The sequence below is a fragment of the Nelumbo lutea genome, chromosome 2 (genome assembly GCF_056320005.1).
Source record: "Nelumbo lutea isolate HS-2025 chromosome 2, American lotus-T2T, whole genome shotgun sequence".
Taxonomy (NCBI): domain Eukaryota; kingdom Viridiplantae; phylum Streptophyta; class Magnoliopsida; order Proteales; family Nelumbonaceae; genus Nelumbo; species Nelumbo lutea.
Genome location: NC_142685.1, coordinates 35067575 through 35139663, shown reverse-complemented (window position 1 = coordinate 35139663; position 72089 = coordinate 35067575). Strand labels below are relative to the sequence as shown.

Here is a 72089-nt window from a genome sequence, read left to right as displayed (position 1 = left end):
GGACCTAGAATTTGACAACCCAACCCAAAATTCAACCCGACCTGAAATTCAAACCGAAGTACCTTGACCCAACCCGAACCCAGCCCACCCAACCCAATTGCCAGGTATATATGGATTGTCAACCTGGGGTTTTATCATTACACTAAACAGTGGCCACTATTAGCTAGGAAAATCCCTAAATAAATAAATATGTATTGGAGGAATTAATAAACTGTAGATTCATTAGATTATAAATTTTATACCCAAATTTGAAAAAAAAAAACAAAAGGAACAAATATTAGGTTGATTACATCTAATCCATGATAATGCACAGGATGAGTAAGATTAAACATAAAAAACATAAATAAAAATGATAAAGAAACTGAATTTGTCAATCAATATCAAGCTGTATGAAGTATGGTATTACCTCTCTCTTATTCAAGAAAGATTACAGTTGGAAGATTGAAATGGGCATTGGTGTATAGAAATTTGCAAGTTTCAAAAGTATATTACAGTTTCTTGATTCAGAAAAGGTTGGGTAATATAAATAAGGCATTTCCATTCTCCAATCAATTGATTTTAAAGAAGAGATTTCACTACTTAGGAATCCAAGTAATTTTAGGGATTTTAAAGGGGGTTAGGTAATGACTCTAATGATCATTTAGTCATGTAGAAAAGGAGGAGAGGTTTTATGATTTATCATTGAATAAAACAAAGAGTCTGAATCTCCTGCAAGTAAAAAATATCTCCAATACATATATATGTTAAATTTATGAAAATTCGATCCCTAAAGAATAACATATCCTTTTTGGTAAGACTAAAGCAGAACATATAATGAGGTAAAGTTTCGACTTTTCTATCTTTTTATCTCTCTCTCGTACCAACCCAAGTTTACACGTATTGTGAAGAATAAAGGTGATGAGAGAATGCAAGCACTGAGGTATTAATGGTATGTCTCCAATCGGGTCGACCCATTCGATCAATTTCCATGGAATGTTGATGAATTAGCATTAGGAATGGGTTGATTATTTGAATTGGACTCTCTCTCTCTCTCTCTTAATATTCTTTTGGTGAATATGTAAACAGAGAAAGAGAGAAAGAGAAAGGGATGGTACGAACATGGGGTGCAACTATTTGAAGATTTTTCACTACATTGGGCCTGAACCCACAAAATGGAGCTCACCCAAGTTGGACCCAATGCAACTGCTAGTTGTCATACAATCAAAACCCACAAGATCCATGGTGTCAATATTCTTCAAACAACACTATCAACCACCAGTTTGCTTTCAATTTGCCATGACTCTAGTAATTATATACCATGATTAACCAACGATAAAGACTGGGTGTCGTCTACATCCACCAGAACAGATTTCTGAACATAGTTGAATCAATTCTCTCTTGTTGACGTCACTTGTTATTCTTTTGATCTCTTTTCTTTATGGTAAAGCGAGTTACAGAAATTATTCCTGTCTACCTACTTATTGATCACATATTGTTTTAGCTGTGGAAGACATGATTGTGTACCCTTAAGCTCAAACCCAAAAGCCTGAAAAGCCACCTTTGGCTTCACGATTCTTCAAATTGTCTCCACCACCAGCTTTTCACATCTTTCCTTTTTTTCCTTATTTTATTGCGACCCATGCTTCATTATCGCCTGTTTGTCCTACTGGGTGCAACAATCACCTTACACTGATCCTTGAAAGCTAAAGGATTGTCCTAAAAGCCCAAGTAGAGACCCATTCAATGAATGAAGTTGGTCAGCCAAATTCAGCTTTGCCTCTGTAAGCTAACTCAGATTGTATCACAACTTGTCTTTCTCTTCAAAATAAGGCCAATATCTTTATCTCGTCTTAGTACTCGTTTGGGAGGGCTGAAGCACAGCAGCTTCTGGTTCAGCCTCTTTAATTAGCTTATTCCAGAGTGCTTCAAAGCAATTGAAGCAGCTTAGCTTGATCTTCAGCTCATCCCTCCCAAACAGGCGGCCTTAGCACAGCTAGTACTTAACCGGTCGGAGGTTTAGCTTTCCTGTTCATGGGTCTAGCCGTCCAGGGACAAGCTTCAAACGGTGTTATCAGACCCGGACTGAACCGGACGGTTGAACCGGTGGTGACTGATTGAGCTTCCTGCGACATTTTTACAGGCTGGATGATCTAACCGGCCCATTAACAAATAAAACTGACCCATTGATCAATGTTTGTTGTTTCGATGAATGATCAGTGCATAGATATCACTTCATTACTACTCCATAGAATCGAATAAATACAACTCCTGTAGTCCTGTTGTATTTATGTCATTCAAAGAAAGTGGAGTCAACTCTTTTATCTCAGTAATCAGTCAGGATTGGACACCATTGTTTCCAATCAACATTACCAATAAGAGTTCAAATTATGCCTGCACAAATGGCCTTCATTATCACTAGGATGGCATCTAGTACTTTGGTGGGTCCCAACCTCATCACTCAATCTAATTATACTTGATCAAATCGGAATCCTTTTTATTTGAGATTAAAAGAGATTGATTGACAAATGGGCCTCCATGGCCCAGGCTTAGGCAAGAAGGTCTAGCCTCTTTGATCATGGCTTATATCATGATTTAGATCTTCAGATCCATGTTGTTTGGGCTATACCCAGAAGATAATATCATGAAAAATTAAATAGCAGGCCAAATCTGGGTCCTACTTATTACAGATATTGAAGCTTGAAGCCTATTACAGAGCTAGGTTATTGCAGTACTCAATTTTGGAGGACAAACAAAACAATAATAGAAGCAAAAGGGACAACGTTGGTATTTAGGATACCAAGTTGTTGGAGAAAAAAAGTTTTTATTCTCATCTTCCTTTATTAAGCCATAACCCCACAAATGAAACAAAGTAAAGGAATCAATCAAACAAATGGTGATTGGTAGAGATTGATTTTAAAGGGGGGTTGCTTTAACTTAGTATACTTGTTAACTTTTACGGTTTTTCCGATATGAACCCCTCCACAATTCCAACTGAAATTGTTTGGGCTCCATGATTTAGTTGCATTTCAGGTGTTCACAATCTTTGGGCTCTTAGACTTGACTACGGGCCTGTTTGGGAGGGTTGACTTGAAGATAAGCTTTGGTTCAGCTACAGAAATATAAGCTATGTCTATTGATAATTGGCTTAGCTGCTTAAGAAGTCAAAGAAATCAGATAATTCTGGCAAGGTGCTTCAGATAAACTATTCAAAGAGCTTGAAATGCATAACCCTTCAACTTGCTTATCAAGGCTGTCCAGAATTTTCATCAAAGATAGCTGGCTTATAGGTTGTCTGTGTGGGCCTTATACACTGATTCTTTCACAAGAAGCCATTACACTTCAACCTTCCCAAATGGAGCCTAGATGACAAAACAAGATCTCCTGAAGAAAAAAAAAAAAAAAAACTGCACACACCATGAGAGCATGTTATGCTCTCAAGAAAGCTAATGTTCAAATAAAGTCAAAGTAACATTATATAAGCATGGTTATGACTCGAAAAGAATTGGCATAAAAATGGTCTGCGGCTCCATAACTGTTAGTTGCAGCTTCAGGCCCTCAGAACTCCCCACCAGTTTCATTTTTTGAGTATTTTGATCTATCAGTCCTAGCAAAGGAGTATGGATACAGTCCTTACAAAACCGTCCTCACCGTGCTCGCAGCTTTTGTAGTTATTCATCGGAAATATTTTCGTATTTGTATGTTTTTTATTCATAACGAGATATTCTTAATACACAGCTGCAAGTGGCTGTAAACATGGTGTGAGGACGGTTTTATAAGTATTGAATTTAAATTCTCAAGAGAGCATGTACGCGTGTGCGCACATGCACACGCACGTGTGCACATACACACAAATAACTGCAACAACAGATGGATTTTAGAAGTGCAGAGCTGCTATATTTGACAGTGTTGTGGCTTCTGCTGTGCGCCCAATAAAATTGACCTTTAATGGTTACAAGGGGACATTGCTTGGTGCAATTCTGAAATGGAAAACTCAATGTTTTAAAAATCAATTCGGAATCAGAACCGCTTTGGCCACCGGTTTTTGGGTTATTGGTTTGACCATCCATTTGAAAAGGGCAGTTTGTTCCAAATTAAAAAAATAAAAACAGCAAAAAACTATTATTTGGGTCAAATAGGTTGACGGTTCAACCGCCTGAATTAATGGTTCATTGACCAAATCAACGGTTTTTTGCCAAAGAAGAGTCAAGGGTGAAATGGAACCGGATACTTGGATGGTTTTTAGGCCAAACAATTTGACTATCTGGGTCAATGATAGTTTGAAAACATAGGGAAAAGAGCCACTACTTCATGCAAGAAACTCAAAAGGTTTAGCCCATTATTATTCTACCCCATCTAAGGCCCTAGATAGCCATGACCTACATTTCTACCCATGCCAATCATAAATACATGGGCCCCAAAAGTAAGAGATTGAATGATGTAGGTCCCATGCAACATTTTAAAAATTGACTCAGAACCGAAACCGCTTTGGCCACTAGTTTCTAGATCAGTGGTTTGACCATCCAGTTCAAATGGACAACCCATTCCAAATAAAAAAAAATAATTAAAATAAAAAAAAAACAGCTAAAACCATTATCTGGGATGAATAGGTTGATAGTTCAATCGTCCAAGTCAGTAGGTTGCTGACCAATTATTTGGGTTGAATAGGTTGACACTTGGTGGATTTACTGCCAATTTTTTTCTATGTTTAAGGTCACTTTGGATTTATCTTTCAAGGTTTTGGAACCCCTCGCAATGTCCACCATTCCCATGACTATGACTATTGACATCTAGAAAAAATGACCCGAAAACAAAACTGATGAGGGCAGATTTGGCCCTCCAGTGAAATTGTGACACGTGGCACCTCGTGACAACTAGGCAACACCCAGGCAACAACTTACCAAGTTGGTGTCCCACCCGGGCACCGGCCTGGCCAGCCTGGCGCGACCTGCACGCGGCCTGCAAGCGGCCTGCGCGCTGCCTGGCACGGCCTACGCGACTTGGCCGACCTGGATCAGCCTAGCACATGATCTGACCTGGCCGACCTAGCCGTCCATAAGAAGCCCACCGATAAACTCGGCATGCATACCCCATGAGCTCGGTAGCTCACCAAAGAGCATGCCAAGGAGCTCGGTAGCTCACCAAAGAGCTCGCCAAGGAGCCAGGCAGCTCAGCAGAGCTCGCCACAAGCAGCTCAGCATAGCCCAAGGAGCTCGACATAGCTCCCCCGGGCAGCTCGCCACTTGTAGGGTAGCTCGGTACAGAAGAGTAGTTTGGCATATCGTAGGAAGATCTCCTGCTTGACAACCTGGCCCAGACACCGACCCGCCACCTCACAGGTGCCGACCTGACAACCTGGCCTAGGCGCCGACCTGGCTGCCTGACACAAGCACCAGCCTGACAACCTCGAGGAGCTCACCACCGTACCTCGGTTCTGACGGGATGTGACGAGTTTTACCGTTTGAAGGCTTTTCACCCACCTAACCCACGAGGACTCCAGTATATAAAGACCTCACCCCCCAAAGGGGAGGGAGGGGGGAAAATGGAGGTAATCTCTGCCCTCTAGCTCTCTCATTTCTCCAATATCATCTTCAAGCTTTCTACAATCAGAGTGCTAACTTAAGCATCGGAGAGTCCCTGCCGGGAAAATACCCCCGGGTCCTCTGATTCAGTTCTCGTAGGTTCCTCAGCTCCCACCGCCTACAAAGAGGTAGGTCACATCATGCAGAGGGCAGTCGGGTTGCGCTGCACCAGGGAGCTCCACCATTCTCTGAGTCACAGGCTGCATAGTAGGGAGCTCGTCACCAATCAGCTCGCCACCTCACAGGCAGCTCGCCACCAAGCAGCTCGCCACCTCATAGGTAGCTCACCACCATGCCGCTCACCACCAGGGAGCTCACCACCAGGCAGTTCATCACTAAGGCACTTCACCACCAGGTTAAATAACGAGGTACTTAGCCAAAAAAAATTATACATAACAAAAAATTGGTACGTGACCAGAAACAGTTACATCAATTGGCGTCGTCTGTGGGAACACGCTACAAAAAGCTAAGTTCTCATCCTACAAAACCTAAGTTCTCATCCTACAAAAGCTAAGTTCTCATTTTACCAAAGCTAAGTCCTCACTTTTTAGAAACTGAAGCTATCACTTTATAGTTTACATTTTTTATGAACTCAAAGACTATGCAGGGAGCTAACAGACTAAGTAGCTCTACCAACCTTACTTTCAATTCAAATAAAGCCTCATCAATCCTCTTCGCAAGGTTCCCCTACAAAGATGAGCTCTTTGTGGCTTCCGTGGGAGTTGGCGGCCAATAGACTACATAGGCGCCCTTACTGGTCGAGCCTTCCAAGGCTCCTGTGTGAGCTGGCGACCTAAAGTTAGTAGTGCTGCTCCCGAAGGTTGAACTCCTAGTAGCTTCTTGTAGGAGTGAGTGATCGGCATTACGAAGCTGATGCAACGCAATCATAGCCCTAAGGTACCCACCTGGTCGGCTCGACACCTGGTCAGTTCGGCACCTCACTAGTAGTTCGGGACCTGGTCAGCTCGGCACCTTGCAGGTAGCTCGACACCTAGTCAGCTCGGCACCTCACTGGTAGACCAACACCTGGTCAGCTCGGCACCTCGCAGGCAGCTCAACACCTGGTTAGTTCGGCATCTCACAGGTAGCTTGGCACCTGGTCAGCTCGACACCTCACAGGTAGCACCTGGTCAGCTCGGCACCTCGCAGGCAAAAGCCTACGGGCCACATTACTATTTAAGACCCGGTTGCCTCTCCAGCACGGGCAAAGTCAAAAAAGAGTAGATTACGAGTCACTCCCAAAGCCTATGGGCCACACTATTGCTAAATACCCAGTCGCTTCCTCAGCATGGGCAAAATCAGCAAAAGTGAACTATAAGTTGCCCCAGAGCCTAAGGGCTACACTACTGAACTGGTGGAGACCTCCTCACCTTACTGGCAGCTCACCACATACAGGCAGCTCCCAAAGCCTAAGGAATTGGATCATCACTTACTAGCTTGTCGACTTACGGGCCAAAAGAAATCTACTCCCTTCGCTGAGTTACTCTAAGCTCAGGAATGGGGGGAAAATGATGAGACCAGATTTGGCCCTCTAGTGAAATTGCGACACATGGCACCTCGTGACAACTAGGCAACACCCAGGCAACAACTTACCAAGTTGGTGTCCCACCCTGGCCAGCCTGGCACGGCCTGGCATGACATACACGCGGCCTATGGGCGGCCTGCACACGGCCTGTGCGCTGCCTGGCGTGGCCTGGCACGACATGCACGCGGCCTACAGGCGGCCTGCGCGCGGCTTGCACGACCTGGGTGACCTGGATCAGCCTGGCACATGATCTGACCTGGCCGACCTAGCCGCCCATAAGACGCCTACCGATAAACTCGGCATGCATACCCCACGAGTTCGGTAGCTCACCAAGGAGCTTGCTAAGGAGCTCGGTTGCTCACCAAAGAGTTTGCCGAGGAGCCAGGCAGCTCGGCAGAGCTCGCCACAAGCAGCTCGGCATAGCCCAAGGAGCTCGGCATAGCTCCCCCGGGCAGCTCGCCACTTGTAGGGTAGCTCGGTACAGAAGAGTAGTTTGGCATATCGCATGAAGATCTCCTACCTGACGACCTGGCCCAGACCGACCCGTCCCCTCACATGCGCCGACTTGACAACCTAGCCCAAGCGCTAACCTGGTCGCCTGACACAAGCACCAGCCTGACAAACTCGAGGAGTTCACCCCCGTACCCCGATTCTGAAGGGATGTGACGAGTCTTATCGTTTGAAGGCTTTTCACCCACCTAACCCACGAGGACTCCAGTATATAAAGACCTCACCCCCCCAAAGGGGAGGGAGGGGGGACAATGGAGGTAATCCCTACCCTCTAGCTCTCTCATTTCTCCAATATCATCTTCAAGCTCTCTACAATCAGAGTGCTAACTTAAGCGTCGGAGAGTCCCCACCGGGAAAATACCCCCGGGTCCTCTGATTTAGTTCTCGTAGGTCCCTCAGCTCTCGCCGCCTACAAAGAGGAGGAAAAGATGGAGTTCTCGTAGGTCCGTCAGCTCCCACTGCCTACAAAGGAAAGAAGGTCACCTAATGCATAGGGCAGTCGGGTTGCACTACACCAGGGAGCTCCACTATTCTTTGAGTCATAGGCCACATAGTAAGGAGCTCATCACCAAGCAGCTCGCCACTAGGCAGCTCACCACTTCACAGGCAACTCGCCACTAGGTAGCTTGCCACTAGGCAGCTCACCACCTCCCAGGCAACTCGCCACTAGGTAGCTTGCCACTAGGCAGCTCGCCACCAAGCAGGTCGCCACCAAGCAGGTTGCCACCAAGCAGCTCGGCACCTCACAGGTAGCTCGCCACCTGGTAGCTCGCCACCAGGCAGTTCATCACCAAGGCACTTCACCACTAGGTCAAATAATGAGGTACTTAGCCAAAAAAAAATTGGTACATGACCAGAAACGGTTACATCAGAAACCGTTCTAGCTACCAGTTTCTAGGTCGACGGTTCGACCATTTGGTTTGAACAAACAACCCGTTCTGACAACAAAAATAAAAAAATAAAAAAGGCCAAAATCGTTGAACATATAGGCAGGTCGATGGTTCGACCACCTGGGTCAATGAGTCATTGGTCAATTCAACAGTTTTGGCCAGGGATCAGGTTTGGGGTAAAACGAAACTGAATGCCTAGACAGTTCCCAAGCCAAACAGTCCTACCATCCGGGTTAACTAGGAGTTCTCAATGTGAAATAAAAGACAACTATAAAGTAGAACTCAGAACTATTACTGTATGATCGTGTTCTTTTATATGAGATACTTTGCTGAAGCAATATTTAAAAACCGAGTACATGATGATTTCTTTTAAGCCTTTATATGAATTTCAAAACTTGAGTAGTTATAATTGCAAGTTTCTTATTAAGATAACATTGTCGTTTTTAATATAGCAAATAATAATGTGACAATTCCAAGCAGGGGCCCCTCCACTAGTGTATTAGAATTAGAAAATAGATTCCTTTGACCAAACACCAACCTTGTTAGTGGGTTTAGAATTTTATAATGAAGAATATACAGTGTTTAATTAGGAAACTGGACTGGACTGACTCATTAGACTAGTTGAATCGTGACTTGAGGCCTTGGCTGGTTTGGTCACACACATCAAGAATCAGAAGTGCTATAAACCCGGTGAAAACCAGGTAATCAACTGATTTAACCAAAAAATTGGTGAATCGGTCCTGGTTTCATGAAACCGCCAAGGTGATTAAATAATTGAAATTTTAAAACACGACAAGAGTTGAATCGATGACCTCTTTTCATATATTACTTAATTATCATAAATCCAATTCTTTACTTGTGTTAATGAATGACTTTCTATTATATATATTAAATTACCTATTTTAAAGAAAATGTAAACTAAGAGTGGTCATTTGTTTTAAAAAATTAAAAAAACATGGCATGTGATGAAGGAGGATTTGGCCCGACCTCTCTATTATGTGACACGTGGCAGAAACAACAGCTCGGCAAAAGGGGCCAAGCCTAGGCGGGAACAAGGGGACACGAGCGGACTGAACTCTCTACCGGGGGCCCGAACTCACCCTTCGTAACAACTCGGGATACACTTCGCCGAACTAACCCACCTTGTAACAGCTCGGGATATACTTCGCCAAACTGACTCTTGTAACAACTCGGATACACTTCGTCGAACTGACCCACCTTGTAACAACTCGGGATACACTTCGCCGAATTGACTCACCTTGTAACAGCCCGGGATACACTTCGCCGAACTGACTTGCCCTATGGATACCTCCGAGCTCAAGACCGCCTCGCTCAGCACTTCGCATCACTTGGCACCAAAACCAAACAAGTCGTACCACACCTGACACTAAGGAAGTTCGTGCCCAAGGGCGCCGCGCCTGACTGACTTGGGATCTGACGTTTGGCGGCAGCACCCTAAACGGCCACCTGCCACCGCCACTGACACCGCCATCTCCAGTTAGATGACGGTTAGGCAGTGACGATTCTGTCTCAGCAGAAAGGACGACGGCCGAATTGACAAGCACAAGGGTAATCATACCTGACCTGACAAGGGCCCCGGGACGAGTGCACGAAGTGATTATAAGAGCCCCCTGCCCCCCGACAACAGAGGTATGCAAACTTTGCGCTATCTAGTATTACCTTGCTTTTGAAGGATTCTAACTTGAGCTTCGGAGCCTCTACACCGGGTTCCCCCCGGAGCTTCCCCATCTCCGTTTCAGGTTCCCTGCTACCCTGTTCGGAAGCAAGGCAGCGGATAGCTAAGACCGGCCGGATCGCGCTCCATCAATTGGCGCCGTCTGTGGGAAAACGCTTCAAAAAGCCTCCCTCCAAACTTCGATAACCCCTTTTCTTCAAAAAAAAAATACCCAACACTCATGGCCTCCTCCAGCAACACCGGACGTGGCACGGAGACAAACGCCACCGGGGAACAACTTCAAGTCCCTGTGGTGTGCGTTGGACAGTTCACCATTCCCCTTTCGGCGGATGGGATCCCCAGCTTGAATGCGCCACAAGCAGTGGCACCCGTAAACCCTCCTACCACAAGCATCCCCTTTCCTCTCCCCATTGAGTCAACCTTCACTGAACCGATTGCCGTCCCCCTGGTAGCCAGCTAAAACCGGTTGGAGGACCTGATGCAGTGCATGCGGGCAATGCAAGCCCAAATGCAACATTTCTAGCAGCACCAGCTTCACCAGCACAAAGTACTGCACAACATCTCCCAGTACCACTATCAATAGTAGTTCCCCCAATTGCCACTGAACCAACCACTACTTCCGCCTCGCCACCCCGCTCCGAGGCCGGTCAAGGCCTCCCCGCAGGATGGACGCCCCCACCAGGCGAAGGCCTCCCGGCCCCAGAACCACCCCAATAGCCAGGCCTTGTCCCCAGGCCGAAGAGAGAAAAATGTCATCGCCGCCTTGCAACCCGCGGGCGGGTCGGGAACCTCGCCCGAGAGGTCGGCACCCTGGTGCTCCAAGCCCGAGCTCCCGCTCACCGAAAACCGATTCAGTGCCCTGGCGGCAGACTACCGGCATTCCGGGCCCATCGAGCTCGGTAACATGGAGGCCAGTAGCGCCAGTACAAGGCCCACTCAACGGCGAAGTCGCCGAACCGCCACCCGTGCCTTGTCGGAGTTCAGAGGCAAAGACACGAGCTCGGACGAGGTAGGGGCTGCCCCGGTTCTCTCGGTTCCTTCCCCCCTTGCATCGGAACTCTTGGCGGTCCCCTTACCTAGAGACTTCAAGCTCCCACCTTTGGCAAGTACGACGGGTCCTTCGACCCCAACGACCACGTTGACGCCTTTCAGTCCCAAATGCACATCGCCAGGACCAGCGAATCGTGCATGTGCGTGGCCTTTACCACCACCCTTAGGGGGGTAGCCCGCACTTGGTACAGGAACCTGGCCCCCGGGTCGATAAAGTGCTAGGCCCAGTTCGTGCAAGTCTTCACCACACACTTCGTCACCAGCCAACGGTGCCCCAGAACAGAGGAAAGCATCTTCAGAGTAGTCCAAAGAGAAGGAGAATCCATTTGGGGCTACATCAAGCGATTCAACGAAGCATGCTTGCAGATACCGCGGTTGGATCCCGCAGTGCAGCTCGCGACGACCAAAAAAGGGGTGACGCACAAAGAATTCAAATGGCACATGGTGGCCAACCAGCCCGCAACCGTGGCCGAATTCCTCAAACTCGCGGATAAGTTCATGAGGACAGAGGAAGAAATCAACTAACGAACCGAAGGCGGGAACGAGAAAAGAAAGAGAGAAGGCGAGCTCTCTAATCCGGTGAATAGAAAAAACCCGACCCGGGAGCCAAAGCCGAACCAGTCATTCCGGGCCCCCCTAGCAGTTCGAACGGACTACACGCCGTTAAACACGAGGCGGACGGAGATCTTAATGACGATCAAAGATGCCCCGTACGTTAAGTGGCCACCTCGCCTAAAGGGAAATCCGAACGAGAGAAATAATAATTTGTATTGTAGTTTCCATAGAGACCATGGTCATAGCACCGAACAGTGTAATAACCTCCGGGATGAGATAGAGGGGCTCATCCGTTGCGGATACTTGAGAAACTTTGTACAACACAACAATAACAATAAGGCTGGTCGGCAAGGGGAGCACGAAAAGGATGCCCCCGAGTCTAGCAACAGACCTGCCGAATTGTTGCAGAAGTAGCCTCAGGAAGAGAGGCCAGTTCGGGGAACCATCCATGTAATAGTGGGAGGTTCGGTGGTAGCGGGGTGTACCTCGGCAGCAGCCCGGACTTCAGTTCGCGAAGCGGCCCTCGAAGAATGGAACCCCCCAAAGAGACCGAAGACCGAAGAACCAATCTTCTTCACGGAGGACGACGCGCGAGAAGTCCACTACCCCCATGATGACGCGCTTGTCATTAAACTAAGGATCAGCGACTTCGAGGTCAGGCGCGTACTCGTAGATTCGAGCAGCTCAGCGGACATCCTCTTCAAATCAGCATTTGACCAGCTACAGTTACAGAGGAGCGAGCTGAAGCCCGCAAACACTCCCCTGGTGAGTTTCAGCGTAGAGGAAGTCAGGCCCCTCGGAAAAGTAACCATCCCGGTGGAAGTCGGCACATGGCCTTGTGCAGTCAGACTCAACCATGATTTCCTGGTAGTCGCGACCCCCTCCCCATACAATGCCATAATAGGGTGGCCGATCACGCATATCCTACGGGCGGCGGTCTCCACCTACTATTTGGCCATGAAGTTCCCTACGGACTTCGGTGTAGGGGTAGCGCGGGGCGACCAGCTCGAGTCCCGCAAGTGTTATGTTGCCGCCCTGAAAGGAAAAACCAAGGTGGTCGACGACCTCGAACTGGAGTGGCCTGCGGAGCAAGGTGAGGAACGAGCTTCGCCCACGGAGGAAACTGTCGCAATCCCGACTTCGGCTACGGACCCAGCTCGCACACTAAGCATCGGAGCTTCCATCGAGGATCCCCTACGAACCGAACTGGTGAGTTTTTTACTTCAAAATTTAGATATTTTTGCCTGGTCCGCGGCCGACATGCCCGGCATTAGCCCCGGACTAATAACTCACAAACTTAATACTGACCATGTAGTCATACCCGTTAGACAGAAGAAACGCAACTTGGCCCCAAAGCGCTGGAGAGCGGTCGACGAGGAGGTCGAGAAGCTCCTCGCAGCAAACTTCATAAGGGAAGTCCATTACCCGAGCTGGGTAGCCAACCCGATGTTGGTAAAAAAGGCAAGCGGCAAGTGGCGCATGTGCGTCGACTATACCGACCTGAACCGAGCTTGCCCGAAAGACTGCTTCCCCCTCCCCAGAATTGACCGCCTAGTGGATGCGACCTCGAGAAACGAGTTGCTAAGCTTCCTGGATGCCTACTCGGGCTACAACCAAGTTAGGATGGACCCATCCGATGAGGAAAAAACCAGCTTCATAACCGAGTTTGGCCTGTATTGCTACAAGGTCATGCCCTTCGGACTAAAAAATGCCGGGGCGACTTTCCAAAGACTTGTAAATAGGCTATTTCGGCTCCTGATTGGTACGAAGATAGAGTGCTATGTAGATGACATGGTCGTCAAGACTCAGTTTTCACAAGAATTAATACAAGACTTAGATTCTGTTTTCCAAATCCTACGACAGTTTAGCATGAAGTTGAACCCCAACAAATGTGTCTTCGGCGTCACCTCGGGCAAGTTCCTAGGCTACATTGTCAATCGGCGCGGTATTGAGGCCAACCCGGACAAAATAAAAGCCATCCTAGATATGAGACCACCTCGGAAAGTAAAAGAGGTTCAGAGGCTAAACGGCTGCATAGCCGCTCTAAGCCGCTTCTTGTCCAAGTCAGTAGATCGCTGCCTACCCTTCTTCAAGGCAATCAAAGGCAAAGGGTTCGAGTGGACCCAGGACTGCCAGTTCGCGTTCGATGAACTAAAAGGTTACCTCGCTAGTGTGCCAACCTTAGCCCGGCCCGAAGTGGGCGAGGTCTTAGAACTGTACCTCTCGGCAAGCGACGAGACGGTCAGTTCGGTACTAATAAAAGAAACAGACCGGGTCCAGCGACCCATCTATTATGTTAGTAAAATTTTGCAGGGAGCAGAGGCAAAGTACCCGGAGATAGAAAAACTAGCATACGCCCTAGTAATAGCAGCTTGGAAGCTCCGCCCATACTTCCAGGCTCACACCGTCATCGTCCTGACTGACAAACCTCTTAGACAAGTCTTACTCAAACCCGAGGTTTCCGGTCGACTGACGAAATGGGCCATCGAACTCAGCGAGTACGACCTCCAGTACAAATCGAGAACCGCTATCAAAGCCCAAGCTTTGGCAGATTTTATCGCCGAGTGCACTTTCAGCCATGAAGCCCCACAGGTCGAGCCCGAGGTCCCCAGTTCGGGCGAACCCGGAGCTCCTGAGCCCATAGAGTCCGAACCCCGTGAAGTAGCAGCCAGTGTGGCATCTCTCCTGGTCAGGTGAAGCGTGAACTGGGATGAGGAGCCCTGGATCCTTCACGTGGATGGTTCCTCGATCCGGCAAGGCAGCGGAGCTGGAATAGTCTTGTGCGGCTCGAGCGGCACAAAATTAGAATACGCACTACGCTTTGAGTTCGCGGCATCCAACAACGAGGTAGAGTATGAAGCACTAATCGCCGGGCTGGACCTAGCGCGAAAGGTAAAGGCAAAACACTTGGTCATCTGCAGCGATTCTCAGCCCTTGGTGAACCAAGTTACCGGCGAGTACGAAGCACGCGATCTCTCCATGATCGCATATTTGGCCAAAGTAAAAGAAGCCCTGCTCAACTTCCAGTCACACATCATCAGGCAAATACCGAGGTCAGAAAACACTGAGGCCGACGCCCTGTCCCAGTTAGCCAGTACAAGTCACAACAATATGAGAACTCTGTACATAGAGGACTTACCTCGGCCTAGTATTCTCGGGGGGACAGAGGAGGTCGCTCCCGTCTTGGAGGCAGAGCCGAGCTGGATCGATCCATTCGCGAGCTTCTTGATAGACGAAACCCTCCCTGCAGAACGCAATGCGGCCAAGAGGGTGCAGCGCCAGGCAGCCAAATACATCATAATAGACGAATGGTTATACCGACGGTTGTACACGCTCCCCTATTTGCGTTGCCTGTGACCTGCCGAAGCCGAGTTCGTACTCCGCGACACTCATGAAGGCTTGTGCGGTGGACACTTGGGGGGCAGAGCACTCGCCCAAAAGGCACTTCGACAAGGATACTACTGGCCAATGATGAAGGCAGAAGCTGTCGAGCTCGTCAGAAAATGCGACAAGTGTCAGAAGCACGCCAATATCCACCACCAACCTGCCTCTGACCCCAAATACCTCGCCAGCCTGTGGCCCTTTGCACAATGGGGCATCAACCTCATGGGGCCATTCCCACCTGCAACAGCCGGAAGAAAATTCTTAGTTGTTGCAGTAGATTGCTTTACGAAGTGGATAGAAGCCGAACCTCTGGCAAATGTTACGGCTCGAAACATACAGAACTTCTTTTGGAAGAACATAGTATGTCGGTTCGGGTTACCTCGGGTACTAATCTCCGACAATGGCAAACAGTTCGAGGATATCAAGTTCCAAGAGTGGTGCCAGAACATGGGGATTCGGCAAAATTTCACGTCAGTAGCGCACCCGCAAGCAAACAGTCAAATGGAAGTAATGAACAGAGCCATCTTGTGCGGACTGAAAGCACGTCTGGATCGAGCTAAGGGATTGTGGGCCGAAGAGCTACCAAGTGTCTTATGGGCTCACCGAACTACCGAAAAGCTTCTTCAGCAGCACGGAAAGCTTCTTCAGCAGCATGAGCGGCAGCCTCAGCAGCTTGCGCCTGTCGCGAGCTCCTCTCCACTTGGGCCGCCAAGGCATGAATTGAAGAATTCACCTACCAAAAGAAACAAGTGAGCAAATAACAGCAGAAGCAACAGAATAAAAAAGGAAGACGGAATCTAACTTACCACCATGGCATGTGTTACGACGCGGCAAGCAACCTGATTCAAGGGAAGATCGGTCCACGCCGCGACCTCCTCAGGGAAAGTAGCGTCCCTACTCTTCTGAAGAGCGTAGTTCGGTGTCAACACGCTCCTAAACTCCCCTTGAGCTCCCGAGCCTAAGGGCCCAGCCCGCGTATGAGCAGACCCGGAGTGAGCAGGAGCACTTGAGTATGCAGGAGCGCCCGTATGAGTGGTCTCAGCGTAAGGCGCCCCGACAGTTTCGTGCATCGGTGGAGTCACTTCGGGCTCCCTGGGCAGATCCTCCGGCGTATGGTCTGGAACTTGGGGCTACTCATCCAGGGGCAGCTCGGTACGAGTTCTCTTGGCGACCCGCTTCCTCCTCTTCATACCTTGGAACAAACGCCCCCCACGAGTTCTCTCCGCATCCATGACACCTGTAGAAACGAATTCGACATCAGAAAAAATGAAAAGAACAGAGCAAGCAAGAACCGCATAGTTAGAAACCTACCCGAACTCAGGCCGGCTGCAATAAGCTTGGCCTCCGTTAAGTAGTGGTGGCACTTTAAGCCTTGCCACGCCCATTGCCGGAGGCCCTTCACCGTCTCTTTATCGAGAGTCACGCCGAAGTAGTCCCGCTTCCATGCCGGGACCTTATTAGGAAGATCGTGCAGAAGCTTATAACCCTGGTGAGGAGAAAGGTAATACGCCCGCCTCCCCCCAGGAAGAGAACCCGCCTGTCTCTTGAGCATCAAGATAGAGGAGAATATCTCTAAGTCCAAGGGGAAGTTCTGCTCGCACAAAAGGGAAATTGTCCCCAACAGGTTCCGAATAGAGTTCGGATGAAGCTGGCCAATGGTGACACCGAAGTGGTTTATGACTTCGACGAGAAGGGGATGGAAAGGAAGTCGCAACCCGGCATTGAGCTGCTCTCGAAAAATCACGATCTCGTCAGGACTGTGTTCCCAAGGAAAGCTACCCGAAGGAATAAAATATATGTACCCCCCAGGAAGATTGTAAGACAGAAGTATGGATTGAAGCCCCTCAGGCATCATGGCCGAAGGACCAAACCTGTCTAGCATCCGACCTCGGCGGGAGGTAGACGCCAAACTGCCCGAAGCGACTCGGCCTACTGGTTCATAGTCCTCAAGCTCCACCTCAGGATCATTGAGGCAGTCTGGGGACACGACTCGGTTGGTGGAACCTACGTCGGCCCTACTCGAAGAATCGTCTGAGCTATCAAAGCTAGACATTGGGGAAAAGATGGATTCAAGAAAGTACTCACTGGAAAGTTTGAAGAACAAGCCAAAGAATCGTGAAGACTGTATAACCAGCCTTGACGCAAGCTGGAAAAGACTTGGACGCGAGCTGAAAGGTTGGACGCGAACTCAGTAGACAAACCACAGAAGTGACAAACCGACCGGGGTCCCCCACTATTTATAGCTACAGTAACCAAGAATCGACCGTGCAGATCGAAGACGATCCGACGGCCCACATTCTTACCGACCGCACAACCCTTAAGGTCGAGACGTGATTGGCGCACGTCTTTCCGAAAAAAGCGAAACGTCAACGCACGTCTTTTTGAAACCGACGTCGCTTCGACACGCGTCTTTTCCGAAACTGACGCGCCACACGTCTCCCTGACAGTCGCCCGCGCACGTACAGCAGTGGCGCGCCTTTTTGAAATGACCCGCTATCACGTCCCAGCGGCGCAAATTGGTTTGAAATTTAAAACGTGCGTTGTCACAACCACCAGCGTTCTTGAGTAAGCATGTTTCCAGCCTTCTCGGAAACCGAAAGAACCCTAGCAAAAGCATCTCGCGCAAAGAACGTTTGAAGGACAGGACAAATCCGCCTGCTACCTCGTGAAAACTCCCCGCACATGGCAAGACCCCTAGCGCAAGGAGTGGGGTCAATTGATGAAGGAGGATTTGGCCCGACCTCTCTATTACGTGACACATGGCAGAAACAACAGCTCGGCAAAAGGGGCCAAGCCTAGGCGGGAACAAGGGGACACGAGCGGACTGAACTCCCTACCGGGGGCCCGAACTCACCCTTCGTAACAGCTCGGGATACACTTCGCCGAACTGACCCACCTTGTAACAGCTCGGGATATACTTCGCCGAATTGACTCTTGTAACAGCTCGGATACACTTCGCCGAACTGACCCACCTTGTAACAGCTCGGGATACAATTCGCCGAACTGACCCACCTTGTAACAGCCCGGGATACACTTCGCCGAACTGACCTTCCCTATAGATACCTCCGAGCTCAAGACCGCCTCGCTCAGCACTTCGCATCACTTGGCACCAAAACCAAACAAGTCGTACCACGCCTGACACTAAGGAGGTTCGTGCCCAAGGGCGCCGCGCCTGACTGACTTGGGATCTGATGTTTGGCGGCAGCACCCTAAACGGCCACCTGCCACCGCCACTGACACCGCCATCTCCAGTTAGATGACGGTTAGGCAGTGACAGTTCTGTCTCAGCAGAAAGGACGACGGCCGAATTGACAAGCACAAGGGTAATCATACCTGACCTGATAAGGGCCCCGGGACGAGTGCACGAAGTGATTATAAGAGCCCCCTGCCCCACGACAACAGAGGTATGCAAACTTTGCGCTATCTGGTATTACCTTGCTTTTGAAGGATTCTAACTTGAGCTTCGGAGCCTCTACACCGGGTTCCCCCCGGAGCTTCCTCATCTCCGTTTCAGGTTCCCTGCTACCCCGTTCGAAAGCAAGGCAGCGGATAGCTAAGACTGGCCGGATCGCGTTCCATCAGCATGTATCTACTATATGTAAGTATGATATAATTTATAAGATGTATTATATGTAGTATTTATATGACCCTTAGAGAGTAAAACGATGAAACATTGCCATTTTATAGAGAGAATGATATTTTATCAATTATTTTTCTCCTCAATCATTGGCTAAATTTCCAGGATGTGAGAGAACCTTAGGTTAAAATTATTTCCATGCTTCACTAAAGACTTGAGATTTAAATTTGAATTCCCTCTTACGCCAATGGATCTGTAGAGGCTAGGCTCAAAGAGAAAGGACCTATGCTGAAGCCGTTTGAGAATTTGAGCCTGTCAAATAGATCCCAATTAAAGCCTATAAAATTTTAGTGTTTACAAGCTTAAACCAGCAGAAAAGAAGCCACAATACAGAATTTACTTTTATTCATCCCCTATCCAATGGCTGCCAAAAAGATTGTGCTGCCTCTAATGCCTCTCCTAGAGTAATCAGGGAGAGTCACCAAAACTGAGGAGCTTGAATACATATATAAAACATACATGTAAGCAAGATTCAAAGTATCGAAAATATAAGGTATATCGAAAAGATAATTTTAAGAGGTGTATTGAAATACGCTTTGAAAACATATAGATATGAACAAAAAATCAAGATATACATGGATAGACTAGAAAATAAAAGAAAAAATCCTTAAAAAATATAAACAACAATAAAAATGAGTTTTATGTGATTATAACTAATTTATCTAAACATAAAAATCATTCTTTATGATTTATATAAAGTATCGTGATATAATTAGTAACTGTTGAAAAATAATAGAAGAACTAAAATGTATGTATATTTATATACTAATATTTATTAGTTAATATTTTTTGAAGTCATTTATTAATTAATACTTATATAGAACTAAAATCTAGGGCGCACAAAATTTGCATACAAGTGTAGACACATTTAACTCAAAAATTTAAGCTCTTAAGTTGTCCTTTAATCCGACAAGTCCTTTGCCTCTCATATCCCTTATCAACGTGGGATACATCCACTCAAACATGCCTCTCAAGTCTCAACAATAGGTTTAATAGTTTTAGACCCCCCCTCAATAATAATTTTACATACTGTTTGAGTGGATGTATCTCAAGGGCACACAAAATTTACATACTGTTTTTTACTTTAATTATTGGTCGGTTTTGCTTAATGACAGGTTGGTTTCGATTTGCTTTTTAAGTAACCTGGTCAGATCGGTTCAGTTGAAAAAAATAATTAAACCAACCCAACCCAACCTATGGACAGTCATACCGGACAGTCAGACCATTTGACCCTGGAATTAGCAGTTAGAACAGTTCCATGTCTGGTCCGGTTTTTAAAATCTTGTCTCAAATCATAAAAATCTGGTCTAACCAATTCCCCTAGGCTTAGTTTGTTTGCAAATTTTAATTTATTTTTGTTTCAAATTTTATTATGTTTTTATTTGCTTTCAATGTAAAAGAAGAAATAAAACTTAAAGCCAGGTAAAGTAAAACCCATACAAAGAAAACCAAAAGTTATACTCTTCTGATTTGTATTTCAATACATTTGTACTAGTGCAGATAAAATTGTATTATAAACAATAGGAACCCTAATGGTTTTTGAGGAATGTCTTACCAAATAGGATTTTTATATCGACTAATGTGACAACATCATGAATTAGAATTGGAAAATCATTCCTCCAACCAAACACCAACCTGTTAGTAGGGATAGAATTCCATTAAGAACTTGATATATAGACTTAATTCTCTTAGTTCATTAAAAAAAGCCAAGCCCATTGGCCTAAATCCACTACGCACCCCAGCAATTGATTTAATTTTAGCCCGCATTAACTCTAAGATTCTTTGTTGTCCAGTATTTTGTTTCCCTTTCTTCTCCAGTATCATGCCCATTCTTGACCTCTCTAATTTTTGGCAGTTCCATTTCAAACGCCATCCTGATTCCTAGCTCATTCTTTACACCCTATGGCCAAAACGGTCAACATGAGGGTGCCCCGGTTCGATCGGGTTGAGATCAACCCCAGCCCAACCCGATGTATTGAACCTCTCAACCTTAACCCGAACACAAGTGCATCATGAGATCAGGTTAATCTATTTAGAATCTTATCAGAGTTCATAAATACATGCACAAAAACACATTATCATATACATGAAAGAACACATATTATTTATGTAAATAGTACGCAAATATACGTCTGATTATAGTAATACGTTGTAATAATACACCCCCTTCACCATGATCCTCTCCCCTTTCCTTCTATCATAACATACTTATACACAAATAAATACAAGTATCAAGCATAAGTAAGTAGAAGAATAATACATTGGGTTCGGATTGGATTGGGTTGCTCAAGACATTAGCCCCCAGACCCATCCCAACCGAATTTTTTCAGGGTAGGTTCAAGTGGACTAACCCAAATCTCCCACTCCCAAGGTAAAAGCTGCAGTTGGGTTGGATTGAGAATTGATTAAACATACAATGGGCCAAAACTCTAACTTGAGCCCAATATAGTTGAGATTCTTAAAATCATGGTAAGCCCACTTGCAGCGCTACCCCAAATGTGTCTATAAAGTGGGTCATCCAAGTGGAGTTTAAATCAGCCCCCCACAACGTCCTGTAGCACATTCCCACCGTGTATTAGAAACATCTCCCGATGATAATATCAAGAATGATAATGTCATCATTAGGAGATGTTCCCAATACATGACATGGATGTGGTGTGAGACGTTGTGGGGGCTGATTCGGTCTCATCCAAGTGAAGCTCATAAAGTGCTAGAATTAGAAAATAACATACAAAGTATTCACTTGTTGGTTGGATCGATCAACTGGGGCCATAGTTGTTATGGAAAGAGGCAGGAGTGTGTCTTTTATAATCAACAAACCAATATTGCATGTAGTTTCTTATTCTTATTCTCATATCGTTATGATTGGGGGGATAAGAATTGTGATTCCACAAGGATTGCCTGAAAACCACCCAAATTTGGCATAATGTGGAGAGGTCGGGCTCCACTAAAATGCTTGCCTCTCACTAAGAATAGGATATTTCTCTCATGGAGCCGAGTTTGAAACCACTTCCCTTGTATCTGTAGTTGCAATTTAGGGACGCAACTTGGGCTAGGTTAGCCCAATACCAAATCGAATAAAGGTGGATTGGGTTGGGTTGGGTTAAAGTTCAGGTCATAGTTATGGGTTATAAAGGCAAAATTTTATGTACAACCCAGCTTGGTATGGGTATATATGTAAATGCGTAGTAGTTGTGTGTATATGTGCGCGCGTGCAACATAAGCAATTAAGCAAGGCGCTCTTAAAACACCAGAACATTGCCCTTGTACATAGAATAATCTACAATCATAATTGTGCTTAAGAAATAAAAACATTGGAAAAATAAGTGAAGAAATTGGACAAACATAACCCAAAGTTATACAGTTGAGATAGGGTTAGGATTAGGGGTTCAACAACTCGATTTGGGTTACAGTTATGGTCGACCTCAATCCGAACTAACTTTCTCTCTCTCATAAATCATGATGAGGGTAATTCTCTCTATGCAGCAATTCTCTTCGTCTTTTTCCATTTTGATATGATAAGGATTCAAAGTTTAAACTACTAACATGTACTGTTACATCTCTCTCTCTCATAATGAGGGCAAGGGAGCCCACCAATCTGAATTTGATATGAACAAACTTTGTAGCTGGTGGAACAAACCAAGGAAGCATAGGATAAAGAGCCACTCTCTCTCTCTCCCTCTCTGACATTGAGAGCTAGTTGCAAGTGGGCTGCAGCTGACTAGACAAGCCCATCAGACCCCTCTCCTCTCAAATAATATCCTTTGACGTGGATGTTAAATATTCCACTGATATTCCTCTCAAATCATATCCTTAGGACTCAAGTCAAAATCCCATTTTCAATATAAATCTTCTGTTTTAAAAAGATTTAAATGAAATGGTTGGATGCTTTTACTTTCATTTGTTTTTAAATTGCCACATCCATAAAAAAAGAAAAAAAAAGAAAAAAAAAAGAAAAAAACTGTGTTTTTGTTCGAAAAAGCAAAACTGAATTGGTTTTATTTTGAAAAAAACATTCACGTTTTTAAACAATCAAAATAATGACTTTTAAAATACAAAACAAATGTTGGAGTTTAGATGTTGTATAATTTATCAAAGATGATTGCACGATTTCAAACAAAAATGTGGTATTCAAACCAAAAATTTAAGAAAATTGTTTTTTAATTTCATTTTTAGAAATAAAACACACATTTACAACGAAGAACATTTTCCTTGTTTTTGTTTTAAAAAACAATTTATTTTAGTACAGGATGGTTTTATTTTGTGATTGATCTCACAACTAAAAAAACAATTTATGTTAGGCATCCTCTCTCCTCTCCTGGCCGACTCAGATCAGATGAGCCTTAGCTATGATAGTTTCCTAATTGAATTCAAAGTAGTTTTTTATCTTGATAAGATTCTAATGGCTAAAATTAAGTTCTTCATGGATTAGACAAATACGATGTTCAAGTTTTGAACTAAAGAGAAAGAGCCTGACAAGTGTCTAATTTTGGAACGAACACATGGCAATAGGACAAAAGCATGCACATCCAAATGGCAATGGGTAAGTAAAGTTGACACTTGGAAGCCTCAACCAAACAGCTTTTGGGTGTTTGGTCATAGAAGGGATGGAAGACAATTTTCCACACAGAATTCAAAAAGAATATATTAACATATTTAATTAGAATAAGAATTTCTCATTGATAAAATTCAGATCTGCATAGTATTAGAAGAGAGAAGAGAGAAGAAGAATATATTAACATATTTAATTAGAAGAGAGAAGAAGAGAGGAGAAGAAAAGACTGGTTCAAACAAGAGAGAATATCACTCTGTCTAGTCGGCAAGGTTGATATTTATAGTTTTCTAAAATAGATCACAATGACTGTTATGCCCCGTAAGGGACACATCACTCAAATCAGACATTATACCTCACCATCACTATAAATAAAAGGACCAAAATGCCCTTATATAGTCGACACTAACACTCATCTTTGGTAAAATTATTAATGATTACACTTTTAAATTTTCATTTATAAATAAATTTGGAGCCAAAATCTCTGTGAACATTTATATTGATTGTTATTATTTCCAAAAATGACTTTTATATATACATCCAGTGGCCTTTCTATTGATTGTTATTATTGTTGAGAAGAACCCCATCAAAGATGTAGTAAGTTCTTACTTCATTTTATCTTTGATTTTATTTTTGTACTTTTTACAAAGCCAAGATATATTTTCCTCTTCACATTAATCATTTGTCTATTTGCTTTTTTAACATAACATGATTCATGAAGGATAAGTTTCAGTCATAATAAAAGAGAAATTTTTGTTTTTAACTTTTAACACAACAAAGTAACACAAAATGGTATATTTAGGAGTTAATAGGTATAATTTAGAAAAAAGGAAAATTAGTACATTGAATTTCCTGCAGAATCATTAGTTGAAATACGAAATTCAAGACACCCGTTTTGATAATTTTCCCTTATAAACATCAGACAAAATAGCCCTAGAAACAACATAAAGAAAAGGAAGGATTTCCCTTTTTTTTCTTTTTCTTTTGAGTCCCTTAGGATATACATATGGTAGCAAATCTATGTGAAGATTTGTCTAGACTGAAATGATGTGGATGTGGATGTTGAGTCTGAGTGATGTGGATGTGTAAAACAGCTACAATTTTAAACAAATAAATTTAAATGTGGATGTGTAGAACAGCTACAATTGTAAATGATTGGTTAATAGGTTGGTGTGGATATCCACTTTCTGCTTGTTTGTTCTTTTCTTTTTTCCCTAGAGAGAATGTGTTGTGGGGCACCCTTTGTCCTTCAGCAGCCCTTCAACATACAAACGTCCTTCTAAGGTATGTATTTTCCCAATCCTACTTTTCAATTGTCACGTAAGTAGTAATGGCAATGGAGTAGATATGAAAGGGATTTTGTAAATTCTAGACCCTACCTATCTCCCTAAGGTCCTATTTGGCAACAATCCACGAGAACGTTTTGCATGTTCCCTATGTTCTCACATAGCATAAATGTGTTTGGTACAAGAAAAAAAAAGGTGTTTTTGCGTGAGAACAACACCCAAAAAATGTGTTATTTGGGAGTGAAAAATCAACACTCCCAAAGAACGCATTCTCAGGGAATGTGTGGTTCCCACGACATTAACCTCTATTAACGAACACGTGTTAAATGACTCCCACATAAAAGAAGTGGTATTTTGGGTATTTCACACTAAATGATAGAAAGAAGCCCTACCAAACATTTTCATTCAATAGTGAACTCTTCCAAGTTGTTGTTGCAAATCTCAGAGGAATGAGGGATTCACTTGGCTCCAATCGGACGGCGAGCGAACGGTAGAAAGCAATGGTGACATTTCCGACCAGAAATGCGTCAACATGTATGTTGTCTCATTACCGTACCTGATTTTGTATCATGTTCTCTGTTTTAAACTCACTTTTTCTCTAGCTAGATTCACCTGAAATCGTTTTTGCTCCTACCGCAAAGATGAGTTTTAAACAATCTCTAACCGATGTGATCTGAAATCGTTTTTCTTATATTATTTTGTTTGCATTTGTTATATGTTATGCCGAATGGGCATGGTTTCTTCTCTAATCCCATCGACGGTTATATGTTATGTCGAATGGGTGTGGTTTCTTCTCTAATCCCATCGGTGGTTATATGAAGACATCCCTATGACAATGACATGTGTTTTTATGGTTAATTTTAGGCTTAATGCGGGTGGATTTGCAAAACTAATGTTAAGAAATAGTTTCATTATCTAAACCTTACTTTTGTTCTTGTAGAACAAAAATTCATTATCGAAGGACAATTTGCCAAACATATTTGTTACTCCTGAAGAGCAAGAAATAAAATTCTTATTCTAGAACATGAATTTCTAAAAGAACAGGAACAGGTGGGAACATTGCCAAACATGGCCTTAATCTCCCAATCTATACCTGCCTCAAGACCCATAACGGGTTAGATTTTGAGAATCCAAATCTTCTCCACACATGAAAATGCAAAACCCTTCATCACCTTACCCTCCCTGCATTCAAGGGTAGAGTAGGTTGCGTTTAGAACCTTCCTATTGTTTTTTGTTATATATAAATAATAAATAAGTAAAATATTATGAACAAACAACAAAATTTCCAATTATTTGATAAAGACATATAAAGAATACATAAATTATCAATTATCCTTCACATAAATTTTAAAATATTATTAAATTCAACACCTAATACATAAAGCTCGTATACTTTCCAACAATATGAGAGTTAGGAAGGGTCAGGTTTAGCATAATACCATATCCTACTCATACCCATATAAGTTGTAGAACCCCAAAACCTGTCCCCACCCCCAAAATCCGTCATTCAAACAAAAAACCTGCCCCATTGAGGCTGATACCCACCGGATTAGGTAGAAATTAATGCCATCCCTATGTGCATGTCGTTGTTGAATGTTAACAAAGCTATATCTTACCCCTTGGATTGGCCATGACTCAAGCAAGATGATGATGACTAACTTGGGCTATTGATTGGACTACTAGGTATACCTTGTTGGATAGAAGGTCACAACCGGCTTGCTTAAAACCAAGCATAGTAGTTGAGCATCAACATGGTGGAGGCAGATTCAAAAGTTACTTAAGGGCATTTAAGTTGACCTTTTGTGGTTAGTTCAAGATGGTATCATGGAATAGAAATACAGAGGTATCATGCATTTTTTGCAACCATGAAAAGAGCTTTTCACATCTATTTTTCAAATGTGAATTTGCAAGAGCTGTTTGGTGTCAAGCCCAACTTGGTATAAACCCAAGTATAGTGAATGGTGAACACCTACAACAACTTATTTCGGATTGGCTTCGGTCACTTGGACAATCTTTTAATGTAGATACCAGATTATGCTTTCTGCCCAAACTTCAGGTACTCCTATATATGATTTGGGAGGCACGCAACAAGAAGTTTCATCTAAACAAGGATGTGAATCACGTTTCTTTGGTGGACAAAACAAATGAAATAATTGTTGATTCATGTCTCACTCTTTGTCAAGACAAGTTAAAGGCATTATCCCTAAGCTCAATAACTGAGAACCATTATCTAGTATTCATTGATAGATCTTATGATCAACATGCAGACAACGCAGGCATTGGTTTTGTCATCAAGAAATTCGATGATAGGTAGATTATTGCAGTGCAAGGGTCAGCCTGCAGAGCCATAGACAGTTATGTTGCAGAGCTTCATGCAGTCGTCAAGGGTTTAGAAGCTGCTATAGCGTTGCAATGCCAATCAGTGCGGGTTTTCTTAGATGCTAAAGTAATAGTAAAAAAGTTAAGCCTTCTAGTAATTGAATGCACATGGATCAATCAAGTGCATTTTGGATAAATCTTGCATCTCCAAAGTCAGTTTAGGGATTTAAAATTCATTTACATATCTAGAACTAAGAATACTTTATCTCATCTTTTAGCGTATTATGCTTGTAAATATCAAAGGCACTCTACTATGGACATGTTGCCTTGTACAACTTTACTCACAATATAATTTAATCACAACCTTTTTGCTTGAAAAAAAAAAAAAACAGCTTGCTGTTAAAATCTTTGGTTGGTCATCATATAAATCCAAGTCCAATTTTTTATCAGGGTTTGAGGGAGTTGTCATTCAGGCTCAGTTTGGAAGGAGTACAAATGCAAATATGTAGAGTGCAAAACCTTATATTTTGTATTATTTTGTATATATTTGCACTATACATATTCGCATTTGTACACATTCCAAACTGAGCATCTCAATTGTCATTCATGTGAAGATGTTCATGATGCACAACTGTAGTGTCTTGTGGAAACATGTTAGTAGTGTCTTTGTGGGTAGCAAGAAGATCCAATCTCCTCCTTCAATAATTATCTCATTAAAAAAAGTTATCTAATTATCAAACGCCAATCTTAAGAATTAATTAGATAACCATGTTATTCATTGCCTCTATGCCAAAATCAGGATTCTCTAATTAAAATGGAGTTTGAATCTGCTGATGAACACAATAAATTGCTGGCCACGTTCACACAGCCTCATATTAGTAACATCTCTCATTCTTAATATCGCTGATGTTTCGAATGTGCATCTCAGCACTGTATTGTGGTCATCAGCAGACCCACACTCATCAAAATGTGCCATTCAACATTCATGGAGAGATGTTCTTGATGCATAGTTGTAGTGTCTTGTTGGCACAATGTGAGCAGTATCCTTGTGGGTAGCAAATAGGGCCAGCCTCTTCCTCCAATGGTTATCTCATTAAACAAAGTAATCTAATAATTAGCAAACACAATTGTAAGAATTAATTAGAAAACCATGTTATTGATAGCCCCTCTTGCCAAGATCAGGACTCTCCAATCATCAAAATGTGCCATTCAGCATTTTAGCACCTACTTAATTATTGAATAATGAAGTTAAGCATCAAAAGTGATGCAGTCCGAACTGAGGTGGACAAGCAATAAATGAAGTCTTGATAACTTGGATGAGCCGAAGTGGAAGGATGAAATGGTGCACCGAGCAGAACATGCAACCAAAGTATAGTTAGAGGCTTTGAGGAGGAGGTCCCTGGGAAAGGCACTCCCACGCTCAAATTAGTAAGAAGTGAAGAAGTTAGCCAGACTAAGCTATTGAGAGTGAATTGGTTCGGGCCAAGCAGAGAAGCAGGAGAGAAAAGGAAGGCTAAAGAATCGAAGGATTTAAGAGAGTCTCCAGCTTAAGGGAAGATGGATTTAAATAGCCTGAGTGTTATCGTTTGTTGGACTATATTCTGTGTTCTGTGTGATGTCCTACCAAAGAAGTCGAGGTCTGTGACCTTCGGGGGTTCCACACTCTTTGGTGTAGGATGGGCTATAACTTATTCGCTCGGGGTCTTCACTAGATGACACAACCGGCTACTTTGGCATGGACTTGGGGCTGCTGATGTGGTCGAGGTTGTTAGGCAAGGCTTAGCCATGTCAACGTCCTCATGGAAAGCATCGGTGGTTAAGGTACGGGCTTGACAAAAAGTAATTATTTTGTAAAAATAATTCCCCCAGATTCAAGGCATTTTTAAGCTTGGAACCTTTCAGACTGCTGCTTCTAGCCAGAACCTATTTTATTATACATGTAATCGAGGTTTTAAAAATCGACCTAAAAATGGAACTGTTCTGGCCACTGATTTTGAGTTAGCGGTTCGACCATCCAAGTCAAATGGTTTAAATGGTTTGAACATCTTACCCATTAGATTGGAATATTAGGGTAAGATACACATAAATATAACTATATAAGAGAAAATAAGGTTTGAATGAGAGAGGTTTGAGAAAACTGTCAGCTGAAAGAGTAAGAAGAAGAAGAGGGGGAGGAGGAGGTGGAGGAGGAGGACTTCAAGGCTACAACGGTGACGATGATGGTGACTTACAGCGGCAACAGTGATGGCGAACTACAACAACAACAATGGTGACGATGGTTGCAAACTGGCGATGAAAGTAGATATGAGATTTCTCAATCTCAAATCTCTCTCTCTCTCTCTCTCTCTCTCTCTTGCACATCTGTCGTCTAGAGTCTAGAGTGCTCTCCCAGATCTCTAAATGTGAGATCTTTCAAATCTCTCTGACTGTCTCACACATTTCTCTCCAGTAGATCTCAGATCTGAGAGATTTTCTTCTCTTTTCATTCTTGTTTTGATAAAACTTGTTAGAAGTAATAAATCACAAACCGTTCTTCGGGTTGAACGGTTCAACGGTCAAACCATCTGAATCAACGATTCATTGGGTAATTCAACAGTTTTTGTCCAAAAACCAGGTTTGAGGTAAAATGGAATCAGTCACCTGAACAGTTTCTAGTCCAAACGGTTTGACTTTCCGAATCAACGATAGTTCGAAAGGATTGCATGTAACTATGTATTCATGAATATGTACAACATATGCATGCTATTATTGAAACACTAAAACTTTGTCTTTGTACATAGAATAGCGTACAATCTTAATTATGTCTAACAAATAAAACATTTGGCATAATATATTTAAAAAGTTTGGCCTAACCTGATATCCTTACCCAACCCAAAGTCATGCAGTTGGATTAGAGTTAAGATTAGGGGTTCAACAACTCGGGCTGGGTTAGAGTTGACCTCAATCCGGAATATGTTACCCTGTAAGCACTCCCTATTTTCTATAAAAGGGTCCACACCTTAATTCATTCATAAAAAAGAGGGTGTAAACAAATGAGGGCTAGTAAGGAGTAATTCTCCCTGGTTTGCAGATGAGTAAAGATGAGTAATTACCCTAGTCCTTTTCCATATTTTCCATTCTAATATATCTCATTAGTATTCAAAATTTAAACTACTACGGAATATTACGAAATATTGCTACATCTCTCTTTCTCATTCATTCATAATTAGAAGGTAATTATCCTTTGTTTTCTAAGGGTCCGTTTGGTATGGTATATAGTTGAAATCAGAATCTTTTGGAATGGAAATCAGAATGGTCTATTCCCGTTACTTATTTGGTTCAGTCTGAAATTAAAACCATAATCAAAATTAATTGAAATGGATTCTCATTCTCAGGAAAGGGGGAGGAAATGGCTATTTTTTCATATTTGAAAAATGCCCATTCCACTAGAAATGAAAATGGAATTCCAATTCAACTAAATCCAACAGTATTCGGATTCCAAACGCCTATTCCCACAAATCAAATTGACCCTAAATCCTTTTTCCATTCTGATATATCTGATAAGGATTCAACGTTTAAATGAAGGGAACCCACTAATCGAGATTTGAACATGGAAGAAATTTGTTGTTGGTGGAACAAAGCAAGAAAGCATAGGATAAAGAGTCTCTCTCTCTCTCTTGTGGTTTTGAATGCTATAAATGTGAACACTTACCCATTTCTTCGACGTTGAGAGTTAGTTGCAAGTGGGCTGCAGCTGGCTAGAAAAGCCCATCTGACCCCTATCCTCTCAAATCATATCCTTCGGTGTGGATGTTAAATATTCCACTGATATTCATCATTTGAACGGTCCAAATGCCCAATTATCCTTTGGATGAGCTCAAAGTCAAAATTCCATTTTCACCATATAAATCTTCTGTTTTAAAAAAGCTTTAAATGAAATGGTCCAAAGTTTTTGTTTTCATTGTTTTTAAAAATTGTCACATCAGTAAAAATATATAAGCATGTTTTTGAACTGTACCTTTTGTTTTAAAATGCAAAACTATTGATTTTGTTTCGATAAACAATTCATACTTCTAAAACAATTAAAATAATGGTTTTTAAAATAAAAACAAATTTTTTAATACAGATATTGTATGATTTATCAAAAATGATAAGATATATTTGCATGATTTCAAATTATCAAATAAAACACACATTTACGATCAAGAACAATTTTTATTTTTCATTTTTTGTTAAAGAGCAGTTTATTTTCAACTCAAATGAACCTTAACTTTAGTAGTTTCCTACTTGAATCAAAAGTACTTCTTATCTTGATGAGCTTCTGATTCTGATGGCTAATTCAATATTTCTCCATTGATTAGACAAACATGATTTTCAAGTTTTGAACTAGTGATAAATGTATTCACAAATGTCTAACTTCTGAACGAACACATGGCAATAGGACGAAAGCATTCCCATCCAAATGGCAAATGGTAAGGGGAAGTTGACATTTGATAACCTCCACCAAGCAACTTGTGGCTGTTTGGTCATAGCTAGAAAGGGTGGAATGCAGTTTTCAACGCAGAATTCAGAAAATAATCTATTAACAAATTTTAATTCGGAAAAAAATCATCATTAAAGAAGGGAAAAATTATTAACAACGATACATTTAATTTTTGAGAGAATGACTATTCATACATCTTAGGAATTTTTAGCCCCATTTTACAGTTGGGTTAGGTGCCAGTTTGGAATTGATGTCAATTGGTGGGTATTGGCTTTTTAAGGTGGATGTATTTATCATTTTGAATTACGTAAGGTTGCAGTGGAAATCAAAATTCTACAGTGTGGTATAATGTATTTTTCTGTTAATTTTCTTATAAATAGATATTTAGGACCACAATATCCGTAAAAGTTTTACTACTTTTAATGGAAATTTGTACTATTGAGTCCTCTTTAAATTTCAACCCTAGTCCAACTGTACTATTTCCCATATATCTGATGGCTTTTCTATTGTTCGTTATTAGTAATTAGGAAAACCCCAACAAAGATGTAGTAGTTCTTATATTGTTTTAAGAATTGACCCGGAGGTTGAATTGTTTTTGTCTCCAAGTTGTAGGTCACCGGTTCGATTGGCCAGGTCAAATGGTTCAGACCGTGCTACATCAGCGTATATATGTGTGTATAAATATACATTTTAGCAATAAATAATATATACATATGTTTTAGATATGTTATATGTATTATTTTATATTTAATATATGTTTTTTAATTCAGTTTGTAATTTTGTTATTTATATAAATATTAAAAATTGCAAATTGAGGCCAAGAAATGTTTTTTTTTTCCACAAATTGGGATGCATAGATCTCAAAAAGTTATCCAATATCAGAAAAGAAAAATCACCCCAATCGGACATCAAAGTGTAAAGTTATCTCCTCTGAAAGTATGCATGTATTATTGAGTGCACAACCTGCGACCCGATCACTGGGTTGAACAGGTCAATGGTAGAACCGACTAGGTTGAATGGTTCTTGATCAAGTCAATGATTTTTTATCGTGTGATGGGTCTTAACTAAACAAGATCTGGAGTCCTAGCCAGGTGACAATTTGAACGGTTCGATCGATCGGATGAACAACGGGTTGAAAACATTGGTTCTTATTCTATTCTATTTTATCTTTTTTTTTTTACTTTTTACAAAACTAAAAATATCTTTCTCTTTACATTAATCATTTATCTATTTGTGTTTTAACAGAACATGAATTAAGAAAGCTAGGTTTCAATCATAACAAAATAGAGAAATAATATAAAAAAAAACACTTTTAATTATTTTTGTTCTTGACTTATAAAATACCAATGTAACACAAAATGAGATTTTTCTATATTTAGGACTTAGTAGACATAATTTAGAGAAAAAGGAAAATTAGTACAAAGAATTTCCTGCAGTATACTTATTGATTTTCCCTTATATAAATCAGACAAAACAACCCTAGAAAAGCGTAAAGAAAAGGAAGGGTTGCCTCTTTCTTCCTTTCTTTTCATTTCTTTATTGTCTTTTGGGTCCTTTTAGATACATGATAGCAAATCTGTGTCAAGGTTTGTCATGACTGAAATGAAGTACTTTTATCTTTGCTTCACTGTTTTCTATTTTGGGCAAAGCAGCCTTCTTGATACTTGATTATGAATTTAGGATGTTGAGTTTGAGAGATGTGGATGTGTAAAAACAGCTACAAATTGTAAAAAAAGAAATGTAAATTGATTGGTTAATAGTTTGTTGTAGAGTCTGGACATCCAATTTCTACCCGTTCTTTTGTTCTTTTCTCCTTTTTCCTAAAGAGATTGTGCTGTGGGGCACCCTTTGTGTGTCCTTCCAACTCTTTTTTTTTTTTTTCCTTCTCAATTGTCACTTACGAAGGTAAGCCATTGATGAATGTTGATGAGAGCGGATTTGTCCCTCTAAAGACATTGTGACATATGGCACATCATGCCAATTAAGTACAACCTCATGACAACTAGGCAGCTCACCACTAGGTAGCTTGCCATCATGTAGCCCTCACAGGCAGCTTGCCATAGGTAGCTCACTCTCATGTAGTCTGGCACCTCATAAAAAATAGGTGACACTTGGACGACAACTTGCCTTTGCTAAATTGATGGTGTCCCACTAGGCAGCCTGACACAGGTGCAAGTTGGCAGCCTGGCCCTGGCGCGACCTGGCCCTGGCACGAGCTGGTAGCTTGGCCCTGGCGTGACCTATCCCTAGCACGAGCTAACAGCCTAACCCTGACACGACCTGGCGGCCTGACACAGGCACCAACCTAACAACCTCGAGGAGCTCACCATCGTACCCCACATTTTACGAGATTGTGACTTGTAACGGCTATATTAGCTCACCCAGTCCTTGGTTCTGACAAAAGGGACAGTTTTACCGTTTGATGACATTTCACCCACCTAACATGCAAGTTAGTCCCATCACAGATGGGATCTAGGAACTGCTCCACCTAATCCACGAGGACTCAAGTATATAAAGACCTCACCCCCCAGGGGCAAAGGTATGCGAAAAAGAGGCGAAAAAGGGGATGGTAACCCCAACTCTCTAGCTCTCTCATTCTCTTATATCATTTTCAACCCTCTACTATGTGCTGACTTAGCCATCAAAGAAGCCTCACCGGGTAAACACCCCTGAGTTTTCTGATTTAATTCTCACAAGTCCCTCAGCTCCCACCGCTTACAAAGATGAGCAGCTCACCTCCAGGCAGTTCATCAAGGTAGCTCACCTCCAAGTAGTTCATCAAGGTAGATCACCTCCAAGCAGCTCATCGAGGCAGCTCATCAAGGTAGTTCACCTCCAGGCAGTTTATCAAGGTAGCTCACATCCAGGCAGCTCATCAAGGTAGCTCACCCCCAGGCAAGGTAGCTCACCTCCAGCCAGTTCGCCACCAGGGAGCTACACTTCAGCCTCTGAGTCACAGGCCACTTGTGAGCAGATGAAATGGCGAGGTACTTAGCAAAAAAATTGACACATCACAAAAAAATGATACGTGATTGGAATCCGTCACCTTACCCCCCTTGGACTGCCATGACTCCATCAACATGAGGATGACCAGCTAGGGTTATTGATTGGACTCTAGGTAGCTTTCTGGATGGAAGGTCGCAACTGGCATGCTGTTAAAGTCTTTGGATATGCTACCCACAAGCCTACTTACATCAAGAACATCTTATTTGTTATTCATGGAAAAATATTCCCAATGCATGGCTGTAGTGTTTTGTGGATACATACGAATAGCATCTTTGTGGGTAGCAAGAAGATCCAAGCTCCTCTTCCAATGCTTATCTCAATAAACATAGTAATCTAACTATCAAACGCCAATGTTAAGAATTAATTAGATAACTATGTTATTCATAACCCCTCTTCCAAAATCAAGATTCTCTGCTTAAATGGAGTTCGGATCTGCTTACCAATACACATTGTTAGCCAAATTTACACAGCCTCACATTAGGAACATCTATTATACTTCATATCACTATTTTGAAAACCGGGTCAGACCGGACGGATGACCATTTAACCTGGGAACCAGTCATCTTTCTGGGTCCAGTTTTAGATTGGACTGCTTTTTTGAAAAAAAAAATATTGAAATGGTCAAAAAACGCTAACCCAGATGGTGAAACCGTTATACCATTCGACCAGGGAAGTGGTTTGCAGTTTTAATAAAAAAATATTTAATTTTTAAGATTATTAATAAAAAAAGAAAGGAGATTAAGAGATGGGGGAGGGACTGAGACGATCTCAGATCTGAGATCACTCGGATCTGTGAAAGAGAGAGAGAAAGTGAGAGAGAGAAACAAGATAACAAGATCTCATAAGTCAGATCTGAGATCAGAGAAAGACTCATTATCATCATCATCACCGTTGTCGGTGAACATCATTGTTATCGCCGTCATCATTGCCGGCGAATGCCATCGGCACTGGCTCTTTTTCTTCTTTCCTTCCTTTTTTTTCTTAGTTTTCTTCAGCCGACAGCCACTTTCCTCATAAAAGAAGAGAGATATGAATATAATTATATACATTTACCCTAATATTTCAATCTAAGAGTCGAACCATTTGAACGGTTGGACTCAGACAGTTGAACTGCTGATCCAGAAAACCGGTGATCAAAACGGTTTTTAAAACCTTTCTTTATATCGCCCATGTTCCCAATGTGAATACGCCCAGTAATATTGTGATCAGCAAATCTAGACTCATCAAAATGCCATTCAGCATTCATGGGAGATATGATCCCTATGCACACTGTAGTGTCTTATCGACACGTATGAGTAGTATCTTTGTGGGTAGCAAACAGATCTAAGCTCTTCCTCTAATAATGCTTATCTAATCTAATGATTATCAAACGCCCATGTTAAAGAGTGACTGTTTTATACAAATAATTCCCATCACAGTTCTTCTTTCAGCACCTATTAGCAGCTGCCACTTTAAGAAAGAAAAAAATGTCAAAAGTTAAAACCATATCTATCTAGTCCACCCCTTCCAAGACCTCAGATGGTTGGGACCAACATTAGATAATGGCCTTAATGAGACCTTAGTGGTTGCTGAGTCCCCATCTAAGAGGATAGCATAAGAGAGTAAATTAAAAAGTTCATTAAATATAATATGAGCACATATTCAAAGTTGGCAGCCTAAGTTGTCAATCTCAGATCAGCTAGAAACAATCTATACTCCTTAAGTTGTGTTTAATTTAATTATTTTGGAATAAGACTGGCACTTTGATTTCATAACATTGGAGCAGAATTCCATTACCATATCAGATAGGATACATCGAAAGTATCAATTGTTTGCTATTGAAAAATCCAAAGTAACCTAACATTATAAAATCATCTCTACACCTATACATTTCTTTTTATGTTGGCTTAATTATTTGGATTAGATATTAACTATAGTCATTATGCTAGACAGAATGAGATCAATTGAGTTTTAAGTGGGTGATGATACAATGAAGACAGTTTCATTGGGTAAATCATGAGAACCTATTATCTACATCCATCACTGGGTTTATGACTCAGACCATAGAATATTATGATTTTTTTTATATTTTCTCTCAAATGAGCAAAAGACACATAAAGGGTACTAAATAACAGTTGCCTACATTAGTTGGATCACAACTCCTTTTGGAGGACCCACCTCCCTAAAAAAAGTTATATAGATTTTTTTTTCAGATCTTTTAATAGAGCAATGTTGCAAAGAGCACTTGCTTAATAAAGTCATTTGTAGAAGAATCCTCAACCATAGGATCTATTTGATACTAGGGCCTTTTGGTGTTAGGTGGGCTCCATTGACATTTGACAATGTACAGGAGTTGCCCTGGTTTATTTTAATCAGGACCTCCCTTCATACTGTTCAATTTTGATGCAGTTTTTATGGGCAAATAACCTTAATTGTTGATTTGCTTAGACTGACTAATCATGAATTCAGATATTTTTAATTCTTTTCCAATTATTCTTTTGAAGTTGTTTATGCAAGTTGGGGGTTATAGGAATGATTTTTTTAAGCCTAAACTAAATGAACTAAAACTTTAGAAAACAAGGAAATCAGTACAAATTCCTGAGTTTAACCAACTGGGTAGAGATGGCAAATGGCAATTTTTATCTTACCTGGTCGGTACCCGCCCCCTACCCTCCTCAATGGGGAGAGGTTTTTTGCTTGAAGATTGGGTTTTGAAGTGGGGATGAGTTTTGGGATTCTACAACTCATATAAATATAGGTAGGGTATGATATTAAGCTAAGTTCAGTCTTTCTTGACTCGCATTTTTTGGTCTTGAATTTAATAATAATTTAAATTTTACATATATGAAAGATAATTGATAGTTTTTTGTTGTTTATATATAACAAGAAATAATAGAGAATTAGATATGTGGGTTCTAAACCCAATCGGCCCCTACCTTTAAATGCAGGGAGGATATGGTCGGAGAGGGTTTTGCATTTTCATGTGTAAAGAGGGTTTAGATAATCAAAATTCGACCTGCTACGGGTTTTGAGACAAATACAGATGAAAAAGTTTAAAGAGACAAATATAATCTGAAATTTATAAAACCCTCCCCAAACCCGCTCCATTACTATACCTAACTGGGCCAAGTTTTCTCAAATCGAACCAAATCCAAAATACCATTGTATCGAATCAATTCAGCCGAATTCTGGATTTACTTGTCAGGTTTTTAAACTTGGTATAGAAAATAGGACATACATTAGGGCCAAAATAGTGAAAAGTGAAATCAAAATAGAAAGAATTTCATTAATGGTCAAATGAGAAATCGAAAGCATTGTAGCTTCATAGAAGCATCTTCTGATTAACAACCAAAAAGAATTAGGTAAGAACAAAAAGGAAAGAAATCTCAGAAGATCATGTGTGGCAGACAAATTAAGAGAAAGAATGAATAAATACATAAAAAATAAGCACTTCACAGTAATTGTTCATTGCATCAAGTGGCCAAATACTGCTTTTAATCTGTATAATGAACACCCACATCTGAAACTAAGCCAGGTACATTGAAGACCAAGATCAGGAATCTTTCCCTATAACTTGTCTTCTTACATGCAAATTGTATAATAATGAGACCAAGCATTCTTTTTCAAAGACAAAACTGAAGTAATTGCTTTTGCAGTTTTCTTGACACCACTTGTCTTGTGATATTTACTGTTGTCGGTTGAAAGTGATGTAATGGCTAGGACCATTGTTTCAACTTTCAACAGCCATTCTAAAGCTTAAGAGGTCGATAATACATCTGGCCTATTTACGAGGGTTAAACTGAAGATTTAGCTGACCATAAGCATTGTAGATAAACTATTTGATGTAATCATTTTTGGCCACGTACCAATGTTTTGTGATGTAAAATTTTTTGGCTAAGTACCTCGTTATTTGACCTGGTGGTGGCGTGCCTTAGTGATGAGCTACTTGGTGGCGAACTCCCTGGAGGAGAGCTGCTTGGTGACGAACTGCTTGGTGGCGAACTGCCCGGTGGCGAGCCCCCTGGTGGAGAGCTACTTGGTGACAAACTGGCGGGTGGCGAACTGCCTGGTGGCGAACTGCCTACTAGGCGGCCGATGCCTTAGAGAATGCTGGAGCTCCCTGGTGCGGCGCAATCCGACTGCCCTCAGCATGAGGTGGTCTTCTTTCCTTTGTAGGCTACGGGAGAAGAGGGACCTGCGAGAACTTCATCTTTTCCTCCTCTTTGTAGGTGGCGGGAGCTGAGAGACCTGCGAGAACTCCATCTTTTCCTCCTCTTTGTAGGCGGCGGGAGCTGAAGGACCTGTGAGAACTGAATCAGAGGTCTCGGGGGTATTTTCCCGGTGGGGGCTCTCCGACGCTTAAGTTAGCACTCTTATTGTAGAGAGCTTTGAAGATAATATGAGAGAGCTAGAGAGCATGGGTTACTTCCCTTTTTTCCATCCCTCTCCCCTTTGGGGGGTGAGGTCTTTATATACCGGAGTCCTCGCGGGTTAGGTGGGTGAAAAGCCTCCAAACGGTAAGACTCGTCGCATCCTGTCAGAACCGGGGTACGGTGGTGAACTCTTCGAGGTCGTCAGGCTGGCGCTTGTGTCAGGCGGCCAGGTCGGCGCTTGGGCCGGGTTGTCAGAGGGGTGCCTGCATTATTCGGCGGGTCAGTGTCTAGGCCAGGTCGTCAGGTCGGCGCCTGTGTTAGTCGGCGGGTCAGTGTCTAGACCAGGTCATCAAGCTGGCGCATGTGTCAGTCGGCGGGTCAGTGTCTAGGCCAGGTTCGTCGGTGGGCGCCTTGGCCGGATCATGTGCTAGGCTGGTCTAGGTCGGCCAGGTCGCGCAGGCCGCACGCCACACGCAGCTCGCGTAGGCCGTGCGCAGTTCGCGCAGGCCGCGCATTTCGCGTGTGCCGCGCTCAGGTCGCACCAGGCCGGCCAGACTAGTGCTCGGGTGGGTCACAAACTTCGTAAGTTTGTTGGCTGGGTGTTTTCCTAGTTGTCACGAGGTGCCACGTGTCACAATTTCACTGGAGGGCCAAATTTGCCCTCATCAATAGCCCCCCACTCCCGAGCTGATAGTAACTCAGCGAAGGGAGTAGATTTCTTTTGGCCCTTAAGTCGATGAACTAGTAAGTGCTGATCCAATTACTAGTGTGGCCCGTAGGCTTTGGGAGCGACTCGTAGTCTACTCTTTTTTGAATTTGCCCATGCCGGAGAGGCGACCGGGTCTTAAGCAGTAATGTGGCCCGTAGGCTTTTGGGAGCGACTCGTAGTCTACTCTTTTTTTACTTTTGCCCGTGCCGGAGAGGCGACCGGGTCTTAAGCAGTAATGTGGCCCATAGGCTTTTGGGAGTGACTCGTAGTCTACTCTTTTTTGACTTTTGCCCGTGCCGGAGAGGCGACTGGGTCTTAAGCAGTAATGTGGCCCGTAGGCTTTTGGGAGTGACTCGTAGTCTACTCTTTTTTGACTTTGCCCATGCCGGAGAGGTGACCGGGTCTTAAGCAGTAATGTGGCCCGTAGGCTTTTGGGAGCGACTCGTAGTCTACTCTTTTTTTACTTTTGCCCGTGCCGGAGAGGCGACCGGGTCTTAAGCAGTAATGTGGCTCATAGGCTTTTGGGAGTGACTCGTAGTTTACTCTTTTTTGACTTTTGCCCGTGCCGGAGAGGCGACCGGGTCTTAAGTAGTAATGTGGCCCGTAGGCTTTTGGGAGTGACTCGTAGTCTACTATTTTTTGACTTTTGCCCGTGTCGGAGAGGCGACCGGGTCTTAAGTAGTAATGTGGCCCGTAGGCTTTTGGGTGTGACTCGTAGTCTACTCTTTTTTGACTTTTGCCCGTGCTGGAGAGGCGACCGGGTCTTAAGTAGTAATGTGGCCCGTAGACTTGGCCTGCATCAGCTTCGTAATGTCGGTCACCTACTCCTACAAGAAGCTACTAGGGGCTCGACCTTCGAGGGCAGCGCTACTAACTTTAGGTTGCCAGCTCACACGGGAGCCTTGGAAGGCTCGACCAGTAAGGGCGCCTATATAGTCAGTTGGCTGTCAACTCCCGCGGAAGCCACGAAGAGCTCATCTTTGTAGGGGGGACCTTGCGGAGAGGACTGATGTGGCATTATCTGAATTGAAAGTAAGGTTGGTAGAGCTACTTAGCCCGTTAGCTCCCTGCATAGCCTCTGAGTTCATAAAAAATGTAAACTATAAAGCGATAGCTTCAATTTCTAAAAAGTGAGGACTTAGTTTTGGCAAGATGAGAACTTAGCTTTGGTAGGAATGAGAACTTAGCTTTTTGTAGCATGTTCCCACAGACGGCGCCAATTGATGTAACCGTTTTCGGCCACGTACCAATGTTTTGTGATGTAAAATTTTTTGGCTAAGTACCTCGTTATTTGACCCGGTGGTGGCGTGCCTTAGTGACGAGCTACTTGGTGGCGAACTCCCTGGGGGAGAACTGCTTGGTGACGAACTGATTGGTGGCGAACTACCTACTAGGCGGCCGATGCCTTAGAGAATGTTGGAGCTCCCTGGTGCGGCACAATCCGACTGCCCTCAGCATGAGGTGGTCTTCTTTCCTTTGTAGGCTGCGGGAGATGAGGGACCTGCGAGAACTTCATCTTTTCCTCCTCTTTGTAGGTGGCGGGAGCTGAGAGACCTATGAGAACTCCATCTTTTCCTCCTCTTTGTAGGCGGCAGGAGCTGAAGGACCTGCGAGAACTGAATCAGAGGTCCCGGGGGTATTTTCCCGGTGGGGGCTCTCCGACGCTTAAGTTAGCACTCTTATTATAGAGAGCTTTGAAGATAATATGAGAGAGCTAGAGAGTAGGGGTTACTTCCCTTTTTTCCATCCCTCTCCCCTTTGGGGGTGAGGTCTTTATATACTGGAGTCCTCGCGGGTTAGGTGGGTGAAAAGCCTCCAAACGGTAAGACTCGTCGCATCCTGTCAGAACTGGGGTACGGTGGTGAACTCCTCGAGGTCGTCAGGCTGGCGCTTGTGTCAGGTGGCCAGGTCGGCGCCTGGGCCGGGTTGTCAGAGGGGTGCCTGCGTCAGTCGGCGGGTCAGTGTCTAGGCCAGGTCGTCAGGTCGGCGCATGTGTCAGTCGGCGGGTCAGTGTCTAGACCAGGTCGTCAAGCTGGCGCTTGTGTCAGTCGGCGGGTCAGTGTCTAGGCCAGGTTCGTCGGTGGGCACCTTGGCCGGATCATGCGCTAGGTTGGTCTAGGTCGGCCAGGCCGCGCAGGCCACGCGTCAGGCCGCGCGCAGGTCGCGCCAGGCCAGCCAGACTGGTGCCCGGGTGGGTCACCAACTTCGTAAGTTTGTTGGCTGGGTGTTTTCCTAGTTGTCACGAGGTACCACGTGTCACAATTTCATTGAATGGCCAAATCTGCCCTCATCACTATTCAAATGGGCTGAAGTGGATAAACCCTTCAAATGATTGATTCCCTGCGAATTTGAGCTCTTCGGATTTTTCACTAAACATAAATACCTTGAAAATCTAGAAGCCATTGCACTTCATCACTCCCAAACAGACAATTAAGTAATTTGCAAGTAAAAGATCCATATACATATGGTTGTAATAAAACCTTGAATGCCAAAATTGTAGGCTTTATAAATGTTGGATTCCATTCTTATCATTCTTTCGCAAATAGGCATGGATACTATTGCTGAATTATGATATTTTGTTGGAGACTTCAGCCATACTTTCATTTTACGCTTTTAATTTTGATTTGGGTGATTAGGTAGCTTCTTAGCAATGTTTTAAAAATCAATTTGGAACCGAAACTATTTTGACCACCTGTTTCTGGGTTAACGGTTTAATCATTCAGTTCGAACGAACGATTCATTTCAATTCAAAGATAATTATAATAAAAATCCAAAGATTATTGTCCGAGTTAAATTGATTGACGATTTGACTGCCCAGGTGCGAGGGTTATTGATCAAGTCAACAGTTGTTGTCCAAAAGACAGGTTAAGGGTGTAAAAGAACCAGTTGCAACAGAGTCTAACCGCTCAAATCAACGATGATTCAAAAATCATGGTTTATAACAAAAAGTTTGTAATTCAAACTTATCTTCCTTGAAGGCTTGAATTATAAGCAGATGAGCAATTCCATGGTACATAAACACATTTTTGGAACCAGTATTGCGTAATACACCTTGAGCTGCAAGTGTTGCACCATGAGCATTTCAATGTTGCATATTATGTGATGGTTGAAATATTACAACATTGGCCGGTTTTGCAAACATGTGGGGTGAAGCACTATATATACTGTTCAAATTACAATATTCACAAACCAAAGTACCAAAATTGTGTTTGTAGCAATATTAGCAGAATTCACATAAATAATATATCAATCTAGTTAGTAAAAAAACAAATTAAAGTCAAAGGGTAATACATTTTCTTGGTATTTCTTGGATTGGCCATATCATATAAAATCAGCAAATTAATAGGCTTTAATTTAATTAAGTCATTCAGTAGAGACAGAACTATCTAGTTGAATTTTTCCAAAGAAAAATATGTAGGTGACATAGAGAATATGGAGAAAAAGCTAACAACGACCTTGCCTCCATTTTCATGGTCACCTAGGAGAAGAGTTTCAAACCGATGTCGTCTGCTCACCAACCTTGAGCTCTAAAACTTAAATTTGGTAATATTTATCAAATAAATCAAATAACTACATAATGAAATGATAGAAAGACTGAAAGAGTGTGGAGGCTCTCATCGCATGCCTCACACAACCAAGGTTTAGCTGAATGTAATGGCAGTTTAGTGGCTGTAGAATTAATGAAAAGGTTCCACACCAGTAATAAAATGCATGGGATCCATACCTTTTACAGTGGGGGCCGTGAATTTGTTACTGGCGTGGAGCCTATCATTGGTTAGATCCACAGCCTGAACAGCTATCACGTTCGCCTAATCCGAATTCGCCTTACACACAAAGTCTTTCCTTTTCTCCTTTTTCACACATGTGAACTATTAAAAATAATTAATTTATCAAAATAACAATAAAAGCTTGTAAATAAACTATCTTAATCTCCTCTCATAAAGTTTGATAAATCTTAATGTACAAACATGCCTCCTCATAAAAACCCTCTTAATCCTTTATTCTTCTTTAATAAAATCATTCTTATCCTTCCCCCCGCCCTCTATAGTCAATGTTTCTAATTTATTTCCTCTTTTAAACTTGTTTAAGACTCTCAAATAAAACACATCAGTATAAATTAGACTCTCAAATAAAATCATTTTAAGGTAAAAACAAGCAACGCTAGAGTTGTATTTATATTAAACAAATAATAAAATAATTAGGCCTATCGATGTGACATAACTTAAAAAGTCTAAAAAATTATAGGTGGATCTTACTTAAAATTCTCACATGGTCAAATGTGAACAAGAATAAAAACAAAAATAATTATTTTATAATAATAAATTATTAATTAAAAATTGGCTGTTTCAACTTAATTTCTAGGGAAAATAACACGTGGATTCCATTTAAAATTTCCACCTCTCTCTCTCTCTCCTTCTTCGTCATAACCACAGACAACCAATGGTCGTCCCAATTCTTCCATGATCAATGCAACATATTCTTGGACTTGTTTCTATATGGCAGATAACTTATTTGTAGAAGCATTGAGACTGATAATATTCACAAAATAATTAATTAAGCATTTAACACCTTTTCCCCTTTACCCCCTAACTTCCTCTTCATTGATTCTACCATCAACATCTTTGCCTAGAATCAAGTAGGTTTCAATGGAGCTGATGTGGCTTGATTCATTGACGAAACAACCATCCTCCAGTTAGTTCGATAGGATAAAATCAATTTTCTTCACTTATGCCTTGAAGGGGTTCAAGTTCATCAGTAGTAAGACTAACACCACCACTAGTTGGGTACTTGGGTTGCACATTTCGAAGTGTTTCAATGACCTCACAACTTTTACTAATTAGTGGATAATAGTTATAAGAACAAATAATGGAAGACTGTGATTGGAAGAAGGCTCACACAAAGATGTGGAGCCATATTGATAAAATTCAATTTATAGTGGAGCAATACAAAGAGTATATAGTATAAGAAGGATTTGAAAACTTCAAGATAACTTTTATCTATTTAGTGATATACATATATATATATGTTCTTAATGGGATTCTTAGTTTGACTCAACTTTGGATTCTATGTTGGTTGAGAAGAGTGACAGGTCATTTTGCCTTCTTCTATATTCGAATGCTCCTCGAATTCATCTAGGACACAATCCCTAATATGACACTTTTACCATAATTTGAGGGCAAAAATGATTTTTTTTTTTTTTATTTTAAGATAAAAAGTAGTCTTTTTATAAAGTTCAAGGGTTGTGAGAGTCAAAAATCCAATAACACAATCTAGTATTCTGACACAAATGCATCTCATCATATCACCTCCGATTTGGGCAACATCTCTTAATACTCTCTCTATTCTAGTACAGACCAAGTCATGGTCGGCTATGGCCACAAACTAAGTATTCTTCATGTCGGCTCTTCCACTATAACCACTATACTTCACCTATGTAATATCCTTCACTGTCACAAGCCACTAGCTTGTAATTTACTTTTTTATTTATGATTTCTCAAATGATAATAACTATTATTTTATTTCTAATGACTTCGATTTTGATAACAAGGTAACTAGGCAAACACTTTACCATGAAGCACCTAAAGGTGGGCTTTACCCATATTGGTTTTCTTCCTCCAACCTCCATAGACTATACATCAGCACTAAACCAGCAATAGTTTGGCGCCATCACCTTGGTCATCCGTCTCATGACATTCAAGCTATAGTCTTTTATTCACTTTTTTCTTCGTTCTATTAATAGTATTTGTGTTTGTTCAACTTGCCGACTTGGCATCAGCACTCATCTACCATTTAATTTGTCTCTATCTCTCATTCAAATAAACCGTTAAAGTTAATTGTGATGTTTGGGAGCCCTCTCCTATGTTATCCATTTTTAATTATTGATATTATGCTTTATTTGTGGATGGTTTCTCCTATTACGTGAGGATGTTCCCAATGAAATATAAGCCTGATTTCTTTGATATCTTCATATCTTTTAAAGCTGAAGTGGAAAACCTCTTTGATACTATAATAAAGATTATGTATACCAATATTGGTGGTGAATTTTTCAGACATCCTTTCATACCTCTCTACAACAACATTGCTAGGCTACGCTTCCATGCCTATGAAATTCTGCGTTGAAGCCTTCAATTCACCAATCTATCACATCAATCAACCACCCCTTCATCCTAGTAATAGACATCTCTTTCTTTTGAATTCCTTTTTGCTAAGGCATCCGATTGATTACACCCATCTTTGCTCATTTGGGTGTCTATTATATTCTATCCCTGGCTCTACTCTTATAGCCACAACAAACTTCACTTCCAGTCGTCCATTAAATGTGCCTTCCTTAGATACAGTACTATTCACAAAGAATATTATTGTATTCGATGAACAAACGTTTCCATTTGCTTCCTCCTCTCATTCTCCTTCACTTGAACCCGTCACTACTACTTTTGAATCCTACCCCCTTACAACTTGGTTACCCCATCAAGGCATCCATCAACCACCACTCTCTCCCGGTCTCCCTTTGTTGCTTTGCCAGTGGAACCATTACCGGCTGCCACATCTCCAATTAATAGTGCCTTCAACACCCATTGATGCTGCCAAAGATGGTAACAAGGATGATTCTAGAATTCCCATTGTGATGATGTTGAGGGTGTGGTCAAGGGGCGAGGAGCCAATAGTCAAATCAAAGACAATAGGATTGCATAAGTGAGTTATCTATGGCTATGGCTTTGAATCCCCCTTCATAGTCGAGGTTACCCTGGTGTGAGCATGGTGAATGCTTGGTAACGGCTCTCTACATATTAGGCGTCATTAAGTGGAGGCAATTAAGGCATAGACCACGTGGCCGAGCGTTACCTCTTCATAAATGCGTCCGGAGGGGCTCTGTCGAAGTTATAATGCCTGCCTTTAAGGCTCCTCGTTAACCCAAGATAGACTTTCAAGCATTGCAAAGCCAAGATACATGGATATTAGTCCCCTTTTCCCCTACCCCACACATGAATGTAGTAAGTCACAAGTGGGTTTACAAGATCAAGCCTAACTGAATGATTTGCTTCTTAGGCTCAGTTTGGAAAAAGCATAAATGTAAATACATATAAAATAATACAAAAATATAAAGTTTTACACTCTAAATATTTATATTTATACTCCTTTCAAACGAAGCCTTAAGTACAAACATTGCCGCGTTGTCAAAGGGTTCCTTCATCGGCAACTGAGTGTAGACGTCATTGAAACCTTCAGCACAATAATCTAGCAATTACCAATAATTGGCCACTTCATCAACTTGATTTGAATGTACATGTCTTCATTGCAACCTCCAAGAAGAGATATATATGATTCGACTGTCGGGCTACGTTAATCCTACTCAATCCAACTATGTTGACAAAGTGATGAAATCAATTTATGGGCCTTGCCAAGCGCTACATGCCTGGTATGAAAAGTTTGGCTCTATGTTGCTTGAATTCGGCTTTACCATGGTTTTGAAAATCGGACTGGACCAAATGATTGGACCAGTTGACTCAGGAACTAATCAGGTAATTAGTTTCATTTCACCCAAAAATCATTCTTGGGTAAAAAATTGTTGATTTGATCAATGACCTGCTAAGTTGGGCGGTTGAATCATTGACCCATTGATCTGAATAACAAATTTTGACTATTTTTATTTTTTATTTTTTTAATCAAAACAGGCCACTCATTCAAACCAAACGGTTAGACCATTTGACCTAAGAACCAGTGGCCAACATAGTTCTGTGGCCAGTCTGATTTTTAAAACCTTGATCTCAACTTTGGACCTGTCTCTCTTTATTTAATTTACAAACATGGTGGTGTCATAGCTTATCTTATTTTTTAAGTGGATGTCATTCTTACTAGTAAGAGTTACACGTTCATTCATTCTCTTGCCAATGCTTTTAGTTCTACATTCAGGATAAAAAACCCCGACTATCAAATGTTTGGTTGAGTTGAATTGAGAATTGAATAGGTGCTAGTCAATAAGGCTGTGTTTGATTGCAATGCAAATTTATTTGCAGTAGTACAAATGTATGAGAGTGCAAATATAAAAAATGTAATTTCTTGTTTAATTTTATAATGGATTTTATTTTATTTGGCTTCATGTCTTAATTTACTTCAATTGTATTGCAATCAAACAAAATAAACTGAAAACTAAAATTTGAAACAAAAATAGGTCAGAATTTATACTCAAATCATTTGCATTGCCATGGTTTTGCATCAGTACAAATTTATTGGCATTGCAACCAAACACAGCTTAAAAAAATTGTTTAGATCTGAATGATGTGTAAAATTGTTTTGTTTGTTGTTATTCAGTATTTTTTTTTTTTTTGTGGTTAAGTATTTTGTGAAATAGAAATATATAGAGAGGACACTGCATGTTCCAACTATTAGCTAGCCAAATTCATAATTTTTTTTTCAGTTAATAATTAAGAAAAAAAAAGGGGCCTATCTGGGCACATCCTGCTTTAATTGGACCACATTAATGAAAAATTAAAAACACCCACCAAACTTGTAAGATAAATACTAGTGAGATGATAAGGACACATTCCCATTTTTTATAAGGGGTTTTTATAATAGGGCACATCCCTTCTCTTGGGAAAGAAAGAAAGGATAGAAGGTACCCTATTAGAAGTTAGTACGTGACTTATTCTACATCAACAAATGTATGGGATGTACCCGAATCACTACAATGTTTTAAAACCCCGCCAAAAATTGAACCTCTTTTCCTTTCGGGTGGCAAGCCAGGGGTTCAACCCTTCATGTCAAATGGTTCAAACCATATAGTATCATGAATAAAAACAATATCTTAAGATAGGTTTTATCCTGCAGGGTATCTCTTGAGAGGGCTTTCTGCCTCAGATTTTTTTTTCCTGGTTCTGATATGATTTAGCTAGGAATGAGAATTGCTCAACAAAAACAGAAATTTGTTTTGTGTGGTTCATCTAATAGCCCAACTAGCCAAAACTATGTTGTGTTCTGTGAGTGGGTGGAATAATCCACCTGAATGTTGGAACAATCTCTCTCTCTCTAGATCTGTTTCTCTCTTATTTTCTATAAAACTTTAGTGGAGTAAATAAAATGGAATAGAATGGGACATATAAATTGCTCTACTTAAAAGGAATCAAACTTCAAAGTTCAAACCACTCCTTTGTCATCCCATGGCACGCCCATTGTTTCCTTGTCTGAGTTGACATAACTGTACTATACAACAAGTGGGGGGAATATGAAGCAAGTGTGACAATAAGGCAAACAGCTTCCCCAACTTGATTAAGATTTTCTAGCACAAATGAGGGAATTCATGGGTTCCTATTTCGTCCCCTCCCTCCTCATGCATGGAAGTGAAAGCATATGTCACTCTCATCCCTCTATTCACTCACCAGCAACCAAATTAAATGTATTGCCTTTGTTGATCCCTTTTTGAACCCTACTGTATTTATGTCTGGCCCACCTTTCCATAATGAAGCATTTAGGTTGCTTTTGGTATCATTGTTGTTTTTATTTGAAATATTTTGGTTGTTCAATATAAATTTGTAAATTGTGAGAGAGACTTTTTTTTTTACCTGAAACATTTGGGATTGGTCAAATACAAATTTCCATTTCTACCCTTTTTATTTTTGAAATCTCTCATAATCATCATATTTCATTCAATCAAGAAATTGATACAAAAAAAAAAGGCTGATGAGGCCAATCAGAAAACCCAGGAATATTTTCTCAAGAGAATAAAATAAGACAATGGATGAAGGAGGATCTAAAGATCTTCTACAAATGAGAAAACGGTGAGGACAAATCACCGACTGAAGAAAATAAACGCATCACCAATCCACTAAACCACTACAGACTACGAATGAAGCTAACAGAGGAGGAATCCAAAAGGCTGCCATCACTGGAAACTCACTATGAGCAGCATCAATTGGAAAACCGCAAACGAGACTTACCATGAACAATAACTCCTGGAGAACCACGAACTGACAAAGGAGGAAACCAAAGATTACCTTCGCCTGCAAACGATGAGCTTGAGTGAGAACCTCGAACAGCATCAAACCACGAACAGAAAAAACAAAACCTTGAGAAAACTCAAGAGAAAAACCTCAAGAAAGCTTGAGAGGGAGGCTCTCTCAAAACAGAGAGAGAGGGAGGAGGGAGAGAAACCAGGAGGAAAGTGAAGGAGAGCCCAGGTGGGTGGTTCCCTTCAGAAGATCCTAAAGGGAGCCACGCCCCAACAAAATCCCTTTGAGAGTGCCTCTAGCAAAGAAACCCTTCTTCCATTTCTACTTAAAACATCAAACTTAACACTTCAATTATAAATGTCAATGATCATCACATATACACATTCAACACTTATTTCTCACTAATTTGTATAAATTAACTTAAAACGTTTACTATATAACCTTAATAGTTGAATAATAATAATAATAATAATAATAATAATAATAATAATAATAATGATTGATGATGATAATAATAAAAAAATATTGGATGCCCAATTTAAACAATTTGAAATGTAGAATGAGCTCGATAATCGGCATTGCACCGCAAAACCATCATTAACATGAACCTTACATCCAGCCCTTGACCAAGTAATATTAGGTCTAATCCTACTTCGACCACTGGGTTTGTTGAGTTTTCATTTCAAGCGTTGCTCAACCCTTTTGGTATGTAGTATTAACAACATAAAAAAATGACGATATTGTAGCTTCTGCCCAGTTTTCATTTCAAGGGTTATCCAGATGGGTCAGCTCATCATTAATTCATGGGTACATTCATTTATATTATTATAAAGATGATATTTGTCATGATTTTGATGATGTATGTAGTAAAAGTTAAATTTGATTGTATAATTTCAATTTATATCTTTACCTAGAGGGAACATTCTTTTTCTAATAAATGAGACAGGCAAATTGGTGGGTCTCATAGAAAAGTAGAAACATACATTTGTATTTCAATATTAGTGGGTTGAAAAATAATGGTTTCCAAATAATTCATTTACTTGGATAAATAATATCTTCTTGAGATTTGAATAAATCACTTTTATGTTTGTACAGAAAATTGCTAATAACAGTATTATTCTTTCTATAATCATATTTTTATGGACAAAATAATTATTATACAACTTTACCTATAAAATAAAAGCACTTAATTATAAATACACTTATTCGTGCAAATATTTCCTTTCTAAATAACACATTTATCCAGATAATTGATTTACCCTTACTTCTTTCTATACGCACATGCCCTTACACTACTCCATTAAAACCATTTTGTTTTTCAAGACATTTGTTATATTAGGGTTTGGATTTGATTCACCCATGTGTCAAATTTTCTTTTGTTCTCAACGACTGATTTCCTGCCATAAGGTGGTAAATTGATTCAGTTTCTAGAACCAAGGAAATGACAAGAAACTTCTGGACCTAGGATTAGGGTTCTAGGGCCAAGGAAAGACAATGTTTGGTTGATAGAAAATAAGAAAGAAAAAAGAAAATTGAGCAAGCATTCTTGACAAATTGTGTTTACAACTTTTGCAATCCAGCCTGCCCAAAAGGGCGTAGAGAGAGAGAGCCGTCAATGGTATCGAATTGTCCAAATCCGGGCCAGAGTCCACCATGGTCCAAATGGACCAAATCCAATACCCAATGTGAAGAAGTTCCACGGGACTTAAACATGTTCATATTTTGACATATACTCAACATGAACTCACCCAAATACATAATGGGTAGGGCGTAGGAGTACAACTTCGATTGAACCAGATTCAATCTGCCTTGAATGAATCCAAACTCTCGGACTTGCACCCATAACACCGGAGGTAGCATTCCCCAAACCCAAAAACCTCCTATCCTAATAAAAATAGGATTCAAGCCCATGTCTACGCTATAGCCTAACATTTTCTCAATGGAAAAAAAAAAAAAATTGGATGAAGACAAACCTTAATAAATAAAATTTAATATGGAAAATTACAGATTAGTATCTTGAATATAGTTTTGATATTCTAATTTTAAAACCGTCAATCCAATTAACTAATCATTAAATAACATATAAAAAGACACAAATATCCTTTAGATGCCATCTAATTTTCTTATAAGGGAAGTGTGAATTCGACCAATAGAAATATATAGGATCATTTTATGTAAAGATATAAATATTTAAAATTATTAGATGATATGGGATCATATTAGGGTATATGAGTATATCCATATTTGATCAAATCATAAACGGGTCCGATTCGGATTTCTTAATCGGGTCGAGCGGTTACAGCCCGGGGGCAGGGCCACCTTTAGTAAACCGAACCGCCGAGCCAGACGGGCGAAACGATCGAGAGGGGCGCCGCCGCGTGGACTCGACCAGTTGATAACTCGATACTCTCCCGAATTCTCCGAGCTTTCACGCCTGTTTATCGTGAGGCTTCACGCCTTTTGCTTCCTTTCCTCCCTATAAATACTCTCCTCCGTTCCTTCTCCCCCTCGTACACACTTTCTGTTTCTTTCTTCCTCACTGTTTCTCTGTTTCACAGGCCACCTCCTCGATCGTTCTTCTCTCCTTCCCTTCCATATTGTCATTCCTTTATTTGATTCCTTCCAACGATCGACCACTCTGAGGATCTTTCTCTCGCCATTCTCAGACTCTCTTTTTGTAACGTAAGTTCTGTTCTTCGATCTTTCTTCTTAAATCTGGGGTTTGTTCTTTGGATATCGTTTCTTCTCTTATGCTCTTGATCTCAAGTTCAATGCATTCTTTGCCTCTGCATGTTTGATTTCGGGGTTTTTTACTTAGGATATTGGTGGGTTTATTATCTTCTGCGTTGCGCATTGCTTCTTCTATTGATTTCACAGAAAGGGACTGGGATTTTTTGTGTTTTGAGTTATTCCTCAAATATTTCCTTTCCTTTTTCCTTTCTTCTTTTCCGGGTTTGGTTTCATTATAATCGATTTTTAAGATATTTTATTTTTATTATTCGATTGCATGGACTATAAACTACTGAATGCTGATTTTTTCTGTTATTTTTTTTTGTTTGTAGAATTTTGAGATTGCATATCGGCTCGGTAAACCAATAAATCTGTGTTTTGGTCTGTTGCAGGAAGCGTGAATGTTTTAATGGAGTCTAAAGGTGGCCAGAAGAAATCTAGTAGTAGTTCCTTACAATACGAAGTCCCCCTCGGCTACAGCATTGAAGATGTTCGACCGAACGGTGGAATTGAGAAGTTCCGATCTGCTGCTTACTCCAACGTAAGATTTCTGACAGGCCCTATTGCTTCCGCATTATTTTTTTCTCTGTATTCCTTGTTTCAGTCTCTAATCATCTGTTTTCGTTCTTTGTTTTCTGCAGTGCGTGAGGAAGCCATCCTGATATACCCTCCAAATGCCTTCTTCTGTAGAGTAGGATTCTCCTTCAATTTCTCTGTTTTCGATTCTGCAAATAAACAAAACTCTCTGGCTAGCTGTTCTTCAACAACCTCTCTATTCCGTCTCTCCATCTCTTCTTTTGATGATCCTCAAGCTCAACATCGAAGCCATGGCCGCTGTTCTGTGCAACACCAATACTCCACCACAGCAACCTTCAGCAATCGGTTTCGAAGGATTCGAGAAGCGCCTTGAGATTACTTTCTCTGAGGCACCCGTGTTCGTCGACCCGCAAGGACTTGGCCTTCGAGCCCTGACTCGGGCTCAACTCGACTCCATCCTCGAACCCGCCAAGTGTACCATTGTGGCTCAGCTCTCAAACTCGGAATTCGACTCGTACGTCCTCTCCGAGTCGAGCCTCTTCGTTTACCCTCTCAAGATAATACTCAAGACCTGCGGGACGACGAAGTTGCTGCTATCGATCCCGCCGATTCTCGAACTCGCCAACTCGCTTTCGCTCTCCGTCTACTCGGTGAAATATTCCCGCGGGAGCTTCATTTTCCCAACTGCCCAACCTGCCCCTCACCGCGGCTTCTCCGAGGAAGTCAGCGTTCTGAATGATTTCTTCGGCAACCTCGCTTCCGGCGGGCAGGCGTACGTGATCGGCGACCCGGCGGTTCCGAATCGCAACTGGCATGTTTACGTGGCGTGCCAGAACCCCTCAACGTCATCACGGAATGATCAGACGACTGTTATCACTGTCGAGATGTGCATGACGGTCCTAGACCGAGACCGGGCGGCCGTGTTCTTCAAAAAATCGGCGGACTATACGGCGAAGGAAATGACGAAACTCGCCGGAATATCTGACATACTTCCATCGCACGAGATCTGCGACTTCGATTTTGATCCCTGCGGGTACTCGATGAATGGGATCGACGGTGAAGCTTTCTCTACGATTCACGTGACCCCGGAGGACGGGTTCAGCTACGCGAGCTACGAGGCAATGGGGCTTGACCCCGGTTCGGTAGGACTCGCACCGCTAGTGGAGCGAGTTCTGGGATGCTTCGGTCCGGCCCGGTTTTCGATAGCCGTGACGTGCTATGGTCGGGTGGACGAGTGGGAGAATGACTTGGGCGTGGAGGGGTACACGTGCGAGGAGGTGGTGAAGCAGGAGGTGCCCGGTGGGCGGTGCGTCGTGTACCGGAGTTTCACGGCGATGGAGAAGGGGTGCGTAGTGTACCCTTCTCCGAAGTCGACTCTGCACTGCTGGGAAGAGATTGCGGGCCTTGTGACGGAGGAGATGGAGAGCGTCGTTGGTTGTCATTGTGTTTCTTCTCTTGCTTACTAGTTTGTTCGTTCGTTCGTTCGTATGTTTGTGTTTCTGCTGCTGCTCGTGAGGTCAGCCAAGCCAGGTCTTTTTTTTTTTTTTTTGTAATTTATACTCAATAAAAGCAGTCTCTGGTGTCTGGAGTCTGAATTGCTTGAATTTTGTTGGGAATTGAGATTTGACTCATTTGAGACTTGTTATTATTAATTATTGGAATATTACGAATATAGAGTGGTTTTTGGTAAAAATACTTGTTGCATTCTACTACTTTGGTTTGGAGGAACATGCTTTATGGGTCTCTGGGGCCTGGCCTTTATGGGCCTACAGACTACAGTTAATAAGTGTAATGGAAGGCATGCTTCTTATGGCCCTCTCGCATGAACTCAACACTACATTGTTTCCTAGACAAACGGTACATGAGATCTATATGGTTACTAGAAATCTGAATTCAGACCATTTATGAATCCATGTTTGTTTTTTGGAAACACACTTACCTGGGTAAATGCACTTACCCAGGTAAAAGTTGGTATTTTTTCACATCTTGCCAATTTTACCCTTAGGGCCCAAATCAATGTTTCCAACACCATTACAGTATGCATCATGAGTACAATGTTTTGTTATTAAAAACTGCAAATCAGAACAGATGTCAAAGCATTTCAGCCCTTCATTATCCAGTTCTAATTTATTCCTTTGTTTTGTTCATTTGCAATGCAAATGAAGTAGAACCTCAAGCAAGGTAAAACTTGGAACCTGGTGCTGTCACTACATAAACCATCAAACTTCAATGGCATTACAGACAAATGAGTAGAGTGCACCATTTTCTCCTTCAACCCCATAACAAATGCCAAAATTGTTTAGATGAGGAGAGAGAAAGAAGCTTGTCGGAACTGCAGTACAAACAATTGCATAGGAAGCCTGTGTCTGATTATTACCTTGATGATGAGGGTCTGAAGTAACCTTCATGTTAGAAAATTGTAAAGGCAGGCTTTGGGGAAGTAATGAACTCAAATCAAAACCTTACCTTTACAATAATCTATTGGGTGGAAGCTAATTGTCATGTTATTAATATTCCTTACTCAACAATGGCAAGTTTGGTGCAATGTTAAAATCTCATCCTGACAAACATGGGAAAGAAGGCTCTGAGTCTAAGAGTGGCCAATTCGTTCAAGAAAATGCCCGAATGTTAGGTTCATATCCAGTCCACCCCTCCCAAGATCCTAGATAGCTAGGGCCAACATTAGGTAATATTCCTTTTCACTGTAATATCATATGGGAACTTAAGGATGAGTCTTTAGATCTAACACAACTCAATCCGTTTTTACATTTCTATTGCAACAAGAGAAAGGATCAGCAATACCAAATACATATATCCACATTTGGTGCAATTGCTGAAAATTTAGACTTTAGAAACCTGAATTGGAGATAGACAGCTTGAATCAATCATATTACAAACTTGCATTATTACATCACTTCCATTTCATGCTTCATTATACCTAAAAGTCGTCCAATGATTTGTCTTTTGAGATATTGTTCATGATAAGCAATAACTTTTCAAGGAAGTACACTACCTCTCTATAATCAAACGGTATTTTGGGCTGTAAATACTAAACAAAACAATATAACAATCAAAGAAAAAATGGAACTCTATAGTATAAATGCAACTTTAACTAACAAGAGGAGAAAAGCCTGTATGTGGTTGCCTAAAAATATATTAAAGAAGCTATAGAAATATCCATTCACCACAGAGCGCATAATTGCAACTAAAATAATCTCAAATTTTACATGGATTGATTACATCCATTCACATCTAGTGATCTAGATGAGTCACAATGGGTTCTAGCTCACTGACTTCTAGTGACAAGCCTCACGACCTAGGGGAGGCTAAGGCTTGTGACTCTAAATATTAGTTAACTATGTGATGTTCATCCTTCATGTCCCCAAGGTTTACATATCCAAGTCTAATGTTAGTTCCACTACACATAAGTAGTTATGAGGCAAGCCCTAGTGAAACATAACTAATCTACCAACTGAACCACCACCAGTTGGCCAAGAAGGCACAATTACAACATCAGTCAAAGCCAAATTTTTTGATGGTCATAAATATAGATAATCAAGATTGCTGCTCTAAAGTAAGACCATGGTGGAAGAATTGTTATTTATGATGAACATCAATTGTTGCATAGGTAAAAATTTTCTTCCAACAAATTGGAGTCTATTAATGCTTTTCACCATTCACCTGATTGTTGTCATACGAGAAAAGCTAAGAAAAGTGTGAAAATGGTGGTTTGAGGCTGAAAGCATCCATCTTGTGCAAAAGCAACAGAATTTAGGTAGAGATTAACCCCTCCCAAGTCAGATAGCTGGGACCAGCATGAGGTAGTGATCCTTTAAAATGATAAAGCTAAGAAAACTAAACTAATAGCTAAAATTCATAAACTAATTGGTGTTTTGAAAATGAAGCACCTAAATGTTTTCTTCTCTCATAGATTTGATTTTAATAAGAGATGCTAACGACCTTTCTATCAATTGAATACCCAAACCTCAGTAATTTCAACCATAGATATGACTTAATTTCTTGAGTTTTCAATAAAAAGTTCTATTCATTTCAATAGAACAGATAAAATCTCCACTATGCCAACAGAAATGTAAAAAAAAAAAAATGATACTAGAATGAGCATATGTTTTGCATGGATGAAAATCTATTGGCAATCATATCAAAAGAAAAGGGACATGAATAAACCTTTTTTTGCATCATAAAACAGATAAAAACTGAAATATATGGAACCATAAAGAAATAAACAAGCATTCAAAATCACACACAAGAAAAGGAAAAGAGCAATAAATGGAACCAGAACTATACCTTAATCCTGCCCCAACTACCAATAAAAGAAAAAATGCTTCCCATTTTCATTATTCCAAACTGACAACAATATGTTTTTGCTCAAACGAAAAAAAAAAAAAGAAAAGAAAAGAAAAGAAAAGAAAAGAATCTAGATGTTGGTGTATATATAATGCACTTGTATCTGATACAAAAAAGAACTTCTATCATTGATTTATCAAGAAATTAATATCATATCCTATGAAAATCCAAAAGACAATAACAACGGTGTACGATGCATTTTTCTCTTATTTTTTCCCCAGTAAACTGGATAAGTATCTCCTATATTTTTGGTTGTCCAAAAGCTAACATTTTGCTAACTTTTTCAGGTTGTTGTATGTTCGAAACTGTTGCACAACAACCTGCAATTAGAGTTCCTGCGAGACTTCGCTTGGGCTAGATTTCTTGGTTCTCTGAGTTTTACATGCCTTAAGTAAGATTGTTTTAATAGCAACTCAATTAAACAGGATCTGGCTGGATTGATCAACAAGATAAGCATATCCTTCATTTCTCCGCTCCCAAATGTGTATTCCGCTTCATTATAAGTTTAATGTCCTCAAAAATCATTCTAGTACTCTTTCAACAAAATGGATTACCAAGAATTCTGGAAACAAAAAATCAAAATAAAAAAAAGGAAATCAATGAAATAACAATAAAATAGGAACAATAAGATGAGAAGCAATTTTTTGAATGGGATGAAAAAAAATAAGATGCATTAGTTATGTGCATTGCAGAGGAACGACGAATCAGTGGGAAGAGGAATAGTAATATTTCTTACCGTTTCAATGGATGAAAAAACAATGAGCAGCGGCGACAACTAGGCAGAGCAGCGACGACAGCAACTAGGAGGATCAATGGTGCCGTCAACAAAGGAATGACGAGCATGATAGATTGTAGGAGGATAAACTCTTTGGCATTAGTAACTAGACGGAGCAGCAGCGATGACTTAGTCAAGTAGCGGCAGCAACTGAGGGAATCAACAGTGGTGAAGCTGATTTTTGAGAGAAGTAGAAGAGAGACTCTCGATTGTGGGGGCAATTTTGAGATTTCAAGTTTTTATCTACTTACCCTCTACTCGGGAAACCAACTTACCCGAGTCTCACAAGGTATCATTTAGTCGGGTAAGTGATACCTGGGAAAATCAAACTTTCTGTGGGTCCTATACATCTTTGAAATCCGAACACAGGTAAATTGGTCAACGGGATTCACAATCCCTTTGACCAGACTTTCCCCCCTTCACTTCATGAAAAACGAACACGCCCTTGATGAAAGGATCACCAAGATAAGCCAGTAAAAGCATTAGAAGGCCTGACCCAAGCAGCCCGCTTCTTGATTCACTTCCCGAAGCTTAACAAAATCAGCACCTCCTCTCTGCACAGACTAAGATTTTTCTAACGCCAAGATTATTGTAGATCTCATACAACCTGTTCAGAGGAATGGATGGGACTTGATTTCGGATACCACACAAAAAAGGCTTGGTAGTACTCGCATTTGTGAAGACTTACCTCCAGCTGAATGTTATAAAAGTTCTAGCTGGAAGCTTAATCATCTTCTTTGTAAAAATTTTCTTGGTTTCATCATCTCAAATGTGCCCAATAAGAACAACATTCTTCATAAATCACTTGATGTTGACAGCTAACCTCCCAGTCATTCCAGACAAACTTGAGAGTTCACCTACTGTCCACTGGCACTGTCTTGATCAGGAATCCGTATCCGATAATCCGACTTATCATCTGACTGTGACTTCCAATTGAATTTATCGAGATATTCATGGATCTGTTTTATAACAGTAAAGTTTGGTGATTCCACTAGTAGAAAGCGGATACATTCTAGTAATGCAAGAACACTTTCTGCTGTTATTGCTTTGGAATCTTTTGGAAACTTGAGACCCTTGACCACAAAGTGTGATACATCACTGAGTAATGAGAGGAAGATCAGAAATTTGGGATAGTGAACCCCATTTTGAGTCAAATAGAATTGAGCCTTTCGCAAATTTGTATACATGACTGGTTTTCAACCGGTTCTTCTCAGCTAAGCAATTCTTGAATTCCTCAAATGGAGAGTATTGTGTTCCTTCTAAATCTTTAAGCAATTGAAAAATGAAAGTACATTCCCTTTACTTAAACTAAATGAAGATGAGAATGATGTCAACTCAACAACAACCTTTTTCGCATCCTCAAAATTTATTATCACCCCTGCCAATTGTAACTCAGCTTCAAATGACAGAATTCTTTTGTTACCAATAAAAGGCCAGATCGATCAAGGGAATTCTAACAACTTGCAACAAACTTCTCCAACCAGGACCATAAAGAATAGATTCTGCAGGGGACCTGACACCACGACTGGTTTTCAACCATGGCTGGTTTCTTATCTTTTGTTACCAATAAAAGACAGAATTCTTTTGTTACCAATAAAAGGCCAGATCGATCAAGGGAATTCTAACAACTTGCAACAAACTGCTCTAACCAGGATCATAAAGAATAGATTCTGCAGGGGACCTGACACCACGACTGGTTTTCAACTATGACTGGTTTCTTATCTTTTCTATAAATCTGGAAGCAGACCCACCTGTGCCCTGGACTGTGTGTATCCTCCTTATATACTTCAGCAAAATCAAACCCCTCATCCAAATCAATCGCAACACCCATTCTTTTAGCTCATTCTTTAGGGAATAGATGCTCTTCCCACAGTAAGAATCATCAATTAAAGGAAGACCAGCAATTTGAGAGAGAGCTTCCCATTCAGAATCCCAAAGAATTGAATCTGAAGCAGCCCTATAACCATGAAGGGTCTTCATCCACTTACTATTTGCTAAGCAGTTTGCTGTGTCCTGCAACACATGAGTTCCTGAGAGATGCTTACAGCAACGTAAAAAGAAGAGCACACTATCTCTGCTTAATGTGGTTACTTCGGCATCCAGAGGCACATTAAAGTTGCTGACCATTGATATGTATATCTTTTGTAAATCCACTTCCACTCCAAGTAACATGAGCTCCGTGCGGTAACTGACAACATCCTGCCCATAGTATTTCGCATCCATGAATGCAAGGATATCTCTTGCCGGAACATGTAACATAAAAAAAGATTGATCAGTAGATTTGTAACCTTAGGAAGTCTTCAATGTTACTTTTTGTTTAAGTTTTCCTATGATGTCACCAGAAAGCACATTCCTCTCATTCAAGTACCTGATAAATTTCAACAATGGAATTGCAGCTTCCTTAGTTAAACTAGTAAATTCGACAGAGATATAAGGTATTCAATGATAAGTTGGCATGCTTCTGCTAACCCTGACCAGACACCAATGCACTTTAGATCACTCATGTATAAATGTAGCTTGTTATCATAAAAGCTTTAATCAAGAATAGGAAACTTCACATGAAAATCATGCATTCCAGCAAAAATAGACTTTTCTTCTCCATTGGATAGAAAACACTGACTAGGTGACTTGTAGCCTGAGCAAGTTTTCAACCATCTCCCCGTTTTTATGCTTTCATCGAACAACTTTGGCAGCGCAACAGATTTAGTCCTCAAATATCTGATCCAATCCAAAAGCAAGAAAACTTCTTCCTTTTTTAAGTTGAAAAATTCAAATCACAGAATAGCATCACCTGGGATTAATTCAGGAATGTCAGTAGCTTTGATATATGATTTAACAAAGTCATAAAGCATCTCTACTGATGTATTTCACCAGCAAAGTCAGCACTTTGTCCATATTCCTCCCCCAATTCATCATAAATTCTTGGCCATGGATTCAAGCCCAAAAGGTTCACCCATTTACTACCTTGTGCTGGGACCCCAGATGAATTGACAATGGGAATGGACAAACAAATTTGAGAGATCTCCAGTTTAGTAATAAATTTCTTGCAAAGATATTGACATAGAAAATGAGTGTATCAGATGGCCATTCTTTTGGTTAGATTCTCACCTTCTGAAGTGAAAATAGATCAAGCAAAATCAAACAAAGTGATTTCATGTATTCTTGCAATATGGTGCAGCCATGAAATCAGAGTATCTCTTCTAGGAAACTTTCTCAGTGCCATTTGAATGGAATTGGGCAATAAAAACATCTTCTTGCAACCCAGTTCCATGTTCCATTTGTTTACCCATGCATGATGTTCATCATCTGACAAAAAAGAAATTCTCTACTTTGTTGTCTGTGCAGAGTTAAAATAAAAGCAGTAGGACATTGTTGTACTGATTAACATATTTCAAAATAGGAAGACTTGCAAGAGTGCTGCATGCAAATCCGCGACACCAATTTTCTGAAATTAAGAAGAGAAGATTCAGATAAATGTTTTCTGGAGCTTGTTGAACCAAATGGCAACCTTCTATGCATTTTGCATGCCAATCATAATTCAAATTTAACACTCCCAAAAAGGACAACATGTTATAAAAACGGTTGATATCCAGAGAAGAATGCACAATTTATTTTCCATAGGAGGAGATACCATTTAAAGGGATTCCTTTCCCTTTCAATTCAAGTAATAAATCTCGGAAAGCAGGAAAGAGTCTTCCTACCTCAGTTGGCCTATGGAAGACCTCTTATTAGAAAATGATTCACATGGAATTCTATCCTCAGCCTGCATCTTGGTTCTAATAGATTCTCTAACTCCGTTGAGCTCTTGGTAAGGTGAAGCCTCAACTGGAAGGAATTCAAATATTGAAGCAACAGAAGAAAGAGGGGAAGTCTCAATAGACTTTACAGAAACAAGGAAGGCATTAATAAATGCACCTGGAACACAGTCAAGAATTCCCTGATTCCATACATTATCTATTAATATGGTTTCCCTTGAGGACGCAAGTATAAAATCTGCCTGAATTATGAAAGGGAATTATGTGACCTTCTGTGTAGGAAGAAATGCATATACACCAATAGAAGTTGGCCCTCCTTTTAGTCTCTCTCCCAATGGAGATGCCAGAGAAATAACGCATTCGTTAATATCATTCCTTTATGTTACTCGATTTAAAGATTTCACTGGAAATATCTGTCTCCACGTGTAATAGCTGCACTCTTTCTGTGCCCCATTCTTTCCTTCCTTTGCAGAGAGAAAGACAATGCGCGAGTCTGCATTAATATTCCTCCTGGTTTTAAATTCAGTCTCCCTAGAGATTGAAATTGCAGAGATGGTGTCAACAGCGCTTTGAACTTCATTATGTTCTCGAACTGATAGCCTTTTTATTTTTGACAAGAACAATAGGAGTTCCGGGTGCACTGATGAAAGTTGTTTCTTCACAGCATTCACCTCCTCAGATCTTAGAGGAAGAACAACTGTGGTCACTGGGAAGACCTTTTGAGAACCATAGACTTGATGTAAATCATCAAGTGTTGGCTTTTCATCAACCCACCTGGCAACTATATATCCAATTCCACAATGAGGATCTGGTTTCTCAGTAAATCTAATACAGTACCCATTACTGAAAATATAGGGCTAAGATGAGACAAGGAACACACTCTTGAAACCAATTCCTGTCAAGAAGGATATTTTACTGATCAGAACAAAAGATCAGCTGATCAGGGTTTTATTTTCTGCTTCTTGATTGTAGTTTTAAGGCATAGTTAGCAATAAAAAGGAAAAAAAAAAGAGTCCCATTTAGCAGTTTATAGAATTGAAAAAATGAAAGCTAATCTCTTTCCCATATGAGCTTTTTCGTGTCCTTTTTAACAATTCATAAAATCGAAAGATTGTAAGCTAATGTGGAGAAATTTTGAAGGCCAAAAAAAGTTGAACCAATCGACCTTTTGATCTCAACATTTTTATATTAATTATCTTGTTTGTGTGGTGCTAGTGTGCTACTAATAATCCTTCTTTTATAAAAAGAAAGAAAATGAAGCAACCAAACAGTTGAAAGAGTTCTGACCTTTCTCTCCAATGAAACCTTCCTGTCGTTTTCCCCTTTTGGTGGACCGACCCACACTGCAAATGGACTCAATATCCCTCCTTGAGAATCCCTTCTCATTGTTGAAGACTAGCAGAGTTGCGGTAGCACCAGTGCCTGTGATATCCTTGTATATAATTACAAATTCCAGAGAGGGATCCACATCCGGCAAGTATTCATTGTCTTCAGCATTCTGCAAAATGATCAGAGAAAGAGAAAAAAAAATATTTATAAGAAATTAAGAACCCAACAAATTTCTAGATGCTTGGTTTGATTGAACATTGACCCACTAAACCACTTGTTGTTTGAGTTTGATTGAATCTTTAGGATGGAAAAATAAGAATCATCAAATCATATAGCACCAACATAAAAAGATTAAAAATAATCCAAAGTCAGTGATTCTTTAGAGAGAGAGAGACCTGAATGAGCTGCATGAGGAAGTAGACATCTTTGGCGTAGAGCTCGGCTGAGAGATTCTTGACTGCATGGTGCAGGTCCTCTGTGAGTGGGTCTCCGTTCTTATCTTTTCTATATGTTCTCTTGCTGCTCTACTATTCACTGTTGCAACCATTAACGTCAGTTTTCCAACAACATTGAACTGAAGCCGGAGGATAGCTCTATCTCTGAAGAGGAAAAAGACGAAGAAAAGACAATATAAATGAATGTAAAAATCCCGCTGATTTGCAGAATTTACTTTGGAATTTGCTTGGCCAGCTTTGTATTTAGAGCCCATAATGACACCACGTGTCACAGACTCATTTGCTACAACTTATAGCTGTCTACCCATTCGACTTCGAGCTTAGGTCGTCCGGCGTCGTATTGGTACTTCAATCAACAACGATCACAATTCAATATCAATACTGGTGATGCAGTACACGTATCACCACAATCCCTTACGGCTGGCATGGGCTTCTGACTCATTGATGCACTGAGTAGGTGTTTGGCGTCGGTGCTGGGAATGATTTGTGATTAATTTTTTTGGAAGCCATGCTGCCAGATATACTGTTTTCTAATAAAATAACGTTGGCTTTGTTTGATATGCATGCCGGTAATGATGTTTTCAATATGATTTATAGTTTATATTATCGGATGTCAACGTCATAGCATTGTTGGTAATATTGTATTATTTTTGAGGAAATATTGAATTCAATATTGCTCCAAACTGTATTTTTCCGATTTCCAATGTGTTATGGAGTTACTTTTTTTTTTAATGGTATTAAATAAGAGAGCATAGTTTCAAACACCACTTTCTATAATGGGACGCCTATATGGCATTATTTTTTTAGAAAATGACATTAATGCCAAACACCCACCGAATTGTTTCAATTGCCAATGGTAAAGGATTCCTTATATATGGAATTTGACTAATTTCTAGGGATGCAATAGATCGGACCGGATTCGAATTAGCCAATCCAATCTGATAGAAATATTCGAGATCCAATCGAATTCGTTATGGATGTCGAGTATTCAAATTTGATCCGATTTACTCGAATTATGAAATATTTAATAAATTATCAAAAGAAAAAATATAAAATTTTATATAAAGAAAAATAAGTATTTTTCAACTATTTTTGTCATATATATATATATATATATATATATATATATATATATGTATATTTATAAAGAATTTATAAAAAATGCAATATAAACATATTTGTAAATAAATATATTAATATATACATATCTTTTTATAAGTAAATATATTTATAAATATATACATAAATACAGCCCGAATCATATCGGATCCTTTCCAATCAGATAGAGGTGATCCAAATCCGATCCGAAAATCCAACAGTGAATTATCCAAAACCCAACAAAAATAGGGTTGGAATCGGCTCTAATCCATTTGCACCCTACTAACTTTGGTGAATGCAGACAGGATTATCTAGTGAAGAGTTAGAGTGTTTCACCAATAATGAAGCCTTCTAGCGTGATATTGGATGGTCCAACCCTCTTTCCTTTATGTTTATCCTTTCTCCTAAATTATCTATAATTCCTATTTATCCTCTCCCCCACTTTTCATTGATATCTATCTAAAAAAGTTTAATTAAAAAAAATTGGGTAAATTATAAAGACACCCCGTACTATGGGGCCAGTTACAAAGACCCCCTATACTTTAATTTGCGAAAAAGGCCCCCCTAAACTTTAGCCATTAGATAAAGGCCCCCTTCGTTAGTGTTCGGTTAGTTATCTTTGATCTCACCTAACTATTTAAAATTTTCTAATTTATTTTGCCTTTTTCTTTAATTTATAAAATCACCTTATTTTTTTAACACCTAACAACTTGATGCTTACCAGACCTGCCTCCTTCTTCTATCCTCATTGGAAACCCACCTTTCATTTTTGAAGTTAAATACGAGAATAAAAACTAGCTTACAACCTTTCTCTATTGTTGATACAACCCAGAACCATTGCAAAATACTAGCCACTATCTATTTCATTTGCAAGAATGTCATGCCCTTCCTTAAGCATATCTTAAGTCCTGGTTGGAATATCAAGAAAGTGTACTGATCCCTCCCCATGAAGATCCATTTTTTGGTGACTTTGTCTTTTTTCTAGCCAGCACTCTAGTTGGAAATACCACCAGTCTTAGCCCCACAAAGCCTCCATCTTTCCCTTGAAAGGGAAAAGATGGTTTTTCTTATTCTCCCTAACCTACTCGGGAAAAGATGGCTTAGATGCTTAGTTGAAATGAAATTAATCTTTGTTTGCATTTGATGGAATTTCTCATGTTGTAATAGGTTGCAGTAATGAGTATCAAAAGTTCTTTCATGTGGAAGAAAGACGCAAAAACAAGGAAAATGTTGGAAGATAGAATTTGAGAACTCGATCAAAATCTCTAGGGTGGTATGAAAAGTGCTATGCTAATTTCAGGAGCCAATCTTTGTCCCTCTCAATTTTGTTTGATTAATTAATCATTTTTTTTCTTTTATAACTTTTCATACAATGCAACAAGGGTCTAGAAAACATAATAGGAACTTAGCAAATAATCTATATTGAAGATTAAATGGAGATTGATTATTCACTTTTGTAATTGTGTTCTATTTTTTCCAACAATTTCCTAACCATTTTGATGTTCTCAATTATTAGAGTTTTTTCACTCAGGGATTCATGGCATTCAAAATATTGTTCCTTTTATAGATGTCTATATAAACTATGCAGAAGCATAAGTGGTGAGAAAATTTTCTTTTGATCAAATGTCGGTGGTTGAGAGATTTGAATTCTTATAAGGAAACTTGAATTAGTGGTAGACTATGGTAGTATTTGACTTAAAAAAAAATGAGGTCATAACCTGTCTTGCAATAGACTCTATCATCACGTTGTTCCCGGGAATATCATTGTCTTCCAATACAGAGAGATGTTCCCAATATATAGTACTATGCATGGGGAGATGTTTCCAGTACACAGAGGTAGTGTGTTGTGGGTAGGCATGGGTCGAGTTATTATGGGTAGGAGATCCAGAGTATCCTTTTCTATACTACTTTGAAACTAGGAAGAGGGAATGGAGGAAGCTTCATAGCTTTTGGTTGATTAACTACAAATACCCATTATTTAATGGTGCAATTTTATTGCATATATTTTGATATTTGCTCACACCAATATTTAATATTCTGATATCTCCATATAAGGCCATATCATATAAAGTCATATACCCACGTCACAGCTGGCTTTACTAACCAAACTAGCTCTCTTGTTCTAGGTCGCTACTGACTGCATCATAGCAGTTGGACCACCTTTTTGGGTTTGTCCAAGCACTAGGTTTTTCTGTAGGACTGCATTGTGGCAGCATTTGGGTAAAATGGATTTATCCACAAGCTCATCAACGACCGGGAACACATCTCCATATGTGATTGGCATCTTTTTCGACGATTATCATGGTATTTTTTGGTTAGTTAGGTTTTAAGGGAAAATGGCAAGAAAAAGAAAATAAAGAAAGTTTATAGGGGTATTTTGGTAATTTAACGTACATGGGGGTCTTTGTAATTTACCCTAAAAATTTTGAGAATTATTTAAATATTATAATGAAATTATGTAATAACTTTAAAATATTTATTAAAAACAAAAAAAAATTATAATAGATATAATATTATTCACATTAATAATAACTTATATTTTTATGAAATTCATAACAAAATTATGATTATCATTTTATGGGTTGTTCACTTTAAATAATAATCAAATAATAAAAAATTAAAAAATTAAAAAAATATATTATTTAAAATATTCAATAACTACAAATTTTAAATAACAAAATATTTAATATTATGCAGTAAATTTAAAATAAATAAAACTTAAATAACAAAATATATAACATAACTAAGTTTTAAATAGCTAAAATAACGAAATTATGTAATAAATTTAAAAATATTATTAAATGTAGAAAATTAAATATATTAGATTTCACAGTATTTGAATTAATAAAAATTTTATATTTACAAAATTAATAAAGAAATTATGTATTATAGTATAAATTATAATTTTACAGATTATGAAATTCAATAAATAAGTAATATTTAAACAACTAAATAATGATATTATTCAAATAACTAAATCATATTTTAAATATGATTTAAAAACAAATAATATATATTAAATAACAGAATTATGCAATAACCTTAAAAAATGATCAAAACCACAAAATAATTATAAGAATATAAAATATAATTAGTTTAAAATTGTTTAAATATTATTGAAATAATGAAAATAGGTTAAATAATTTAGAGGTATTGATACTTTTAGATAACAAAAATAGGTAATATAACTTTCAAAAAAATGTTTTCAATAGATATTAAAAATAGAATAATAATTGCAATTACTAATGTACTAATAATAAAAAAATTATATCAATTAATAATTATAGAAAATAACTTTTAGAAAACTTGATATTTATTAATAATAATTTTAAAATATTAATCTATATCTATTATATATTTATATTTATTGTAATTTTAGTAATTGTTTATCATATTCTCGTGATAAATATATTTTCAATAATTATTTCAAAATCTATTTTTGTATTGTTATTTATTAGAGACTGAACTATTAGTTTAGCTGAAATTAGGAGTATTCACGGGTTGGTTGGGCCAACCAAATTAACCTTGTTGGGTTGGGTGTTGGTCACCCAAAACCAATCGACCATTAGTAAAAACCAATTAACTTAGGTTATATCTAGGTCAATTTAAGGTAATAAAGTAGGGAAAGTAACTATACAAGTGTTCATAATTAATTCAAAAAAAAATATTAAGGGAACATTTGGTTGTAATGACTTTAATTTTGCAAAGAGGCCACTTTTGACCTTGAAGTTTTAAAAATATCATTTTTCCCCTCACATTATGGTTAAAAAGTGATTTTAAGGCAAAAAGTAACGACATTAGAGAGGTTGTTAATGATTCCATTAGACAAATAATAAAATAATAAATCCCCACTAATGTAGAATTGTTTAAGTCAAAAGATTATTTGAAAAATTACATGTGGGTCTTGCATAAAATTTTCACCTGTTCATATATGACCAAGAAAAAAAATAAAAATAATTATTTTCATTTAATAATAACTATTAATAAAACAAAAAAAAATCTACTTCTTTTAACTTAAGTAATTTCAAGGGGAAAATAATAGGTGGGTCGACTTATTCACATATACTAAGAATAAAAACAAAATAATTATTTATTATTTAATAATTAATTTAAGTTATTAATAAAATAATAAATTGTTAATAAAACAAAAAACTTGTTGTATTATTTATATGGTAAAATACAAAAACCTCCCCTGAAGTTTTTGACAATCATAAAAACCTCCCCTATAGTTTCATTTTAATAAATACCTACCCTGAACTTTTCCAGATGGAAAACGTTAGATTGATGCACCAGTTTTTTCCAAATACCCATTCTACCATTTTGTAAATTATTTTATATACAAAGTTGCTGAAATAACCCCATTTTAACTTAACAAAAACCTCTTTTAATGATCATTTCAGCAATTTTACATACAAAATTACTTAAATATGTTTTCCTGTTGAGTTAAAATGGGATTATTTCAGTAATTTTGTATGTAAAATAATTTATAAAAGGTTAGAATGGGTATTTGGAAAAAAATCGGTGCATCAATAATAATTTATAAAAGGTTATTATTTGTTTAATGGAATCGTTAATGACATCTCTAAAATCGTTTGTTTTTGCCTTAAATTGGCTTTTTCACCATAGTTTAAGGGTGAAAATGGTCTTTATAAAACTTTAAGATCAAAAGTGGCCTTTTCGCAAAGTTTAAGGATTCCAATCCGTAAGTGTTCCTAAATAATGTAGTTTCACTTGGTTGGTAGACATGTGTTCATTAATAATGTAATTTCAAGTATGTCAAATCATTTTGTGCAAGCTTCATATATCCATGTCTACTTGGTTGATACTTGATAGACATGTACTTGGTTTGTATGATACTTTTATGGTGGCTTCATATATCCATAAAGTAATTAGGTAATATGCTTTTTTTAGATGGTTTTTCTCTCCAATAATATTATATTATATAGATATTATTTTTGGCATCAATTTAATTTTTACATTTTTTTTTAAAGTTTATATGATGTGAGCTTCAAAATTTACAATTAAGAAAAAAGAATTTACTTTTTTCACTTGTTATGGTAAAATATCTATTAATCAAGGTTCTAAATATCGATACACTCGATAAGTCTATAGGGGTGTATTGGGCAGTATCGGTAATTTTTTTTTAAATCTGGTTCAGGGGGGCGGTTTAATGTTCCTCCACCCCCTGAACTGGTCAAAACCCCAATACACCCTCTGTAGGGGTGTATCGGGGTGCTCCTGATACGATACATATCAGCCTATACAGGCCAATACGTGTCTATTTTTTGAACCTTGCAATTAGCCAGCCCCCCTCGAAGCTAGGGCCAGACACTAGTTATATGGTATTATAGTATATAAGGTCATTTACTAAAACACCCGCTCTACTTGACAATCACTTCTGGAATTGTAAAATGACATTTTTTACTCTAATATCTGTGTAGCCAAAATAATTAAAAAAATGAATAACCAAAATGTTGATATGAAATAATAGAAAGTAAAAATAAAAATAAGATAGACAATAATAGGAAATTAACAGAAAATAATAAATAATTAAATTAAAATAACAGAAGATAATAGAAAATAAAAAATCGATAATAAAAATATTTTCTTTTTATTGTATATTTTACTTTTATTTTTATTTCTATTATCTTCATTTATTTTTGTGTTTTTTTACTTTTTGTTTTATTTTGAAATAAAATAATATGGGATGGAGAGTTGATGATATGAGACATTTTACGGATATTTTGAAATTAAACAAAAAACAAACATTTTGCAAACATTTATACAAACAATTCTCAATAAAAGGTGCATTGGATAAATGGTTGGGAAATAGAAGGGGCGTCTTAATAATATCTACAAACTATAGGATATAGGTCTTAGTATTTACGTGAAATCATAATAGGGGTGTCCTAGTACATGACCCTATTGTATACTTGGCACATCATTAGCCATTAGATTTGCATTATCCAACCACGTGTTTTATATTGACTTTCCTAGCTGATCAAAGAATCTTACGTGGCAAATTATTTGTAACTCAAAAGGAGTCTATCCCACTACCCCCTTCCCGTAAGAAATTTAGACCCCAAATACATTGTCATGTATGCAAAATAAACCCAGCTTTTGTAGGTAAGTTTTATACTGTAGAAACAGTGTTATCCTACGGTTGCTTTTTGGATTTCATGAATTTCAATCCACATAAATCCAAAAGCCAATAGTAGGTGAAAATAAGGAGGACCAGAGATGGCTGTCATCCAGCTGCGTACATGAAGGGCTCTTATCTCAAGCTGCTTTTTGCAGCATTTGGCCAACTCTCTCGGGTTTGCCTTCTGAAAAAAAAATTCAGGAAGGACAATAACATCGTTGTTCTCTTCTGTTTAGTAAACTTCATTACTTTTATATGTAACTATCATCTTTAATAAACACCCAAAACTTCATTGCAATGGGTTTTTTGTGCTTTTTGCATTCGAGAAGCCAAAAGTCAATTAAATAATCATTTGGTGTAAAAGTTAAAAACATGCATTTTGCATTAAGAAATCATTTGAAAGAGTAGAAATAAAACTCCATTTAGATCTCACATTTACCTTTTTGCACTAAAAAAATCGTTTCTAAAAGCATAAATAAAACTCCATTCAACTTTTTTACGTTTACAAGAAGCTATTTTAAAAAAAAAAAAAGTTAGTGGTCAGTCAAACACTAAAAAGTGCTTTTTAAGAAGCACATTTAAACCAAAAGACACTATCAAAAAAGTTAGGGTTCAGGCCTATCAAAAATTTAATAAATTCCCAACCCAATCGGAATCGGACTCAAGTTGCATCCCTCCTTGTGGGATTAAACATGTGAGTGATTCATGGGTCACGTATCTGATGGACAATCCGGAATAGCAATAACATCCCTCCCCAATCCCCATGGTACAAATAAGTGACTTTATTCAAGGAGTATTGGTTCAAGTAGTAAGACATTTTTCAAAGTGGAATTTGAAATTATTTTCAAGTAATGTTCAAAAACTTGACTTGATATTACCGTAATTATCCATCCTTTCCCCGATGGACATGTGGTACACCCGGAGGGCAACCTTCTGACTTCATAGGCCTTAATGGCAAGCACCTCTCAGAGACATTTCAACCTCGGCCGAGCTCTCAAGCTCATTAATGACAGAGTAATGTTCGGCCTCGTGGTCACTGTCTTAATGACCTTGGGCGTTTAGGGCAGTCCGACGTGCGGAACTATAAGGGCCTTTAACACCGTTTTGTGTTGATAGGTGGGACCCTCGGCAAAATAAATCATCTCACAAGTTCACGAATTATCCATGCTATAATCTTTGACATTATTTATGGGAATGACAATCATCTAAATCGTCATTAATTAAGAACAATTAATGGAGCAAATGGCTGTCATTGCCAGTGAGACCTCATTATTTGCAACAACCGGCATAATGGTTGACCCTCCAACATCAATGACCGCCCTAGCCAACCTTTTGCCTTTAAGTCAATTCCTCGACAATCGTAACAAGGACAAACTCAACTCGAAGGTGGAAAGTAGTAGCTGCCCATGTAGTTGCCAATGTTCCCACACATACATTGTACATTGGTCATCACACTAGTCATTGTAGC

At 39.8% G+C, this 72089-nt stretch overlaps 2 protein-coding genes and 2 long non-coding RNA genes across 9 annotated transcripts; 2 read left to right on the top strand and 2 right to left on the bottom strand.

The window, feature by feature from the left end:
* The first annotated feature begins 25046 nt into the window (after positions 1 to 25046).
* On the top strand, positions 25047 to 32268 carry LOC148869815 (uncharacterized). Of its 2 annotated transcripts, none has more exons than XR_016108286.1 (2): positions 25047 to 25177; positions 32037 to 32268. It is a non-coding gene; the product is annotated as an uncharacterized LOC148869815 (long non-coding RNA). The 2 variants fall into 2 exon arrangements; XR_016108287.1 differs by having other exon boundaries at positions 32031 to 32268.
* Positions 32269 to 51862: 19594 nt separating this feature from the next.
* LOC148869814 (S-adenosylmethionine decarboxylase proenzyme-like) lies at positions 51863 to 54395 on the top strand. Its single transcript, XM_088970572.1, has 3 exons — positions 51863 to 52117; positions 52558 to 52706; positions 52807 to 54395. The coding sequence occupies exon 3, from the start codon at positions 52966 to 52968 to the stop codon at positions 54166 to 54168; it is 1203 nt and encodes a 400-aa protein (XP_088826698.1). The 5' UTR covers positions 51863 to 52117; positions 52558 to 52706; positions 52807 to 52965; the 3' UTR covers positions 54169 to 54395.
* A 2635-nt stretch (positions 54396 to 57030) lies between these two features.
* On the bottom strand, positions 57031 to 59497 carry LOC148869813 (uncharacterized). Its single transcript, XR_016107391.1, has 2 exons — positions 57804 to 59497; positions 57031 to 57629 (listed from the first exon to the last, which is right to left on the bottom strand). It is a non-coding gene; the product is annotated as an uncharacterized LOC148869813 (long non-coding RNA).
* Positions 59498 to 59830: 333 nt separating this feature from the next.
* LOC148869812 (protein NO VEIN-like) lies at positions 59831 to 63569 on the bottom strand. Of its 5 annotated transcripts, XR_016107388.1 has the most exons (5): positions 63322 to 63569; positions 62885 to 63095; positions 61544 to 62378; positions 59934 to 61287; positions 59831 to 59848 (listed from the first exon to the last, which is right to left on the bottom strand). XR_016107388.1 is itself a non-coding variant. In XM_088970573.1 (3 exons), the coding sequence occupies exons 1-3, from the start codon at positions 63334 to 63336 to the stop codon at positions 61975 to 61977; spliced, it is 630 nt and encodes a 209-aa protein (XP_088826699.1). In that variant the 5' UTR covers positions 63337 to 63569; the 3' UTR covers positions 61334 to 61974. The 5 variants fall into 5 exon arrangements, 2 of the variants coding, with proteins under 2 accessions (XP_088826699.1, XP_088826701.1); XR_016107390.1 differs by lacking the exon at positions 61544 to 62378 and having other exon boundaries at positions 59832 to 59848; positions 59934 to 60633; XR_016107389.1 differs by lacking the exons at positions 59831 to 59848; positions 59934 to 61287 and having other exon boundaries at positions 61334 to 61667; positions 61758 to 62378.
* Between the last annotated feature and the right edge of the window lie 8520 nt (positions 63570 to 72089).

Bases quoted from the DNA above. Each gene is read 5' to 3' on its own strand.
- LOC148869814 (XM_088970572.1), top strand. From the start codon at position 52,966: ATGATCCTCAAGCTCAACATCGAAGCCATGGCCGCTGTTCTGTGCAAC.
- LOC148869812 (XM_088970573.1), bottom strand. The intron at 62,379-62,884 runs GTCAGAACTCTT...TTGGATATATAG, and splicing joins AGGTTTCATTGGAGAGAAAG to TTGCCAGGTGGGTTGATGAA.